The 72,089-nt window shown below is 38.1% G+C and overlaps 1 protein-coding gene across 1 annotated transcript; it reads left to right on the top strand.

Annotated features, from left to right (window-relative positions):
• The first annotated feature begins 14,466 nt into the window (after positions 1–14,466).
• Positions 14,467–43,792, top strand: TENT5D (terminal nucleotidyltransferase 5D). The gene is made up of 3 exons (XM_010387115.1): positions 14,467–14,587; positions 38,721–38,840; positions 42,605–43,792. The coding sequence occupies exon 3, from the start codon at positions 42,623–42,625 to the stop codon at positions 43,790–43,792; it is 1,170 nt and encodes a 389-aa protein (XP_010385417.1). The 5' UTR covers positions 14,467–14,587; positions 38,721–38,840; positions 42,605–42,622.
• Positions 43,793–72,089: the final 28,297 nt, after the last annotated feature.

Consider the following 72,089-nt stretch of genomic DNA (forward strand, 5'->3'; position numbering starts at 1 on the left):
CTCATTCATTCATATTTCTCCCCTCCTTCTTTTTTCCCCTTTCTCTCCCCTCCCATTGTGTTTAAGTTTGGGTAATTTCCTTTCTTGTTTCATATTACAAACTTGCATATATTTATGGGGTACAAAGTGATTATGTAATTTTTAATGCAATGTGGAATGATTAAACCAAGTGAATTAACATATTCATTATTTCAAGTATTTAACATTTTTTGTGATGAGGAATTTTCAAATTTACTAGCAATATTGAAATATAGAATACTCAATTATTAGCTATATTCACCATGCTATACATCTAAGAATAAATCAAACTTATTCCTCTTATCTAACTGAGACTTTGTAACCTTTGACTATCATTTCCTTATTCCCATCACTTCCCAGCCTCTGGTAACCACCATTTTACTCCCTGCTTTTATGAGCTCCATTATTCTAGAGTCCCTGTATAAGTGAAACCATGCAGTATTTGTTTTTATCTGTGTGTGTGTTTGGCTTATTACCACTTAGCATAATATTCTGCAGTTCTATCCATGTTTTTGCAAATGACAGAATATCTTCCATTTCAAGGCTGAATAATATTTCATTATTTATATATACCATATTTTTTACCCACTCAATTGATGGAATGAACACTTAAGTTATTTCCACATCTTGGTTATTGTGAATAGTGCTGCAATGAACATTACAATGCAGACATTTCTACAACATATTGATCTCAGATATTTCATGTTTTTAGAAGCCTAGAAGTGGGATTGCTGGATCATGTGGTAATCCTATCTTTAGTTTTTTGAGGAACCTCAAAAATGTTTTCCATAATGGCTATACTAATTTATATTCCCACCAATGGTGTACAAGGGTTTCCTTTTCTCCATATCCTTCCTCACCATCACTTGTTATCGTTCATCTTTTTGATAGTAGTTATTCTAACAGGTATAATGTGATACTTCATTTTGCTTTTGAATTTCATTTCCTTAATGATTAGTGATGTTGAGCAGTTTTGTTTTTTTTTGTTTTTGTTTTTTTTTTTTTCATGTATTCATTGGCCATTTGTATGTCTTCTTTTGAGAAATGTCTATTCAGGTCCTTTGCTTGCTTTTTTTTTAGACAGAGTTTCACTCTTATTGCCCAGGCTGGAGTGCAATGGCGTGATCTTGGCTCACTGCAACCTCCTCCTCCCGGGTTCAAGCAATTTTCCTGCCTCAGCCTCCTGAGTAGCTGGGATTACAGGCATGCTTCACCACGCCCCACTAATTTTGTAATTTTTTTAGTAGAGGAGAGGTTTCTCCATGCTGGTCAGGCCAGTCTCAAACTCCCAACCTCAAGTGATCCACCCACCTTGGCCTCCCAAAGTGCTGGGATTACAGGCATGAGCAACCATGCCCAGCCTGCTTATTTATTTTTTATCACCAATTCTTTATTACAAATTTTAATTAGCGCATAACAATTGTACATGTCTGTAGATTACAATGTGAGGTTTTGATACATGTATACATTGTGTAATGACCACATCAGGATGATTAGTGTATCTCTCATCTCAAATTTTATCATGTCTTTGTAGTGAGAATATTCAAAATTTTCTCTTCTAGCTATTTTGAAATATGCAATACCTTATTGTTAATCATAGACACCCTAATGTGTAATAGGATACCAGAACTTATTTCTCCTATCTAATTGTATCTTTGGACCTGTTAACCGATCTCTCCCCATTCTCTCCTGCTCTCTTCCCTCCCCGGTCTCTGGCAAATACTTGTATTTGCTATTTCTATGAGAACAACTTTTTTAGATTTCACATGTGAGTGAGATCATGCAGTATTTTTCATTCTGTGTCTGGCTTATTTTACATAACGTAAGCTTTTCAGGTTCATCTATGTTGTTGTAAGTGGCAGAGTTCCATTTGTTTTTATGGTTGAGTCATACTCCATTGTGTATACATGCTACATGTTTTTTATTCCTTTGTTCATTGAAGGAAACAAATGGATTATTTATCTTGGCTATTGTGAGTAGTGCTGCTGTAAATATGGGAACACAGATATCTCTTTGACATATTGATTTCATTTCATTTGGATATATATACCCAGTAGTGGGATTGCTGGATAATATGATAGTTCTGTTTTTAATTCTTGGAAGAGCCTCTATACTGTTTTTTTTATAATAGCTGTACTAATTAATATTCTCACCAACAGTGTGTGTTTCCTTTGTTCCGCATCCTTCCCAACACTTGTAATCTTTTGTCTCTTTGATGCTAATCATTCTTTTTTCAATTGTAAATTGTTAAGTAATAATTGTACGTATTCATGGGGTAAGATAGTGATGTCTCAATATATATAATTTATAGTGATCAAATCAGGGTAATTAGCATATCCATCATCTCAAACATTTATCATTTCTTTGTGTTGGGAATGTTCAATATCCTTTTTATAGCTATTTGAAACCATATAATATATTATTGTTAACTATATTCATCCTATAGTGGCATAGAAGACTAGAACTTATCCCTTCTGTTCAGCTGTAATTTTGTTATCCTTTAACAAATCTCTCCCTATTCCTCACTTCCCCCTACTCTTCCCAGCATCTAGTATCCTCTGTTTTACTTCCCCCTACTCTTCCCAGCATCTAGTATCCTCTGTTTTACTTTTTGCTTCTATGAGATCAACTTCTTTTTAGCTTCCACATATGAGTGAGAATCTTCAGTGTATGTTTCTGTTCCTGGCCTATTTTTCTTAACATAACGTCCTCCAGTCCTTCCATGTTACTGCAAATGACAGTTTCTTTACTTTTTGTGGCTGAATAGCATTCTGTTGAGTATATATAATACATTTTCTTTATTCATCAGTTATTGGAAACTTAGGTTCATACCATATCTTGGCTATTGTGAATAGTACCACTGGGAACATGGGGATGCAGATATCTCTTTGATTTAATAATTTCATTTCCTTTGGATTAATTCCCAGTAGTGAGATTGCTAGATCATATGGTAGTTATAATTTTAGTTTCTGAGGAAACTTTATACTGTTCTTCATAATGGCTCTACTAGTTTACATTTCTACCAACAACATATAGCCTTTCTCTTTTCTCTACATCCTCACCAGCGTCTGTTATTTTTTGTCTTTTCGATAATGGTCATCCTTGCTGGGGTGAGATGATACCTTATTATGATTTTGATTTTAATTTCCCTGGTGATCAGTGATGTTGAACATTTTTTCAGGTATCTGTTGCCATTTGTTTGCCTTCTATCAGAAATGTCTGTTCAGATCATTTGTCCTTTTTTTTTTTCATTTGCTGTTGAGATGTTTGAGTTCACTATATATTCTGGATATTAATCCCCTGTCAGATGAGTAGCTTGCAAATATTTTCTACTATTCTGTACATTGTCTTTCCACTTTGTTATATGGAACATTTCCTTTGCTATGCAGAAGTTTTTGGTTTGATATAATCCTGTTTGTCTGTATTTGCTTTTGTTACCTGCATCTTGAGGTCTTTATTTATATAATCTTTTCCCAGACCCATGTTTTGAAACATTTCACCTGTGTTTTCTTTCAGTCGTTTTATCATTTCAGGCCTTACATTTATGTTTTTGTTCTATTTCGAGTTGATTTTTATGTAGGGTAAGGAGTGGTAGCCTAGTTTCATCCTCGTGTATATGGATATCTAGTTTTCCCAGTACCATTATTGAAGAGATTGTCCTTTCACCAATTAATTTTCTTGGTACCTTTGTCAAAGATCAATTGGCTGTAGACATGTGGATTAATTTCTGGATTTTCTATTCTGTTCCATAGATCTATGTGTCTTTTTTTTTTTTTTTTTTTTTAATGCCAGTGCCTTGCTGTTTTGGTTACTACAACTTTGTGGTACATTTTGGGGTCAGAAACAAAATACTAAAATTTCTATGAAACCACAAAAGACCCTGAATAGCCAAAGAAAACCTGACCAAAAATAACAAAGTTGCATGTATTGTACTACCAGACCTTACTCATTTTTTAAATTAGATTGTTTCCATTCTGTAGTGTTAAGTTCCTTGTATATTTTGGACAATAATCTCTTCTCATATGTATGATTTGCAGATATTTTCTCCCAATCTCTAGGTTGTCTCTTCATTTTGTTAATGTGTCCTTTGTTGTGCAGAATCTTTTTATTTTGATGAAATCTCATTTGTCTATTTTTGCTTTTGTTACCTGAGCTTTGGGGATCAAATGTAAAAGATCATTACCCAGAACAGTGTCATGTAGTTTTCTCCCCTGTGTTTTTCTACTAATTGTCTTATAGTTTCAAGTCTCATGTTTAAGTCTTTAATTCATTTTGAATTGATTTTTATATATTGTGTGAGATGAGAGTCCAATTTAATTCTTTTGCATGTGGATATTGGTTTTCCCAACACTACTTATTGGAGAGGCTATCCTTTTTGCATTGTATAGTCTTGGCATCCTTTTAGAAAATAAATTGACTATAGATACGTGAATTTATTTCAAGGCTTTCTTTTCTTTTCCATTCGTTGATGTGTCTATGTTTATGCTAGTGCCATGCTATTTTAATTACTATCACTTTGTAGTGGGTTTTGGACATAATCCCAGCAGACACAATCTGAATGTTGAAAACCTGAAAAATCAAAATCCTGAAAATATAATTCAGTAAAAAAGAATGTTAAAACTATTCAAAAGACATGTATTAACATTTTTAAAGGGGAATTATTGGAGAAGCAAAAATACAGCAGAACACTGCGTAGGCCATTTTACACAATAAAATTGCAATTAAGTGATTCTCTGTTTTCACAGCACCAATAATGATTAGCTTTTAAACTTTTTTTTTTTCACCATTAAGTAGCCTTATACACTTATTACAGCCTTTTTGTGAGGAAACAGTTTCACAGATCTCTTCCCTTGTGTTGTAGGGAATACAGTAGGAAGAAATGATATTTGACTTCCCAAACACCAAATCTGTATTAGGGCTCTCCAAAGAGACAGAAACAATAAGATATGCATATAGATATTTGGAAGGGAATATATTAGGGGAATTGGCTCAGATGATTAAGGTGGCCAAGGTATCCCATGACAGGCCTTTTGCAAGCTGGACATCCTGAGATGCAGGTAACATGACTCAGTCCAAGTCTGAAGGCTCCAGAACCAGGGAAGCTAGCTGATGGTGTAACCTTCAGTCCAGAGCCAAAATCCTCAGGACCCAGAGGGATATTGCTGTTAATTCCTGTACTCCAAAGCCCAGTGAAGCTAGAGTTCTGATGTCCAAGGCATCAGAAGAAAAGTCTCAGCTACCAAAGAGAGACCAATTTGCCTTCTGAATGTGTTCTTTATGGGTCTCTGGCCTATTGAATTGTGCCCACCAACACTGAGGACAGATCTTCACTAAGGACAGACTCACATCCTAATTTCCTATGGAAACACCCTCATGGATGCACCCAAAATAACGCTTTACTGGGTTTCTGGGGATTTCTTAATCCAGTCAAGTTTACACTTAAAATGAAGACCACAAATTCATCTCTTGTCAACTTGGCATCCACACACATCTCCTTCAACAATACTTAATTTCCAAATAATGACAATAACAGGGTTATAGTTCTGCCTAACACAATGCAGTGTTCCACACTGCCCTAACAGAGGGGCCCCAGCCCTGCAGCAGACTTTTGCCTGAACATCCAGGCATTTCTGTACATATTCTAAAATCTAGGCAGAGGTTCCCAAACCTCAATTCTTGACTTCTGTGCACCTGCAGGCTCAATGCCACATGGAAGCTGCCAAGGATTGGGGCTTCCACCCTCTGGAGTCACAGCTCGAGCTGTATGTTGGCCCCTTTCAGCCATAGTTGGAGTGGCTGGGACACAGGACACCAAGTCCCTAAACTGTACACAGCAGGAGGACCCTGGACCTGGCCCACGAAAACCACATTTTCCCCCTGGGCCCCGGGGCCTGTGACAGGAGAGGCTGCCATGAAGGTCTCTGACATGGCCTGGAGACATTTTCCCCATGGTCTTGGGGATTAACATTAGACTCCTTGCTACTTATGCAAATTTCTGCAGCTAGCTTGAATTTCTCCTCAAAAAATTTGTTTTTCTTTTCCACTGCATTGTCAAGCTGCACGTTTTCTGAACTTTTTGCTCTGTTTTCCTTTTAAAATGGAATGCTTTTAACAGCACACAAGTCACCTTTTGAATGCTTTGCTGCTTAGCAATTTCTTCTGCCAGATACCCTAAATCATCTCTCTCAAGTTCAAAGTTCCACAAATCTCTGGGGCAGAGGAAAAATGCTGCCAGTCACTTTGCTAAAACATAATAAGAGTCACCTTTCCTCTAGTTCCTAACAAGTTCCTCAGCTCCGTCTGAGACCACCTCAGCCTAGACCTTACTGTTCATGTCACTGTCAGCATTTTTGTCATAATTATCATTTTTTAATAGTTTACCCAGATTACTTACGAAAACTATGATAGTTATTTAAAGTTTAAAGTTTTCTTGTTAAACATTTTTATAACCTATGGATTCCAGGTTTTCCTAAGTAAGAACATTAAGATTAGATAAATGTGAGTTTTTTGTTTTGGTGTTATTTGTTTTGTTTATTTGCCAATAAGTCAAGATTTAGTTGTTTTCATTAACCAACCAATGTTAAATGCCTTATTTATTATATTTTATGTAAACAAAGATAATTCTTTTGAGCCGCATTTACAGATTTATAACCCTCATACCGAATTTCGACATCTAGCAGAGATAAATAATGTATGTTGACAATTTTGAAGCCATTTCTAATTCTTTTTCACCAAATTTTAAAAACCAGATTATTTATTAAAGATTTAGTTAAGCCATGTGAACTTGAAAAAGCATTTGTCTTAAAGTCTCTATTTTTCTGATTAAATATTTGATTTAAGCACCTTTTTAAAAAGCCGATTAGAGACTTTTATACATTTTTAATAGTGAAATATCATATACTTGATGCATAAATACATAGACGTATTCGACATGTAGTTAGGAGCAGACCTTATAGATTCATAAGACATGGTTTTGAAATGTGAGGACATGAGATTTGGAGAGGCCAGGGGCGAAATAATATGGTTTGGTTTTGTTCCCAGCCAAATCTCAACTTGAATTGTGTCTCCCAGAATTCCTGTATGTTGGGGCAGGGACCCAATGGGAGGTAATTGAATCATGGGGGCTGATCTTTCCCATGCTATTCTTGTGATAGTGAATAAGTCTTCCAAGATCTGATGGGTTTATCAGGATTTTCTGCTTGTGCTTCTTCCTCATTTTTCTCTTGTCTCCACCACATCAGAAGTGCTTTTCACCCCCACCATGATTCTGAGACCTCCTCAGCCATGTGGAACTGTAAGGCCAATTAAACCTCATTTTGTTCCTAGTTTCAGGTATGTCTTTATCAGCAGCATGAAAATGAAGTAATACACACATAATATGGAGCTTTCCTTTGGATTTGATCAAGTCAGATAGAGTTGGTCAAACTCAGTGGGAAAAAGACCAAAACAACAACAAAAACCGAAACAAGCAAACAACAAAAAAATAGTTAAGCAACGCAAACAATTGCACAATTTATGTGATTACTGAGCACTCCAGTGGTAAGGAGAAATGAAGACCAGCTAGTTCTTAATCTTAACTTTAGTGAAAACAAAATCCCAATTTAGGTATATACCTAGGGATGGGTCTGAAGCTGTTCTCTGTCATCCTAGATATAGGAAAAAACTCAAACTCTCCTTCCCTTTTGGAAGCAAACTCAAACTCCAGGAAGGAGTTACCTGCCTTCTATCATGAAAGCAGGAAGACTTGCCTTTATTATTGGAAGCAAGTAAAACATCAAAAACAAGGAGTTGTACAGTAAAATAAACTTTAGATCTTGACTAAAGCTTGGGAGGTCAGGAATTCTCTGGAGGGGGAGCTTCCAGGCCTCAGAAAATTGTCCTATTTGTTTGAACCATAAAGATAGCTCAAGCTGGTACCTATAGGAGATTTGTCAAAGATCAGGGGCACCTCCACTCAGGATCCCTTCATGGCCACCAAAATGTGAACCCCAACTACCTGCAACAGGTCTCAGTCAATTTAGGTTTAGTTTGCCAAGGTTAAGGACCTGCCCACAATAGCCTCAGGAAGTCATGAGACATCTGCCCAAGGTGGTCAGGGGTGCAATTTGTTTTTATACATTTTATGGAGACATAAGACAGGTCTTATAGTCAGTATGTGTAAGACTTACATTGGTTCAGTCTTGTAAGGTGGGACAACTCAAAGTAGGTATTTCCAGGTTAGAAGTAGGTAAGAGACAAAAAGTTGCATTACTGTGAGTCCTTGATCAGCCTTCTACTGAATACATAATTTAGTCTGGCTCAGTGAATCTGCATTTTTACATAAAGAATAGGGGAGAGGAAGCAATGAGATATGGATTTGTCTCAAGTGAGCCTCAGAGGGATGACTTTGAATAGTATAGGAAGCAGGTTTGCCTTACGCTGTTCCCAGCTTGACTTTTCCCTTTAACTGAGTGATTTGGGGGTCCCAAGATTTATTTTCCTTTCTCACAATATTGATTTTTCCTATATATGAGCATGAAATGCTTTGCCTTTTTTTTGTATTATCTCTGATATTTTTATCAGTGTTTTGTAATTCTCATTGTAGCAATCTTTTACCTCCCTGCTTAGATGTATTCCCAGGTATTTTATCCCTTTTGTGGCTATTTTGAATGGTATTGCATTCTTCATTTGGCTCTCAGCTTGGATGTTGTTGGTGTAGAGAAATGCTACTGATTTTCATACATTAGTTTTGTATCCTGAAGATTTGACGAAGTTGTTTATCAGATAAAGAATCTTTTGGGCAGAGCCTATAGGGTTTTCTAGGTATAGAATTTTATAATCTACAATCAGTGATAGTTTGACTTCCTGTCTTCCTATTTGGATACCCTGTATTTATTTTTTTGTTTGTTTGGTTGTTTTACCTGATTTTTCTAGCTAGGACTGCCAGTACTATGTTGAATAGGAGTCTTGAGAATGGGCATACCTGTCTTGTTCTGGTTCTCAAGGGAAATGCTTCCAACTTTTGCCCATTAAGTATGATGTTTGGCTTTGGGTTTGACATATATGGCTGTTACTATTTTGAGATATGTTCCTTCAATACCTAGTTTATTAAGATTTTTTTAACATAAATGGATGTTGAATTTTATCAAAAGGCTTTTCTGCATCTATTGAGATGATTGTGTTGTTGTTGTTTTTAGTTCTGTTTATGTGAACATTAATGATTTGCATATGTTGAACCAACCTTACATCCCAAGGATAAAGCCTACTTGATCATGATGGATTCGCTTTGTAATGTGTTGCTTGATACGGTCTGCTGATGTTTTCATGAGGATTTTTGCATCCATGTTTATTAAGGATATTGGCCTGAAGTTTTCTTTTTTTGTTTTTTTTTTTTTTGTTGTTTGTTTGTTTGTTTTGTTTTGTTTTCTTTTTGCAATTAAATGTTCTTTATTCTAACAGTTTGGTATGAAATTTCATATTTCAATCAAATGTATCACACATGGTTAAATAAATGGATAAGCTGGAAAATGTTATGAATATAATTATCCAATCCTTATTTTTTTTTTTTATTATACTTTAAGTTCTAGGGTACATGTGCATAACGTGCAGGTTTGTTACATATGTATACTTATGCCATGTTGGTGTGCTGCACCCATCAACTCGTCAGCAACCATCAATTCGTCATTTATATCAGGTATAACTCCCAATGCAATCCCTCCTCCCTCCCCCCTCCCCATGATAGGCCCCGATGTGTGATGTTCCCCTTCCCGAGTCCAAGTGATCTCATTGTTCAGTTCCCACCTATGAGTGAGAACATGCAGTGTTTGGTTTTCTGTTCTTGTGATAGTTTGCTGAGAATGATGGTTTCCAGCTGCATCCATGTCCCTACAAAGGACATGAACTCATCCTTTTTCATGGCTGCATAGTATTCCATGGTGTATATTTATTCTTTCAAGAACCAACTCCTGCCTTTATTGATATTTTGAATGGTGTTTTTTGTTTTTGTTTTTGTTTTTCTTTTTTTCATCTGAATTTCCTTCAGTTCAGCTGTGATTATGATATTATCTTCTGCTGATTTGGAGGCTTATTTGCTCTTGTTTTTGTTTTTCCTCTGCAATGTTAGTTTGTTAATTTGACATCTTGCTAACGTTTTTATATCATCTTTTAGTGCTATAAACTTCCCTTTTAACACTGCTTTAGCTGTGTCCCAGGGATTCTGGTATGTTGTCCCTTTTTCTTATTAATTTCAAAGAATGTCTTGATTTCTGCCTTAATTTCCTTGTTTACCCCAAAGTCATCCAGGCACAGGTTGTTGAATTTCATGTAGCTGTATGGTTTTGAGCAATTTTCTTAGCATTGATGTCTGTTTGGGGTGGGGAGGGGGGTGCTGTGGTCTGAACATGTGGTTGGTATGATTTTTTTTCTTTCTTTCTTTTTGGGATTTGCTGAGGATTGTTTTTTGGCTGATTGTGTGGTCAGTTTTAAAGTATGTGCCATGTGCAGCTGTGAATTTATATTATCTTGTTTTTCAGAGAGTTTTGTAGATGTCTGTTAGGTCAATTTGGTCAGGTGTTGAATTCGGGTCCTGAATACCTTTGTTAGTTTTCTGCCTCAGTGATTTTTCTTATACTGTGAGTGGGGCGTTAAAGTCTCCTGCTATTATTGTGTAGTCATCTAAGTATCTTTATAGGTTTTTAAGAACTTGTCTTATGAATCTGGGTGCTCCTGTGTTGGGTGCATATATATTTAGAATAGTTAGGTCTTCTTGTTGAATTGAACCTTTACCACTATATCATTTCCTGATTTCTCCTTTTTGACTTTTGTTGCTTTAAAATGTGTTCTGTCTGTAATTAGTATAGCAATCCCTGCTTTTTTTCTATTTTCCATTTGTATGAAAGATTTTTCATCATCCCTTTTCTTTGAGTCTGGGTGTCATTATATGTGAAATTGGTCTCTTGAGGACAGCACACCATTGGATCTTGTTTCTTTGTCCAGCTTTCCAATTTGTACCTTGTAATTGAGGCATTTAAACCTTTATGTTCAAGGTTAGTATTGATATGTGCAGATTTCATTCTGTCATCATGTTATAAGCTACTCATTATGCAGATTTGTTTGTGTGGTTGCTTTATTGTATCAGTCATCTGTGTGCTTAAGTGTGTATTTGTGGTGGCTGATAATAGTGGTTTTTTTGGGGTTTTTCTGTTGTTTTTTTTTTTTTCTGCTTTTAGCCCTATCTTCAGGACCTCTTGTAAGGCAGGTGTGGTGGTAATAAATTCCTTTAGCATTAGCTTTTCTGAAAAGAATCTTATTTTTCCTTTGCTTATGAAGCTTAGTTTGACTGGCTGTGAAATTCGGACTTTGAATTTCTTTACTTTAAGTATGCTGAATACAAGCCCCTAATGTCTTTTGGCTTTTAGGGTTTCTGCTGAAAGGTCTATTATCAGCCTAATGGAATTCCCTTTGTAGGTGACCTGCTCCATTTTCTCTAGCTTCCTGTAACATTTTTTTCTTTCATTTCAACCTTGGAAAATCTGATGACTTTGTGTCTTGGGTATGGTCATCATGTACATTATCTTGCAGGGATTCTCTGCATTTCCTGAATTTAGATGTTAGTCTTCTTAGTGAGGTTGGGAAATGTTCACGAACAATATCCTGAAATAGGTTTTCCAAGTTGTTTGCTTTCTCTCCCTCTCTTTCAGTGGTGCCAATCAGATGTAGTCTTGGTTGCTTTACGTAATCCTATATTTCTTGGAGGTTTTATTCATTCTTCTTTAATCTTTTTTAAATTTTTTTTCTGACTGAGTTATTTCAGAGAACCAGTCTTTGAGCTCTGAGAGTATTTCTGCATTTTTGCCCTAAAATGCCACAATTCACTCAGTAACATAAAAATCATTCTTACTTGAAAAGGGATCTTTAATGATTTTTTTTTTTTTTTTTTTTAGTCAGGTTCATGCTCTGTTGCCCAGGCTGCAGTGCAGTGGGGCATTCATGGCTCACTGCAGCCTCAAACTCCTGAGCTCAAGCGATAATCCTACCTCAGCCTCCCAAATAGGTAGGATTACTGGTGCATGCCACCATGCCCAACTAATATTTTTAATTTTTTTTTCTTTTTTTTGGGGAGGGGGACAGAGTCTTGCTCAGTCACCCAGTCTGGAGTGCAGTGGCGCGATCTCGGCTCACTGCAAGCTCCACCTCCCGGGTTCCCACCATTCTCCTGCCTCAGCCTCGCAAGGAGCTGAGACTACAGGCGCCCGCTGCCACGCTTGGCTAATTTTTTGCATTTTTAGTAGAGACGGGGTTTCACCATGTTAGCCAGGATGGTCTCGATCTCCTGACCTCGTGATCCGCCCGCCTCAGCCTCCCAAAGTGCTGGGATTACAGGCGTGAGCCACTGCGCCTGGCCAAATTTTTTTTTTCAAAGACCCTCACTGGTCTCAGACTCCTGGCCTCAACAGATCCTCTTGCCTCAGCCTCCCAAAACTCTGGTTGATTTAAAAAGTATATATATCCAAAATGAGTCAAAAGAGAACGACACTATTGGTCAAATTGGGAATTATGGCCTTTGGAATGAATGGGGATGAAACCAGAATATTTGGATTGCTAAACAGCTATTTAGCAGTAGTTGTCTTTTGACTTCTGTTTTGTCTTTTTCTTCTCCCAAAACTCCTTCTTCCCATCTTCTTTCTCACTGATACTTATACTCTCTTTGTTATTATATTGTTTTGACTTTTTATCTTGGTAAAAGACATATTTTTAAATCTTTATAAAAAGATAATTGAGAATTTGACCTATATCTGATATATGTATTTTATTTTAAACATGTAGTATTTTACAGAATTCATTATTGCTGATTAATGAAACTGCTTTATGACATTTTCAGATTTCTTTCCAATACCCCTTGCTTGTATATTAAATGGCACCCTACAAAATATCTGATTGCTTATTCTACTTAAAACCCCTCCTTCAACCCCTGCCTAGCTAGCTAGCTCTTTGTCCATCATGTCCATTTTATCTTTTACTCTTTTCATGAATTTCTTTGCATAATTTATTTTTTATTTTTTTTCCAACAGGATCATAGACCCTTCCACTATAGTTTGCATTCTTTTGAATGAGAATTGAGTTAATTAAAGCACTTAATACCTGACACATTATAAGCATCATATAATTTTTAGTTATTGTTGCCATTTAATTATGTTTAAAAATTCTACACTCAAAAGTTTAAAATTAAAAAATTATATTCAGTATTATAGATCATGTAATGTAATTTTCATGTTTTTAAGCAACTGTACACATACATTTTTCTTTAAAATTAAACTCCAATGCAACATTCTTTATATACAAGGATTATAGTTTTAAATGTTACTAAAATTATTTATTTATTTGTCATATATTATAGTGCCAGGAAAACATTGAGCAGGTATCTTGTTTTACCTTTGGCTCCTCCAAAATGTATTTAGTCTTTTCTGTGTTTTACTGGAAAATGCTATAAATTATCTATCTTAAAAATATCACATGGATCACTGACTTAGCCAAATAATTTTCTTCCTATATCTACCTACTTGCCTATCTTTGTAATTTTGATATTCTTATTAAAACAGTTATGTGATAGTTTCTATAAATTGGACATACTCTAACAAAACATTATGTTGGGAAGAACTCTGTCTTTTAAATGTTCTTTTTTGAAATTAGTTGTTGGCACTCAAAACAGTTATACTTATCAACCATAATACTTTTTTAACTGTTTATTTTTGAGACAAAGGCTTGCTCTGTTTCTCAGGCTGGAGTGCAGTGGTGTGATCATGGCTTACTTCACCCTTGACCTTCTGGGCTCAAACAATCCTCCTACCTCAGACTCTTGAGTAGCTGGGACAACAGATATGCGTCCCCACACCGAGTTAATTGCTTTTTAAATTTTTTATAGAGTCAAAGTCTCTCTATATTGCCCAGGCTGGTCTTGAACTCCTGGACTCAAAGTAATCTTCCAGCCTCAGCCTTCCAAATTGCTGGGATTACAGGCATGAGCCCCCATGACTAGCCTCTTTTTAATTGTTTAAGGATTTAAAAAAAAAAAAGAAAAAGTACGTTCCCTTGGGGGTAAAAATTAAATAGAGAATATTTCCCCAAATTCTGTATTTCAGATATTGCAACTTAATTTTGAAGTCACATGTAGGCAGTTACAATACTTACAAAACAAAAACGTTGCCTATCTATGCGAATCTGCATGGTTTAACTGGTTATTTTCACTACTTTTTTCTCCTTCCTCCCTCTTCACTATTTTTAACTTAAGTTCAAGTATCTTGAGGAACTTGTTTTTAATCTTTAATATATCCAATATAACATTGTCTTTTTTGAGATTTGGGACTCAGAATTGCCCCATTTAAAGTTTTTTTGAAAATTCCCCCATCTATAAGAACATTAATGATGCAATAATAATATTCCTTGTCTCTTGGCAACAGTAACCCTGGTATTGCAGCAAGTGAGGTATAGAGACTGTGGGGAGATCAGGTGATGCAGAACTCTGGAAAAGGACGTTAGTCTTCAAAGTAGGACTGTTTGTTAAATTCAACAAAGTATGCTATCAGAAGACATGGTGAGAAATCTCGTAGAAAGGGAGTTTTTCTTTTAGTTTTAATTCTGAGCACACATCAAAATTGATGTTCATATTTTGTCCAGAGACTTACTTGATTCAACTAATATATCTTTGAAAATTATCTCTTTCATTAATAACTGTGCCTAAAATCATGGCTGTGGTAAAATTGAACTCAGTTAATATGTTTAAAAGGGCATCAATAATTGTTTTAATATTTTATTTTCTGAACTAGCTCAAGAGTAAGAGATAAAAGACATAATATAACTGATATATTGATATAGTATTAAGAATTACTATGTTTTTTCGGAACTCCAGAGTAAGAGAGTTACAAAACTCCCTAAATCCTACGTTGATTGACTGACACATTGACATCTCAATAAATAGCCTGATGGTAGATTATTTTCAAAATTTAATTTGTTTCTGAAGTGAAGTATTTAAAGTAAAAGACTACACCTAATTCTTTTTTAGATATCAAAGGTTTTTAATTACTACAGTAATTAGTTCCAGTGAAAGGAAGTTATTGTCAGGTAATCAAGCATGTTTACATATCTGTATTTTTTTACATAGTCCTGAACTTCCTTTTCAGATTTTTTTTTCCTGTAAAGCACTCATGACTTATCTCATTTGTATAGTTTTTGTTTGTTTGTTTGTTTGTTTAGATGGAGTCTTGCTCTGTCGCCAGGCTGGAGTGCAGTGGCATGATCTCGGCTCATTGCAATCTCTCCCTCCCAGGTTCAAGTGATTCTCCTGCCTCGGCCTCCCGAGTAACTGGGACTATAGGCATGCACCACCATGCCTGGCTAATTTTTTTTGTATTTTAGTAGAGACGGGGTTTCACCATGTTGGTCAGGATGGCCTTTATCTCCTGACCTCGTGATCCACCCACCTTGGCCTCCCAAAGTGTTGGGATTACAGGCATGAGCCACTGCACCTGACCTCACTTGTACAGCTTTTAAGTACCTTAAGAGTGAAGTTACCTTATTTTCCTCTAGTAGAACAATTTAATGCAAATAAAGTTTCGAAAAATAATCAAATTAATCGTAAACTTAGTGGATTTTATTAAGCCAACTGTATTGTAAAATATCAGACTGCATTTTGAAATTGTTTCTTTAAAGAATGCCATTATCATTCACCCTTTTTCTCCTATGAAAATTAACTGCAGATGCGAGAGGAAACATGAGGACTTAAATATCTGTAGCCGAACCAAGAGCAGAAGGTGTTGAAATGAGGGAGGGGACTTCTCCATGATAAGGAGAATTAACGAAAAACCTGAGTAGAAAAAATGCCACTTCTTTCAGCAAAACTGCCTCCTGAGCATGAACTTAAATTTGTATTTGTGTTGGAAATATTTGAAGAAATGTGAGGAGAAGGAGGAGTTATTTGTGTATTGGGGAGTGGGAGAAAAAGTGGAGGTTACAGAGTGGGAGGTTGGAAATTCATTATTTATAAGAAAAAGGGGAAAGGCATTATTTATAAGAAAAAATGGAAAATAGTTTTTGGTGTAGGAAAGGAGAAAGGTCGTATTATCCCACAGGAGAAAGTTCAGCAATGAAGGAGCATGGAAGGTAATAAGAGATCACCCCACCTGGGGTAGGTAGAATCCATATGATTTCCTTCTTTCTTTCTTTATTTCTCTCCCTTTAAAAAATGCATTTCATGGCTGGACGCGATGGCTCATGCCTGTAATCCTAGCACTTTGGGGGGCCGAGGTGGGTGGATCATGAGGTCAGGAATTCAAGACCATCCTGGTCAACATGGTGAAACCCCATCTCTACTAAAAATACAAAAATTAACTAGGCATGGTAGTGCATGCCTGTAATCCCAGCTACTCAGGAGACTGAGGCAGGAGAATCACTTGAACCTGGTAGGCAGACATTGCAGTGAGCTGAGATCGCGCCACTGCACTCCAGCCTGGCGACAGAGCTAGACTCCATCTCAAAAAAAAAAAAAATGCATTTCATTTTATCTTTCTTTAATGGCCCCTTCTTTTGCTTGCTTACTAGCAGGCTCCCTCCTGAGCCTCACGCTAGCACCACACCCCTGTAGTTTCTCCTTGATGGGATGGGTTTGAGGAGAGCAGCAGTTGGTGAGGTAAGTTTTAATGTCTGAGAGGGTGTGGTGAGTAGACAGAGGGAGAGCTGTGAACAGAATTTTATTTTTTAAAAAATAAGCTTTTTCTAGAAACATTGGGGTGAGTTGCTACTTTCCCCCTTCCTCAGATAGTGTTTAAGAGGGATGTGAAAGTTGTATATGGTGTTGGCTATAATTCTGGAGTCCCCTTCAGTGTTGACAGGGTTATCCACAGAGGGGTTAGTGATTTGGAATGATGTGGAAAAAGCTTATGAGGTTACTGGGTTTACTGTGAGTGTCATGGTGAGTTGCACAGCATCCAGTGCAGAGAGAATGGCATTTTGGTCTCACTAGGTGGCTTTAGCTCCCAGCTTGCTTGAAAGCCCATTGTACTTTAGAGTATTATCAGCCAGTCCCTTCAAAAGGGGCTGGAGATTTCTCTGGCCAGCTTGCTTCTCTGAAATTGGTGGCAGTTTGGAGAGGCAGCAACTCTGCATCATGTACAACAGAAGCAAGAGAAGCTCACTTGGTGGCTATTGAATTCACACAGCTATAAATCTCTACCAGCTACAGCCACTGGAAGGGGTAGAGGAACAGTAGCAATGGGAGGTAGTGCTACAGTTGTAGTTTTCCCAATGCAGCAAAATATGTAACAGTATTTTGTTGTTTGAGATAGTATACAGAGTTTTTTTGTTTTATATTTAAGAGAATTAAGGAGCGTGGACACAAGGGTGAGTTTCAAGTGAAAGTTTAATAAGCAAAAGAAGGAAGCTTTCTGCAGCAGAGTGGGGCCCAAATGGGTTCCCCACTATGAGGCTGGGGTTCGGGGTTTTTATGGACTGGTAAGGGAAGGAATGTGCATAGTTTGCAGGCTGTTTTGGAGAACGTGTGATTTAGCTTGGTCTGGGACCAATCAGGAGCTGAAGTGATGATTTATAGGGGCTACCTAGCTTGGTCCAGGACCTAGTAGAAGCTGAAGTGAAAGCTTGGCCAAAGACCTTGGCCCTGGGGTGAATTAGGAGCTGAAGCAATGATTTATAGAGGCCAAGATTACGGTTTAAAGCATGTTTAGAAAAGGGGAAAAAAAGTGCCCACCAGAACCTACTGGAGCACCCTATGTACATGCCCACAAAAGGAGAAGAGACTATTTCCTGGAAGCCTGCTCCTGGTTATACAAAGGACAAAGACATTTCTATGCAGAGTCTTGTTCTCTTATTACAGTGGCTGCAGGCATGTCTTAGGCACAAAGAACAAAGGTGTTTCTATGTTGGACCTTGTTTGTTTATCTGAGTGGGCCAGAGGTTTGTACAAGTTTTCTTATCTGTGCCTGCAGCCTGATATTTCTGGCTGTTTCTCTGATTACAGGAGTTTTACCAAGGACCCACCCTAACTGCCTACCTTTTCTCTCTTATTCTCCCCCTCAGGAGTGGAGACCCTAACTGCTGTTAGGGAGATTAGGCGCTGATTTTTTAGCTACTTTTTGCTGGAGAGGGGTATTGTGTGGGGAACAGCAACTAGGGTTTCTTTTGTGGCTGGCTTAAGGGTCCTTGGAAGAAAGGCATGTTTATTTGCATTGCCATTTGTAGCTTGATAGCCTTTAGATGAGAAGAAACAATGTGGTTTATTAGAGTACATGTATTACAATGAAACAAGGGTGGAGGTAAAGACAGCTTAAAAATTCCAAGGCTAAGTGATGGCTAGTTATGACTGTTAAGATTTGGATTCATGGGGCTGGGCTTCGGTTAGCCTTCTTGGTTTTACTTTTTAAACAAAGAAACTTGTGACTTATGGGCACTTTATTTACTTTTATTATCTGGTAGGACTTGTGGGATAATTGCCCAGAACTAGAATATTGTTTTTGATTTCTATATTACCCATTCCCTTTTGTTTCCTTTGAGCAGTAGCTGGAGATTGCTGGTCGATTTACAGGAATAGGGTTAGTTTAAAATGTAGGTAGGCAAAAACTTGAAAACAACTACTGAGACTAGAAATTAATGACAGCTGTATAAGTTTTGAAACAATTTTTTTCTCCAGTCCTCATTTTTGTTAAAAACAAATTATGATAAGACTGTGTTGTTTGTAAAATAGACTTCCGTCTCATACTTGGATTGATTATTTATATAAACTGCAGCAAGAATAGTTACCTTTACATAGACCTTTTAGATGGGCTTTGATGGAACTCTGTTTTACAAGGAATCTTAGGACTTTTTAAAGCTGAGCCCAGCCATGGGTCTGCACCCTTAAATACCTATGAGTTGGGTAAACTCCTTTTTTTCTGAGGTTTCAAGAGCATGGTGTTCTGGGCCTGTTAGAAAGTGACTTTTTTACTCACCACAGATTAGGAACCCTGTACAGGGACTGTGTAGACAAAATATGAGGCCAGTTTTTCCAAGGGGCTTTTATTGGCTTTTCAAGTTAAGCTGGACTTCTTACAGGGAAACACATTCTTTTAGTTAAACCCTTGGCAATATACCAGTTTTTAAATTGTTCTGTTACAAAAGAAAATGCATTCTTATTGCACTGATGCAAACAATATATTGTTAGAAGTTAAGAATGCTTACAACTAGTGTCTGAATTTTAGAGGAACCAGGCAGAGAGAAACAAACATGTTTTACATTTTGTTTACAGAAGTATACCTTACTTAATTGTTAAAGGCTGTATCTAGTTTAAAATAAATTTTGTTGACTGAAAAACAAAACAAGGATTAGCAATATCTTGAGCAAAAGTTAAAAAGATTATTTTAGCTTTTTATTAGTTCAGTCCATTCAGTTAACTCTTGTTCTGCTTGGTATTTATAAACATTTCAGCTTTTTATTAATCCTGTGTGCTTTTCCATTATTAGAAACCTGCATTTGAGAGCACCTGTTAAAGTTTTACAGCTGAGTATAAACTTTTTATGAAGAGGATTAAAGCAGACAATTGTCTTAAATGACAAAATGATCAGGGTGTTTACAATTAGAAACACGATTGTCAAATAAATTTGGTTATTTTTGTGGTTTACAACAGTTTAAGATGATTTCAATTATAATTGATAGTGTATATTTAAACATTAGAATCTTAGACATCCCATATGGTTTTATAACATATGTTAATAATATTTACTGAAGGCTCGGTGTGGTGGCTCATGCCTGTAATCCCAGTACTTTGGGAAGCTGAGGTGGGTAGAACATGAGGTCAGGAGTTTGAGAACAGCCTGGCCAATATGGTGAAACCCCGTCTCTACTAAAAATACAAAAATTAGCTGGGTGTGGTGGCGGGCACCTGTAATTCCAGCTACTCAGGAGGCTGAGGCAGGAGAATTGCTAGAATCCGGGAGGTGGAGTTTGCCTTGAACCGAGATTGCGCCACTGCACTCCAGCCTCGGCAACAGAGTGAGACTGTTTCTCAAAATAAATTAATTAATTAATAATAATAATATTTACTGAAATGTAACCTGAAGAAGATGAAACGTTACTTTGGCAATTCCATGTATTTAAACATGTTAAATAATTCTGTTTACCTGTTTTCTGGACATTTCAGAGACTCTCTGTAGCATCCGAAAGCTAGATGTCAGGAAAGACAATTGATTTTGGGAAGCCTGTTAAATATGTTATTGGTCTAAAACACTTGATGTTATGAAATGGAGTTTTAGATTACCATAAGTTATTTGTTTTTCTAAAATGATGACTTAAAAATTTGAAAACTCAAAAACCTTTTATTAGCCTTTAGTATTACATGAAAATCCTATTCAAGAGAGAGAACCAAATTTTACCCTTGCATTAGTTAACTGTTAATGTTAACCCCAATTTTAATGAAACCTTATGGACAATTATATTTAATTTTAACCAGTTTGATCATGATGTGAGACTTTTATAAACATTTTATAACCCTTTACACATTTTGCTGAAAAGAGTACCTTGTGCTTTTATTTTAATGCTTAACTTAAAGAAAAATCTATGTAATACTCTTTTGAATTTAGTTAATATGTGTGTACAGAGTTTTCATGGTAAGATTAATTCATACAGTTTTTTCATAGTTTGCTTAAATCTTCTGCTTTATTTTATTTTAGAAAATTCTTTATCCCTAGGCAAAATGTACATTTCAATGCCTTCTTATTTTTTATTTTTTATTTATTTTTTTTTTTTTGAGACGGAATCTGCCTCTGTCGCCCGGGCTGGAGTGCGGTGGCCGGATCTCAGCTCACTGCAAGCTCCGCCTCCCGGGTTTACGCCATTCTCCTGCCTCAGCCTCCCGAGTAGCTGGGACTACAGGCGCCAGCCACCTCGCCCGGCTAGTTTTTTGTATTTTTTAGCAGAGACGGGGTTTCACCGTGTTAGCCAGGATGGTCTTGAACTCCTGACCTCGTGATCCGCCCGCCTCGGCCTCCCAAAGTGCTGGGATTACAGGCTTGAGCCACCGCGCCTGGCCCATTTCAATGCCTTCTTACACTTTTTTTGGTAAAAACACATTTTACTTTTTTCACACACCTTGCATGTAAATCCATTTTCAGTAGTTGATATGGTTTGGCTTTGTCCCCACCCAAATTTCAACTTTAATTGTATCTCCAAGAATTCCCACATGTTGTGAGAGTGACCCAGGGAGAGGTAACTGAATCATGGGGGTTGGTCTTTCCTGTGCTATTCTCATGATAGTAAATGAGTCTCACGAGATCTGATGGGTTTATCAGGGCTTTCCACTTTTGCTTCTCCCTCATTTTCTCTTGCTGCCATCATATAAGAAGTGCCTTTCGCCTCCCACCATGATCCTCAGGCCTCCCCAGCCAAGTGGAACTGTAAGTCCAATTAAACCTCTTTTTTTTTCTCAGTCTCAGGTATGCCTTTATCAGAAGCATGAAAATAGACTAATACAGTGGACTTAATTACATGTTATAATGGTAACTCTTAGCAATTTTTAACTTTAATGTAAAACTTGGTAAGTTGTTTTAATTATATAGTAGGTGCAGATAAAGTTTTACTTTTGTCAGCATAATTAGGGGCATGGTTACTTTCATGTGTCCCCAGACCTTACCGATTGTGAAACAGGCAAGTTGAACAGTTTTTAAACGCCAAAGAAGCAGTTTAAAACCTTAAAATATTTAGCAAACCTAGTATGTGACTTGCGTAATTTAGACTACCTATTTATATTTTGAAGATATTTGCATTTTACCATTTATCTTTAAGGCTGTTTTTAGTTTTTAAAGATTAAAGTCATATGAACTGAAAGGTACCAGAGCTTTTATTTTATTTTCCTTTTAAAAAATATTTGATCCAAGTGCTTATCCTTTTTCAAGTTAATTAATTAGAGCTCATTTTAAATAGACATTACACATGCAACACATGTATAACTACACAGCCAGGCAGAAGAAAATCCAGCAGCTTAGGGTGGAGCCATTTAAGAATAGGGCTCAGAAAGTATGTAGTTTCTGCGGCCTGATAAACAGGCATACCTGGAAGGTGAAAACAGATTTTGAGAGGTATTTATTTGCCTCTAATTTCAGGGGGTTAATGAGGAAAACAGATATTTTTCCCAAAATGGGATTTGTGATGACTTTTCTGTTTTCTCAAGGAGTCCTGGGTTACCAGAAGTTATCCTAGGGCCTTTTATGCATGCACCAAGAGTGGCAATACAGAGTGGAGAAAAATAATTCAGTTGACTGAGAAAAAGCTTTTTCCAGAAAAAAAGATTTATGAAGAGAAAAAACATAAAGGCCTTTAAAAATATACCTATAACTTAGATATCCACTTTTAATTAAGCTGAGAACTTTTTAAGAAAATTATTTTTATTAAAACTACAGAGAATATAAACAGCGATTTTTATTATTTCTTTTATCGGTTTATACCACTATCTGTTCACAGTAATGTTCAGGTTTTCTAGTTTTCTCTGGAAGAAAGCGACTGCATTCGGACAAGGGGAGTTTTTTAGGTTGACTGCAGATCACTCTAGCAGCAAAGCTTGATATTTGAGGAGGTGATTGTCTGTTAGCCAGAGACTTTCCCTAGAGGACAGCAGTCCTGCTATATTGTGTGGGGTATAAACAGTTAAGTTATTCCCCATGGTTAACCTGTTGGCTTCTGGCAACTGCAAAACCACCACTGCAACTTCTTAGAGGCAGGCTGGCTAACCTTTAGCCATTAAGTTAAATTCCTTGCTTAGATAACCCACTGATTGTTGAGCTGCACCTTGAGTCTTAGTTAAAATTTCCAGGGTTATCCCCTTCCTTTCTGATACATAGAGATTAAATGCCTTCCCTATGGGAAGACTGAAGAAGGCTGCTGCTTTCAAGCAAGGCTTGCTTTAACTGGTGAAAGGCTTTTGAGTTTTATATTCTTAAGTTAGGGAGTGAGTTTTATCTGCTCGAGTTTCTTTCATGAGGTGGTATAAAGGGTGAGCTGTTCCACTGTACCCAGGTACCCACAGTCTGCAAAATTCATTAATGCCTAAGAATCCTCTTAACTGTTAAAGGAAATGGGCTTAATCCTTTTCTTATCTGGTGCTCTCATCCCTTTTGATAAGGCTGACCTACGTACTTTACTGAAGTCTGACAGAGCTGAGCTTTAGATTTTGAGGCCCTATATTCCCTTTTAGCTAAGAAATTATGAAGAGCTTTTAGTGCAAAGCCCTTCACAATTGTGCAATGCGAGGAAGGGAGGCCTGGATTAGGGAGGAGAACAGAAAGACCAGCTTCGGTGTTTAGAAGGAAGTTTACCTTCCTCCCTTTTACCTCCAGAATTACCCAGGGTCCCTGGGTCATAATGGCAGCCTGAGTTGATGGAGCTGGGGAGTTGAGCCTCAGGACCCATTAGTCCTACTGGATCATTTGTGAGACAGGCCCTGGACTTGGTGACTTGCACCTCCGGGGACAGTCTGCCTTCTAGTGGTCCCTAACACAAGCTGGACAGAGTTGAGGTAGCTTTTTTATTGCCTGGGCACTCCCTTTTGAAGTGTTCTGGTTTGCCATACTGATAGCAATTAGCAGGTGCACCAGGGGACTCTGGATGTTTTGTTGTTGTTTGTTTTTTGAGACAGAATCTTGCTCTGTTGCCCAGGCTGAAATGCAGTGGCATACTGAAACCTCCACGTCCTGAGTTCAAGCAATTCTCCTGTCTCAGCCTCCCAAGTAGCTGGGATTACAGGTCCCCACCACCACGCCCAGCTAATTTTTGTATTTTTTTTTTTTTCACCATGTTGAACAGACTGGTCTCGAACTCCTGACCTCAAGTGATCTTCCCGCCTCGGCCTCCCAAAATGCTGGGATTACAGGCATGAGCCACTGCACCCAGCCAGGACTCTGGATTTTATAGACCTGTGAAGTGGCCACTACTGCTTCTGTTCTTTTCTTGTGCTTCCCCTCTTTTTCCTGGGCCTCCTCCTGGTTTCTGTTGTAAAAGACCGAGGAGGCTGCCTTCAGGAGGTTTTTATAAGGTACTCTTTGGTCCCATAGCCTGCTTTTGTAGTTTCCTTTTGATATCAGGGGCTTCCTGGGTAATAAATTTGTCTTTTAAGATTATCTGTCCCTCAATTGAATTACGAGATAGGGAGGTGTGTTTCACTAAAGTTTCTCTCAGCCTTTTTAAAAAGGCCATCTGGTTTTTTATTTAACAAAGACAGTTTACAGTAATTAAGATGTTTGGTTCTGGTTCGTTGCATTCTATTGGGAATGAGGATCCTGCTTTTTTTTTTTTTTTTTTTTTTTGTCTTCACCATCTTTTCCCTTTTGACTGGGTTTCTCTGTTGACTGGCTATAGGAGACATGGTGTTTGTCTCTGAATCTCTCTGCTGCCTGTAGGGCTGCCTGTTTTTTGGCAGCCATTAGGGTTTGGCTATGAGTAACAAAACATTTCCCCATGCAAGATTAAACACTTGGGTTAGATTTTGGAAGGCCTTTATATACTTATTGGGGTCATTAGAAAACTTGCCTAGGACCCCCTTTGTTTGTTTAAGGTTCTGCAATGAGAAGGGAACTTGAACCCCAATAGTACCATGTCCATTGGTCATTTCCTGCAGAAACAGCAGCGAAATTGGGGGCTTCTTGGGTGTTACAGCCAGAGGAGCTGATGATATGACTGCTGGGGGCCCTGGATAAGGGGGAAAGGTAGTGCATTTAAAAGTTGCATTTGAGAGTTACCCAGGGGTTTGTTTTTCTGACTTTGGGGAGTTATTTTTTGTAGACTTGGCTGAAATGACTGCCAAGAGGGCAGGATTAATTTTACAGTGCTTACAAAGATCTGGGTTATCTTGTGAGGCAAAGAAAGCTTGTATGTAGGGAACCTCAGACCATTTGCCCTACAGTCTGCAGAAAAGGTTTAGTCGTTGGATAGTATTGAAATTAACACTTCCCTGAAGAGGCCAGGCCTTCTCTCAGTCCTGCAGTTGGTAAGATGGCCATGTGCTTGTACAATAGATATATGCCATTTTTGTTTCCTTAGAGTCCTAGGGTCAAAGGACTTTCCTAGAGTCCTAGGGTCAAAGGAGTTTTAGAATGCACTCAAGAGGAGTACAGACTGCAGATGGTTTGTTACCCAACTAGAAAAGAGGAGGAGGGAAAAGTGTCTCCTTTCTCTTTTCTGAGTGACCTGGAGTGACCCTAGCCCTCCATCTTCCTGGTTTCCTAGACCCACTTGGCCCATGAGGCTCCCAAGGTACCCTAGTGGCCTGGGAGAGATTATGTAGTAGTTGGATTTGGGCAAGACTCTTTAACGGAGGGAGTGTTTTAATACTATCTCTAGTTTCCCTTCCTGTGGCCCCAGTGAAACATTAGAATTCCAGAGAATGGCACCAATTGACTTCCAAACATGAAATCCCATTTTTGTTTAAATGCCAATGTAGTTGCATGCAGAGCATGTGCCTTAAAAGAACACAAAGACTGAATGGCTGTTTTGCCTTTGATGGGGACAGCATCAAGGCTGGAATCTGTCTTACCAGGATGGCTTCCTCCTGGCTATTGAAAGTGGAGTTTTTCTGACTACAAATAGGGTACAGGGCCTGATGACTGACAGAGGGATGTAAGAGAGAAAAAAATTGGGGAACTAGAAATTTGGAGCAAAGAGCTGAGGCTCCCCAAGGAGAAAAATTCCATCCCACTAGATGGTGCTGTAAGGTCTGAATTGTTAGATAAAAACTTTGACAAAAGTTAGAAAGAGAGTTTTAGGGCTTGATAGGCTGCCTTAAAGTATGTCTCCCAGCAGAAGAAAATTAACTTGTGTATTAGTCCGTTTTCATGTTGCTGATAAAGACATACCTGAGACTGGACAATCCACATGTCTGGGGATGCCTGACAAGCATGTTGGAAGGCAAAGAGGAGCAAGTCACATCTTACATGGATGGCAGCAAAGAGAGAAAACTTGTGCAGGGAAACACTCTTTTTAAAACCGTCAGATCTCATGAGACTCACTATCATGAGGACAGCACGGGAAAGACTTCCCCCATGAATTAATTACCTCCCACCATGTCCCTCCCACAACACATGGGAATTCAAGATGAAGTTTGGGTGGAGACATAGCCAAACCATATCAACTTGTTTCATAGAAAAGTATTTTAGTTCTGCTGGGCAGTGCTGGCTTCTCACATGGGAAAAGGAATGGCTTAAATGAAGTGGGGGGATAGATGCTTGGGGAGAAATAACTCCCTGTTTAACTCCATTGAGTGCTATTGTTGGGAGATAAATAGGTTTTCAGATCCGGGTCTTGGAATCCCCCATTTTAAGGAAACCACAGAGACAATAATTTGTTGAATTACATTCCTAAGGCTCCGGCTGACTTTGCCCAATAAGACTATATCCCCAGGTTGCAAAAACATCTACAACATTGTATACAAAGCAGGGATAGGAAACATGATAGTTGCAAAAAGAAAGAAGGAAAATGTGATAGAAAAAGACTGGAAGTCCCTGTGCCAATTCCCTAATGGGCTGTTGGTGACAGGAGTTGTTCCAAGGGCTTCCAGGTAACACTGAAGTGTAGCCTCAGCCAGATACCCTCAGTTGCCCTGAGGACCTCCTTCTGGCCTCACATGACAGCTAGGTCCTTTGTGAAAGGAAACTGGATTGGAACAGAGTCAACATTTTCAACATGTGAGGGCAAAGGGAGATTGAAAAAGTTCTCTCCAGCAAGCCTTTCCCCTGAGTCTTAAGGCTGGCAGCCACACTATTCATTTTTAACTGGCTGAAAGGGACCCTTTGTTTTTGTTTGCTCTTGAGAGAAAAAAAACTTAGGATAAGAAGCCTTGGAAATGAAAGTAAAGAGTTAATGGTCTGCTCTTATCCTTTAAATGAATCCCTTTCTTCCCAGCCAATGCAGCAAAATATGTTGTATTTTTGCCAATGCACCAAAATATGTAGCAGTACTTCATTGTCTGAGATAGTACCTAGAGTTCTTTGTCTCATGTCCAAGAGAATTAAGGAGCACAGAAACAAGGGTGAGATTGGAGCGAAAGTTTAATAAGTGAAAGAAGAAAGCTCTCTGCAGCAGAGAGGGGTGCCAGAATTGGTTGCCCACCATGAGGTTGGGGTCCAGGGTTTTTATGGACTGGGAAGGGAAGGAATATGCTTAATCTGTAGGCTTGCTTAGAGAAAGTGTGATTTAGTTTGGCCTGGGACCTTGGTCTGGGACCAATCAGGAGCTGAAGTGATGATTCATAGGGACTACTTAGCTTAGCCTGGACCTATCAGGAGCTGAAGTGAAAGCTTGGCCCTGGGACCAATCAGGAGCTGAAGTGATGATTCATAGAGACTGGGCTCATAGTCCAAAGCTTGTCCAGAAAAGGAAATGAAAGTGACCACCAGAACCCACCAGAACCCACCATGTATATGCCCACAAAAGGAGAAGAGACTATTTCCTTGAAGCCTGCTGGTTATACAAAGGACAAAAGCTTTTCTATGCTGAGCCTTGTTCCCTTATTAAAGTGGCTGTGAGCGTATCTTAGGCACGAAGAACAAAGGCATTTCTATGTTGGGCCTTGTTCATTTATCTGAGTGGGCCAGAGGTTTGTGCAAGTTTTCTTATCTGTGCCTGCAGCCTGATTTTTCAGGCTGTTTCTCCGCTTAAAGGAGTTTTACCAAGGACCCACCCTAACTGCCTAACTTTTCTCTCTTACTGCCACACTACAAGGGAATGATGCTAAACCTAAAAGAAACCAGGCAATGATTTACTTATAACAGTGTATACTTTTATCCTTAGAAGCAATAGGTAACAGTCATAGCAATACAAACAAGTGAACACAGCAAGAATTGTATTTATCTGGTTTAGGGCAGAGTGAGAAGAACGTGGTAAGATTTCTCTGGGATTAGGGGCAGAAGTTTAGCCTGGGGAAAGCTTCTGCACACCAAGCTCTTAAATTGAGAACTGTTCCTTTTTGGGACCTGTATGCTATTTTCTCTTCGTGTTTATAGATGCCTAGCATGTTTTTTTTAATTATTCCAATGAGTCTTTCACCTAAGCCTCTTAAGTCAAGGATCTTATAGTATGGTTCCACCTACATGTAAGAATTTCAAGAAGTTATTTCTCTATACATCAAATGACAGGAAACTTGGAATTTGTGTAAATCTCTGTCAGTAAGAACACTTTGACTCTTAAAATGGGAAATGGAGGCCAGACATGGTGGCTCATGCCTCTAATCGCAGCACTTTGAGAGGCTGAGGCAGATGGATCACTTGAGGTCAGGAGTTTGAGATCAGCCTGGCCAACATGGTGAAACCCCATCTCTTCTAAAAGTAAAAAAATTAGGCAGGCGTGATGGCAGGCACCTGTAATGCCAGCTACCCAGGAGGCTGAGGCAGGAGAATCTCTTGAACCTGGGAGGTGGAGGTTGCAGTGAGCCGAGATTGCGCCACTGCACTCCAGCCTGGGGAATGGAGTAAGACTCTGTCTCACAAAACAAAACAAACAAACAAAAAAAAAAAAAGGGAAATGGAGCTAAGCACAGTATTTTAAAAGAGATGATTATAAAGTTAAAAAGAAATGACAGAGCAGGATATAAATAGCACTAACATGGAAAGTATATGCCTGCCTTCTCATAGGTCTGAATAGAAACTAAAACCTTTAACACTCCCATCATCTTTTGGTACAAGATAAATTGAAGCTCTCCTCCTCCCAGCATGGGTCAACCCTGAAAAACATTGTCTACATACATCTCCGAGCATTACCCCATATATAGTAGTTAAAAGTGTGTGAAATAACTTCATTTTAAATATAATTAAAGACATTTTTAATTAAGAATTAAAAATAAACATCTCTTTTTCAAGCTTCACAATTATCTGAGGTATGTTTGTGAGTGGCTATAAATTTTGGAAATGAACAGATTCATTAGTAGAGTCCTGGACAAGTGAATTTTTGCAAGTATTGTTTTGGTATATGAACCTTATTGCAACTAAAATAAGTTTGTGAATTGACCCAAATTGGAGTTGTTTTAGCATTATCTATAGTAATGTGAGTCATTTTTTGGAATGAAATTTGAAAATGACTAATACTATATAAGTGAACAGTTATTGAGAACTCCGTTCTGAAACTTTGAATGCTATAGACTCAGCACATCAACAGTGTTAACATCCACAATGTATTATAGCATAAATGATACAGTATTTTGTGATGTAAGTATTGTTGTGCAATTCAAGTATTGTGGTCAATCATATAAAAATTATAATTACACAATAATAAAAGTTTAATATATGCGTGCAAATAGCTTAGTCTTACTATGACTTCCTCATGCTTATTTAAATTTGTTGTGTTTGGCTATTACAATATCACACATCTAGATTACAATTCCAGATTCAACAATACAGAGATAAACTAAATATTATACTTTTTACCTAGATAAAAACATTGGAAACATGTAAAACAGTTTTTCATTTAAATTGTTATACTTTTTGATTTAAAACTTTCATCCTTTGCCAGATTTTAACCTGAAATATGTTTCAAGATTGCTTTGTAATTATTTTTAATGTAATGCATTAATACAGAAGTCCTCAAAGAGGGACAGACTAACACATTATTAAAATCAAACAACAAATTTTACTCAAGATATATATTTTGAACAGATGATAAAGTAGCTGCCTATTTAGAACAACTGATAAACATATTCTGATTATAGTATTTATAAAAGGATCTTCATGTGTTGTCTACAGAGCTTAATGTTAATGCTATCTTTTATTGAGAACAAAGTTCCTTTAAATATTTTGCATCTACAATTGGACTCTAAACACAGATTTAGTTCTTTCTTTTGTAAGCAAAACTTATCCAGATGTTAGTGGAACAAAAAACTAATGAACCTAATTGAAAATAAAAACTGGCTCTTTTCAACTTCTTAATTTCCATTTTATTTTAAACACATTTTAAAGCCTTAGCTATTACAGGAATAAATTAGTGTTACAACCATGGATAAAGTATCTGCCTTAAGGTGTTGCAACTAGGAATCTTAACTTAAAGATGGGGTGGACAACATGGGGTCAACTTTAAGTATATGTACCTCTATTTTTTTACACCTTACTACTAGTTTTCCATAGCCTATAATCTAAATTATTCTATGGAATAATATCTCCCTTTAAAGGGGCATATATTCTAATTTGGTGGCTATTCTAAGAATTATTTCAAAGTTTTAAGGGTATCTATTAAATAGAATATCTGAATGTCTACTAGATATAGTAGACATTCAGAAAAGAAAATATGTACAATTATTGTAGATTCAAGATATCTGGAAAAAATAGAGAAATCTTTGATGTATAGAGAAAACTGCAAAATATCAATGACTTTTTCAAGGCAAAGTATATTAAAAGTACATTTGTTTTCAATCTCATTCTTTTTTTATTATTATTATAATTTAAGTTCTGGGATACATGTGCAGGACGTGCAGGTTTGTTACATAGGTATACACGTGCCATGGTGGTTTGCTGCACCCATCAAACCGTAATCTACATTAGGTATTTCTCCTAATGCTATTCCTCCCCTAGCCCCCCACCCCCCAATAGGTCCCAGTGTATGATGTTCCCCTTCCTGTGTCCATGTGTTCTCATTGTTCAACTCCCACTTATGAGTGAGAACCTGCGGTGTTTGGTTTTCTGTTCCTGTTTTAGTTTGCTGAGAATGATGGTCTCCAGCTTCATCCATGTCACTGCAAAGGACATGAACTCATCCTTTTTAATGGCTACATCGTATTCCATGGTGTATATGTGCCACATTTTCTTTATCAGTCTCATTCTTATTGATACAGTAAGGACTATTGGAAACACATTTCTACTTTTAATTAGCTTTCTCTATAATTAGGCAACTAAAGCTCTAGAGCTCTCTGTTGGTACAGAGATCACTTTTGTCCCATTTAAAACAACTCACTTGCTTTGCCTTTTACTATCTTTGGTATCCTTTTGCTTTGGATTAGCACAATAAACAAGCACAAAAGATATTTGCAGTGTTGATAGTTGAAAAGAAAATCAAATTTCACTGTTAAGATAATTTGGTTAAAAGGGTTTCTCTTATTGCTACATAGCTATTATAATGCTTTATTCCTTTTACAGCTCCCTCTATATTTCCCAACAATTATTAAAAGTATATGATTTGAGCATCCAACTAGTTAACTGATATCACAACTTTATTTTTGAAGAGCAAAATGACAAAACAGTAGACATCTTACATTTTTCATCATGGAGTCAGACACAAAGTTAATGACTGGGTGAGGGCTCTGTCTGACCTTGCCTGGCTTATTGGTTCACAAGTATCAAAATCAGTATTTTATTTACTGTTGTTCCTTTCAGTATTGAATGAGTAAAATACCAATGGTAGTTTTCTTTTAGGTTAAAGTAATAATATAGGTTTTACTTTTGACTGAGTGAAAACAATGCAAGAGACTTCTGTGAGATGATTAACACTTTATAGTTTTTTATTGCAGTATACTATTCAGGGTATTCTACAGTCTTATTGAACACAGCATGGAAACATCAAATTGATATTATTTGATAAGTATCATCTTTTCTTCTTCATATAAGAAAATACTATTTTTTCTGAAATAGGTATCTGTATTTTTTTTTTATTATACTTTAAGTTCTAGGGTACATGTGCATAACGTGTAGGTTTGTTACATATGTATACTTATGCCATGTTGGTGTGCTGCACCGATCAACTCGTCAGCACCCATCAATTCATCATTTATATCATGTATAACTCCCCAGTGCAATCCCTCCCTCCTCCCCCCTCCCAATGATAGGCCCCAGTGTGTGATGTTCCCCTTCCCGAGTCCAAGTGATCTCATTGTTCAGTTCCCACCTATGAGTGAGAACATGCGGTGTTTGGTTTTCTCTTCTTGTGATAGTTTGCTAAGAATGATGGTTTCCAGCTGCATCCATGTCCCTACAAAGGATGCAAACTCATCCTTTTTTATGGCTGCATAGTATTCCATGGTGTATATGTGCCACATTTTCTTAATCCAGTCTGTCACAGATGGACATTTGGGTTGATTCCAAGTCTTTGCTATTGTGAATAGTGCTGCAATAAACATACGTGTGCATGTGTCTTTGTACTAGACTAATTTATAATCCTTTGGGTATATACCCAGTAGTGGGATGGCTGTGTCATATGGTACATCTAGTTCTAGATCCTTGAGGAATTGCCATACTGTTTTCCATAATGTTTGAACTAGTTTACAATCCCACCAACAGTGTAAAAGTGTTCCTATTTCTCCACATCCTCTTCAACAACTGTTGTTTCCTGACTTCTTAATGATTGCCATTCTAACTGGTGTGAGATGGTATCTCATTGTGGTTTTGATTTGCATTTCTCTGATGGCGAGTGATGATGAGCATTTTTTCATGTGTCTGTTGGCTGTATGAATGTCTTCTTTTGAAAAATGTCTGTTCATATCCTTTGCCCACTTTTTGATGGGGTTGTTTGTTTTTTTCTTGTATATTTGTTTGAGTTCTTTGTAGATTCTGGATATTAGCCCTTTGTCAGATGAGTAGGTTGCAAAAATTTTCTCCCATTCTGTAGGTTGCCTGTTCACTCTGATGGTAGTTTCTTTTGCTGTGCAAAAGCTCTTTAGTTTAATTAGATCCCATTTGTCAATTTTGGCTTTTGCTGCCATTGCTTTTGGTGTTTTAGACATGAAGTCCTTGCCCATGCCTATGTCCTGAATGGTACTACCTAGATTTTCTTCTAGGGTTTTTATGGTATTAGGTCTAACATTTAAGTCTCTAATCCATCTTGAATTAATCTTCGTATAAGGGGTAAGGAAAGGATCCAGTTTCAGCTTTCTACTTATGGCTAGCCAATTTTCCCAGCACCATTTATTAAACAGGGAATCCTTTCCCCATTTCTTGTTTCTCTCAGGTTTGTCAAAGATCAGATGGTTGTAGATGTGCGGTATTATTTCTGAGGACTCTGTTCTGTTCCATTGGTCTATATCTCTGTTTTGGTACCAGTACCATGCTGTTTTGGTTACTGTAGCCTTGTAGTATAGTTTGAAGTCAGGTAGCGTGACGCCTCCAGCTTTGTCCTTTTGACTTAGGATTGTCTTGGCAATGCGGGCTCTTTTTTGGTTCCATATGAACTTTAAAGCCGTTTTTTCCAATTCTGTGAAGAAACTCATTGGTAGCTTGATGGGGATGGCATTGAATCTATAAATAACCTTGGGCAGTATGGCCATTTTCACGATATTGATTCTTCCTATCCATGAGCATGGTATGTTCTTCCATTTCTTAGTGTCCTCTTTTATTTCACTGAGCAGTGGTTTGTAGTTCTCCTTGAAGAGGTCCTTTACATCCCTTGTAAGCTGGATTCCTAGGTATTTTATTCTCTTTGAAGCAATTGTGAATGGAAGTTCATTCCTGATTTGGCTCTCTGCTTGTCTGTTACTGGTGTATAAGAATGCTTGTGATTTTTGCACATTAATTTTGTATCCTGAGACTTTGCTGAAGTTGCTTATCAGCTTAAGGAGATTTTGGGCTGAGACAATGGGGTTTTCTAAATATACAATCATGTCATCTGCAAACAGGGACAATTTGACTTCTTCTTTTCCTAACTAGATACCCTTGATTTCTTTCTCTTGCCTGATTGCCCTAGCCAGAACTTCCAAGACTATGTTGAATAGGAGTGGTGAGAGAGGGCATCCCTGTCTTGTGCCAGTTTTCAAAGGGAATTTTTCCAGTTTTTGCCCATTCAGAATGATATTAGCTGTGGGTTTGTCATAAATAGCTCTTATTATTTTGAGGTACGTTCCATCAATACCGAATTTATTGAGCGTTTTTAGCATGAAGTGCTTTGGAATTTTGTCAAAAGCCTTTTCTGCATCTATTGAGATAATCATGTGGTTCTTGTCTTTGGTTCTGTTTATATGCTGGATTATGTTTATTGATTTGCGAATGTTGAACCAGCCTTGCATCCCAGGGATGAAGCCCACTTGATCATGGTGGATAAGCTTTTTGATGTGCTGCTGAATCCGGTTTGCCAGTATTTTATTGAGAATTTTTGCATCGATGTTCATCAGGGATATTGGTCTAAAATTCTCTTTTTTTGTTGTGTCTCTGCCAGGCTTTGGTATCAGGATGATGTTGGCCTCATAAAATGAGTTAGGGAGGATTCCCTCTTTTTCTATTGATTGGAATAGTTTCAGAAGGAATGGTACCAGCTCCTCCTTGTACCTCTGGTAGAATTCAGCTGCGAATCCATCTGGTCCTGGACTTTTTTTGGTGGGTAGGCTATTAATTGTTGCCTCAATTTCAGAGTCTGCTATTGGTCTATTCAGGGATTCAACTTCTTCCTGGTTTAGTCTTGGGAGAGTGTAAGTGTCCAGGAAATTATCCATTTCTTCTAGATTTTCTAGTTGATTTGCGTAAAGGCGTTTATAGTATTCTCTGATGGTTGTTTGTATTTCTGTGGGGTCGGTTGTGATACACCCTTTATCATTTTTTATTGCGTCTATTTGATTCCTCTCTCTTTTCTTCTTTATTAGTCTTGCTAGTGGTCTGTCAATTTTGTTGATCTTTTCAAAAAACCAACTCCTGGATTCATTGATTTTTTGGCGGGTTTTTTGTGTCTCTATCTCCTTCAGTTCTGCTCTGATCTTAGTTATTTCTTGCCTTTTGCTAGCTTTTGAATGTGTTTGCTCTTGCCTCTCTAGTTCTTTTAATTGTGATGTTAGAGTGTCAATTTTAGATCTTTCCTGCTTTCTCTTGTGGGCATTTAGTGCTATAAATTTCCCTCTACACACTGCTTTAAATGTGTCCCAGAGATTCTGGTATGTTGTATCTTTGTTCTCATTGGTTTCAAAGAACATCTTTATTTCTGCTTTCATTTCGTGATGTACCCAGTAGTCATTCAGGAGCAGGTTGTTCAGTTTCCATGTAGTTGAGCGGTTTTGATTGAGTTTCTTAGTCCTGAGTTCTAGTTTGATTGCACTGTGGTCTGAGAGAGAGTTTGTGATAATTTCTGTTCTTTTACATTTGCTGAGGAGTGCTTTACTTCCAATTATGTGGTCAATTTTGGAATAAGTGCGATGTGGTGCTGAGAAGAATGTATATTCTGTTGATTTGGGGTGGAGAGTTCTATAGATGTCTATTAGGTCCGCTTGGTGCAGAGATGAGTTCAATTCCTGGATATCCTTGTTAACTTTCTGTCTCGTTGATCTATCTAATGTTGACAGTGGAGTGTTGAAGTCTCCCATTATTATTGTATGGGAGTCTAAGTCTCTTTGTAAGTCTCTAAGGACTTGCTTTATGAATCTGGGTGCTCCTGTATTGGGTGCATATATATTTAGGAGGGTTAGCTCTTCCTGTTGAATTGATCCCTTTACCATTATGTAATGGCCTTCTTTGTCTCTTTTGATCTTTGATGGTTTAAAGTCTGTTTTATCAGAGACTAGGATTGCAACCCCTGCTTTTTTTTGTTCTCCATTTGCTTGGTAGATCTTCCTCCATCCCTTTATTTTGAGCCTATGTATGTCTCTGCATGTGAGATGGGTCTCCTGAATACAGCAGACTGATGGGTCTTGACTATCCAGTTTGCCAGTCTGTGTCTTTTAATTGGAGCATTTAGTCCATTTACATTTAAGGTTAATATTGTTATGTGTGAACTTGATCCTGTCATTATGATATTAACTGGTTATTTTGCTCGTTAGTTGATGCAGTTTCTTTCTAGCCTCAATGGTCTTTACATTTTGGCATGTTTTTGCAATGGCTGGTACCGGTTGTTCCTTTCCATGTTTAGGGCTTCCTTCAGGGTCTCTTGTAAGGCAGGCCTGGTGGTGACAAAATCTCTAAGCATTTGCTTATCTGTAAAGGATTTTATTTCTCCTTCACTGATGAAACTTAGTTTGGCTGGATATGAAATTCTGGGTTTAAAATTCTTTTCTTTAAGAACGTTGAATATTGGCCCCCACTCTCTTCTGGCTTGTAGAGTTTCTGCCGAGAGATCTGCTGTTAGTCTGATGGGCTTCCCTTTGTGGGTAACCCGACCTTTCTCTCTGGCTGCCCTTAAGATTTTTTCCTTCATTTCAACTTTGGTGAATCTGGCAATTATGTGTCTTGGAGTTGCTCTTCTGGAGGAGTATCTTTGTGGTGTTCTCTGTATTTCCTGAATTTGAATTTTGGCCTGCCCTACTTGGTTGGGGAAGTTTTCCTGGATGATATCCTGAAGAGTGTTTTCCAACTTGGTTCCATTTTCCCCCTCACTTTCAGGCACCCCAAGCAGACGTAGATTTGGTCTTTTTACATAATCCCATACTTCTTGCAGGCTTTGTTCATTTCTTTTTCTTCTTTTTTCTTTTGGTTTCTCTTCTCGCTTCATTTCATTCATTTGATCCTCAATCGCTGATACTCTTTCTTCCAGTTGATCGAGTCGGTTACTGAAGCTTGTGCATTTGTCACGTATTTCTCGTGTCATGGTTTTCATCTCTGTCATTTCGTTTATGATCTTCTCTGCATTAATTAGTCTAGCTGTCAATTCTTCCACTCTTTTTTCAAGATTTTTAGTTTCTTTGCGCTGGGTACGTAATTCCTCCTTTAGCTCTGAGAAGTTTGATGGACTGAAGCCTTCTTCTGTCATCTCGTCAAAGTCATTCTCTGACCAGCTTTGATCCGTTGCTGGCGATGGGCTGCGCTTCTTTGCAGGGGGAGATGCACTCTTATTTTTTGAATTTCCAGGTTTTCTGCCCTGCTTCTTCCCCATCTTTATGGTTTTATCTGTCTCTGGTCTTTGATGATGGTGATGTATTGATGGGGTTTTGGTATAGGTGTCCTTCCTGTTTGATAGTTTTCCTTCTGACAGTCAGAAGGACTGTCTGTTGGTCTGTTGGAGATTGCTTGAGGTCCACTCCAGACCCTGTTTGCCTGGGTATCAGCAGCAGAGGTTGCCGAAGATAGAATATTGCTGAACAGCGAGTGTACCTGTCTGATTCTTCCTTTGGAAGTTTCCTCTCAGGGGTGTCCTCCACCCTGTGAGGTGTGGGGTGTCAGACTGCCCCTAGTGGGGGATGTCTCCCAGCTAGGCTACTCAGGGGTCAGGGACCCACCTGAGCAGGCAGTCTGTCCGTTCTCAGATCTCAACCTCCGCGTTGGGAGATCCACGGCTCTCCCCAAAGCTGTCAGACAGAGTCGTTCGCGTCTGCACCGGCCCCCGCTGCTTCCCCTGTTGGTCTTCAGCTGTGCGCTGTCCCCAGAGGTGGAGACTACAGAGACAGGCAGGCTTCCTTGAGCTGCTGTGAGCTCCACCCAGTTCGAGCTTCCCAGCGGCTTTGTTTACCTACTTAAGCCTCAGCAATGGCAGGCGCCCCTCCCCCAGCTTCGCTGCTGCCTTGCGGATAGATCGCGGCAGACTGCTGTGTTAGCAGTGAGGGAGGCTCCGTGGGCGTGGGACCCTCCCGGCCAGGTGTGGGATATATTCTCCTGGTGTGCCTGTCTGCTTAAAGCGCAGTATTGGGGTGGGAGTTACCCGATTTTCCAGGTGTTGTGTGTCTCAGTTCCCCTGGCTAGGAAAACGGATTCCCTTCCCCCTTGGCTTCCAGGTGAGGCGATGCCTCGCCCTGCTTCAGCTCTCGCTGGTCAGGCTGCAGCAGCTGACCAGCACCGATTGTCCGGCACTCCCTAGTGAGATGACCCCAGTACCTCAGTTGAAAATGCAGAAATCACTGGTCTTCTGTGTCGCTCGCGCTGGGAGTTGGAGACTGGAGCTGTTCCTATTCGGCCATCTTGCTCCGCCCCGAGGTATCTGTATTTTAAAGGGATAATGGTTGGTTATGGGTAAATCATTGTTTAAATACTGAACCATTGTTTCTCACAGACATTAATATTTTCTCTTGGAAACAAATGCAATATGTCAAATAAAATATCTAATACCTCTTTCCCATAGTCAAATCATGTTTAATACTTCTTTATACTGGTAAAACATAATACATTCTGACCAAAATCTTGTTGTTTGTCTATAGGTAGGTATATATGGATATATAACTTGAAAGTTTCTAAAGTACAGGAATTCATTTTTGTATACAATCATTTATTATAGGTAAGAGAACTAATTAGATTTAGGACCACAATACGTACAAGCTTTAGAAAGACTTTCTACTAGCCTTAATGTCCAGCTCACAAAACAATATTGCAGTTAAAATGTTTTCAAAAGTTTATGGTTTAAAAGAGCATTCACTTTGATTAGAATTTTCTGTATTATTTAATGTAATGTTTTAAATTTAGTAGAAATAGCCAAAATATGAGGGACTAGGCACTGCTATTGAGACTACTTTTCCTTTACCATTTCTTCTCAGTTTTCTTTAGTGTAGCAGTTCTTAATGTGTCATTCCCTGACCAGCAGCATCAGTATCATCTTGGAAGTTATTAGAAATGCAGATATTCTGGCCCCACATCTGACCTGCTAAATTAGAAACTCTGGAGGTGGGACCCAGAAATCTGTATATTTACACACAGATAAAATGATTGCTCTAAAATAGTGGTTGTCAAATTTTAACATGCATTAGACTCATTTCTTCTGTGTGTATGTATGTGTGTGTGTCTGCATGTATGTATGTATATATATAATTTGCAGGACTGTTGGCTGTGGGGCATCATTATATTATTTGTATATAATATCTATTAAAGAACTTTATTTTTGCTTGTATTATCTTGCAGTTTTTCTGATTGGTTTATGACTTTATTCAGTGATAATATGAAAATTCCTATCTTCACTGAAGGATCTGAATAATCGTTTTAACTCAACTATATTGCATTCTTGAAAGTAATCCTTTCAATGTAAGTATGACATCTTTTCTCATTCTCTTTATAGTTCTAACATTAATATAGACAGGTAAAGAGTGGCTAACTTCCTATTTTTCCCATGGTCAGAGGGAACATAGGGTTGTAATAGGGAGAACAATTACATTTTATTTGTTATACAAATATCCATTCACAGTCTTTTGTGATATCTTGGCAAATTGCTTGCTTTGCTTTGCATTCCCAGATGAATTTAACCAGTTGAATAATGGAAACCACTTTGTACTGATTTGGGCATTTGCTATAGTCAGATACATTACAGGCATACTAATAGGTTAGGCTAGATGGGAAAAATGTTAGCTTAAAGGATAAGTAAATTGGGAGAAGACAGGGAGCCAAAAGAAGTTTTAAATATTCTGCAATGTGAACTACTGCTGATCTCCACATTTTGAAAACGATAATTAGAAATTTCATGTTTTGTGCTTCTGTTGAGGTTTATGTGGAAAGTTATTGAAGAGTTTCTACCTTGAATTTGGAATTTTAACTCATGAAAGTGTAGTTTTATAATTCATACTCAGTAAACACACTTTCAGTAACTAAGTATCCAAGACAGTATTATAAGCAATGTGGGTGGCTTTGTTGCAGTTTTTCCACCTTTACCATGACACTCATCCAAAGTTTCTATTTAGCCATACTTTTGATTTAGAAAATTCAAATTAAGTTTCCCAACAAGTTTTCTAATATGCTGTTTTTGATACATGGGTGATTGACTCTACTATATGTGGTTAAGTATGGAGCCATAATCTACACATTAAGATAAGTCCTATTACTTTAATGCCATATTTGAAATTTGTACTAATAACACATTGATATTGTACATTATGTGAAAATGAACAGTAGCTGTGCCAAACGGAGCATAACATTATTGTCAAATCTTGATTATTCATGTTAATAGAGGTCAGCCTTGTTGGAGGCATATATAGATTCCAGATCAGTACAAATCACTTATATTTACTCCATTGTGACATGTATTTTATTATGTTTTGTGCTTATATATGTCTATATGTATATGTATGTTTGAGTGTATATGTATCACAAATTTTTATCATAATTACACTTTTTTCTAGGGCTAATTTAAAAAATTTATAATTTTCATTTTCTTATATAACAGTAAAGGTAGTTAGTGATATGGTAACTCAGAATTTGTCAGTTAGTAATGATATGTCAATAAAATAGACTTGATTTCAAAAACAAGCTTTGATAGTTATGGCTAGAGAAAAGTTAAAAAAAAAAAAAAAAACCTAACTGATTATTAAAGCCTTAATTTAGACAGTTGAAAAATGTGTTGCTCATGCAAGGACACCATTTCTCCACATCCTAGCAAGTTGTCTTCACTGTTTCTGTAATTATTAAGAAATACTAGGCCTTAACTATTTTATATGTGTGCTTTTAAAGCTTGTAGATAATTGAAAAGACTAGAACATTTGGAAATCACTAGCATAGATAATTAAGTGGCTATTGGAAAGTTGCACACTGATGGACAGTTTTCCTACACCACTTTCCTGGTGTAAAGTGAGGTTAAATTTTGGGCCACTTTCTTATCTTTGCAAGACCTTACTGTGATTCTGTTTGGGAAACAAAATCCTATCTTCTCCCTTCTCTGATATCTAAGAACAGATCCAAGATGTTAAGTAGGGCTTCCTATTTCTTGGTTTGAAAGATATCTTTTGATCAAGGAATTCTGCATTTTGGCAATGATTTATTTTAGTTATGTCTCTGAATGGTTTTATTTGTATATAAAGGTCCCATCAACTTTTGTTTGGGAAAGAATTTGGTAATTTCAGTAATGTCAATATAGCAACATAAATGTTTTCCTTTATTTTCAGATCATAGATGATTTACATGGAGACTGTAGGCCTAGGATTAGAACATTGAATTTTTTAAAATTTTTACTGATATTGACAATGGAAATTTGCCATTAAGGAAAGGAAAATGTATATTTGCAAAACAAATTTGCACATGAAGAAGGAATTTTAGAACTTTTGCTGTATCATCAATTAAAATCTTATAGTTTATATGTGATTTTTTAAAAATATTTATTAGGTAAATTGTTTTTCTTCCTAAAACTTTTACATGAAGCCGTCTGGTGTTATGAACTATTTTTTCTAGATTGAGAATTTGGGTATAACAAACTGTTAGCTTGTAATAATTCAGTGATAATTTCAGGAGAAGGAATTAGAAAATAAGATTACCAGTTCTCATTGCATGTTGTATCACTTAATGTAGCATCTTGCTCTTTCCAGTATCCTAAAGATGCTATATAGATCATTTCATTGGATAGATAAGTTATCAAATTCTGAAAGCCTGATATGTAGTCAGTTTGGTCCAGCCGTCTTTAAGGATTGATTTGGATATTCACGTGGCTGATAAAACTGTATAAACAGTCATTAAAGTGGCTTAAAACAAGCATCCTATTTTGTGGGTCTTTTCATCATATAATAAAAATAAATATTCAGTCTGTAGTTCATATTTCTAGGGATTTCATACAGAGAAACAGAATAGGTTTAATTTTTCCTTCTCACTAACACAGATATGCTGATGCTTAATTGGCCTTTTGCAAAATGCATGTGCTATCAAACTAGTCCATGTAGATGTCAAATAAGATGATTCCGTTTGCTGTAGTTCTACTAGGGAAGTACATAATACTAAATTTCAAATATTTATATTCTGTTTTGATAGCTCCTTAGATAGGTGAAATATGAATACTTTCTACACAAATCTGTCTTAAACTTCATATTGTTTTTTATTTCTGGAAATCAGGAACAAATGCCTAACCCCAAAACTATGTCCGTGCTGAATGTTACTTACTTTCCTAGATTTATTTGTTTAGACAGCTTATTAATGTACTTGAAGATCCATGTAATCACTGTGATTGTACATAATTACATAGTTATATCTACTTACATTTATAGTGTTACTATACATTATAAAATGTTAACTTCCTAAAATTCCCTAAACTATAAAATTATCTGAGCATATTATATTGCAAATCTGCAGTGAACATTTTTTAAAGCTTAGGAATCTTATGGGTTTATATATTCTTATTCTCATTTCAGGTACAAATTTAGTAATCTCATCTGTTTTTCATTTTAAATTGACATTCCTTCAGCTAACATTTTTTAAAGGGCTACTGGGCACATAGAAGAGGTGTTAAATTTGGTACTTTCCTTATTAAGGAATTAAAGGAGCTCATACTCTAACAGAAGACTTCAGTAATATTCTTTAAGAGTAGTTATATATATGAAACTGAAAAGTATATGAGAGAGTGATCCGATGCTTATGGGATTGAAGATTATGTATATTGTTTGTAAACACTATGCTATTGAATCCATTGGTTCTAACACAGAGACATGTTATCTGGTCTCACTTTAAAATCATAATAATTAATCTCAGTGATACATCATGGTTATCCCATGAACAAAATTTATATCACCAAAGAAATACCATCATCATAGTATTTACATGAAGAAAGATTGAAAAAGGCCACCATTTTGTATCAACAGTCACTCCAGCAAATTCCTGAGAAATCTGTTTGCATTCATCAGTGTATCTAACATCTTTGACATAATCATTGTGGCTTTTATTTCACTTTTATATTTAAATATGATTAAATATATTGGTAGTTTCCTTCCTAGTATTATGATTTATGTTGAGGGTAAGTCTATTTTTAACTTTTTTATATGCTTTAGCATTGATTTTAAGGTGCTAACATATTTCTTCCCAATATTTTGCTTGCTGTCTAGTGATCTACTGACTTCACAATGTCTGAAATCAGATTCACCAGTCTCACTTGGGATCAAGTTATAACACTGGATCAAGTGTTAGATGAAGTAATTCCAATTCATGGAAAGGGGAATTTCCCCACAATGGAGGTAAAACCAAAAGACATCATTCATGCTGTGAAAGATCAACTCATAGGGCAAGGAATGGTTGTTAAAGATGCTAGATTGAATGGTTCCATAGCAAGTTACATACTTGCAAGCCATAATGGAATCAGCTATAAGGATCTGGACGTTATTTTTGATGTTGAGCTTCCAAGTAACGAAGAATTTCAGGTTGTTAAGGATGCAGTTCTAGGTTGTCTACTTGACTTTTTACCAAAAGGTGTAAAGAAGGAAAAGATCTCCCCAGATATCATGAAAGAGGCTTATGTACAGAAATTCATCAAGGTTTGCAATGCGCATGATTGTTGGAGTCTTATCTCCCTTTCAAATAACACTGGAAAGAATTTAGAACTAAAATTTGTGAGTTCACTCAGACGGCAGTTTGAATTTAGTGTAGATTCCTTTCAAATTGTTTTGGATCCCATGTTAGACTTCTACAGTGACAAAAATGCCAAGCTAACCAAAGAGTCCTATCCTGTTGTGGTAGCTGAAAGCATGTATGGAGACTTCCAGGAAGCAATGACACATTTGCAACACAAGCTCATATCTACCAGGAAACCTGAAGAGATTAGAGGTGGTGGCCTTCTGAAGTACTGCAACTTGCTGGTTCATGGCTTCAAGCCAGCCTGTATGTCAGAAATCAAAAACCTAGAACGTTACATGTGCTCTAGATTCTTTATTGATTTTCCTCATATAGAAGAACAGCGCAAGAGAATTGAATCATACCTCCACAACCATTTCATAGGTGAAGGAATGACCAAGTATGACTACCTTATGACCTTGCGTGGAGTTGTGAATGAAAGCACCGTTTGTCTCATGAGTTATGAAAGAAGGCAGATTCTCCACCTGATCACCATGATGGCTTTGAAAGTACTTGGAGAACTGAATATTCTACCCAATACAGAAAAGGTAACTTGCTTTTATCAGCCTGCTCCGTACTTTGTGGCTGAGGCAGGGTACCCTACTTATGTAACATCTGAGCCACCCCCCATTATCTTCCAGCCATACCACCCACCGTACTTTCATGGGTCAAATGGTATGGATTAAAAAGTACACATGCAACAATAGAAACTTTGCTTTAATTAAACACCACTTAAAGCAAGTTTCCAAATATAAAATTCAAGATCTATTCTTATTTTTGTACAGTTACCAAGTATTTTCAATTACAGTTGATGGAATAGCAGTCACCAATAATTTTTTATCAATTAAGCCATCATATTAAATACAATATCTATAAACCAACCACTTTAAATGTTTTTCAAATGTTATTGACTAGCTATAATAACTTTCAAATGTTGTAGTCCTCTTGAAATTATTTTCAAATCTTTTGACTACTTGTGACTTTCAAATTTACTGTGACAAACATATCAGTGATGCCTGCATCTTTAACTGAAACATAAAAGGACAGATTCATGTTTTAAAATTACGATGTACAGTGACATACCAAATTTTTTATATTCAGTCAGTTCTTTTGTTACATTTAGTTATTTTTTTCTATTGAATAATATCATCAATACATTTTCAGTACTTAACAGAAATGCCTAATTTCAAAAGCAACAGATTCAGAAGATATTAAAACCCTGGACTTTTCAAGCAATTTTTGACATTTAAATTGGGTCAGATACAAAAATCCTACTATAGTTTAAAGGAATGCTGGAAAAAAAATGGTTCTGGAAAGCCTTGGACATTAGTAATTTGTCATCTACATAATAAAACATTTAGTTAATTTGTTTATTTGAATAACAATACCATACAGCTGTACAACTACTACTGAGATAAAATTACCAACTTGGAATGTGAAAACTTTCTGTCATCATTTACTACTACAAAGAGACTCTAAATGGCAAACAGGAAAAAACAGGCAGAGGTTTATAGCCATAGCATTTACCATTTTATGGCCTATTTGAAAAACATCTTTATGTTGAGAAACATTCCATTTCAGTAAGTTAATATATTTTCATTGTAACTAAATGAAGTAGGTTTTTCATTTTGCCTTTACCAAAGATCATTTTCTAACATGCCATTCAAGTGCCTCCTTGTGTGAATTTTTGCATAACACTGTAATTTATTCAACAACTGTGTATATTTACAATATATCTAAATATATACTTACTACATCGAGTATGCTGCTAGAAAAATCTACCAGTGGGATTAAAAATGTATTTTCTTCCAATAATAAAACAATCCATGACCAATATTATCTGAAGTGTCAGAAGGGGAGCTGTCTTGAATTAATATGGATCAGGCCATTGGAAAACTTCAATATTTCTACTTGGTTATGATTTTTTCTGAGTTTCCATTTCAGTTTTTATTGACCATCACATGTTTTTTATCACAACATGACCTAACAGTTGTATCCTGATAATTTGCCAGTTATAGGCTGTGCTTAACCTATCTTCACTGTACTACAATATTGGACAGAAGTATACCAAATATGGCATTTTCAAATAACCAATATTTTTGAGATGTTTTATACCACAGCACGAGTGGCCATCAGTATATTTTTAAAGAATTATATATCACAGAACCCTGAAACTTTAAAACACTATGGACTTACCACTTTCTTGACAAAAAAATAATTTATAAATACAATAAAATATTTAGAAATGAAAGGACTATTATTGTGATGTCATGGGTATAGGTTCAATATTTTCCAGAGTAGCATTTGATACTCAGTAGCAGAATTCTGAAGCTATTTGGAAATATACCCCATGTGCTCCCATAACTTTCTTTGATCCCATTGAGAATTTAAACTCCTTCTTTCCTAAAAAGCAAAACATTTATAGTATTCTCCTGAAGCTTTAAGTCCTGATGGAAGAATGGCCTGAAAGCTAGATACATCCTCCTAACATTTTTTTTTAATAATTTGCAATTCATTTCTCTTTTTTTTTTTTTTTATACTTTAAGTTCAAGGGTACATGTGCAAAACGTGCAGGTTTGTTACATATGTATACTTGTGCCATGTTGGTGTGCTGCACCCATCAACTCGTCAGCACCCATCAATTCGTCATTTATATCAGGTATAACTCCCAATGCAATCCAATACAGGCATTGTCATATTTTTAACTTGTAAAATCAGAGTTAAAAAGGACATTCTTCTATTATGTGTAGTAGTCACTTCCAATATTTTTAAAATAAAAATTGATATTAGCCATTACATTTATGTATTTCTGTTTTAAAAGTTATTACAAATGTTCACTTCTCCCCAGTAAAATTAAAGATTCAACACAAACATATGTTTGCAGATATTTGAACAAACAGAATTGTAAATAATTTTCTCTAAGCTTCACATGTAACCTTTTTGAACACAAAAGATTTCTACATAAATTATTTTCTTTATGGTTTTGAGAGTTTTATAAGGTAGTTTTGGACATTGGGAATTAAATGCCTTCAAAAACCAATGGTTATTAAGGCAGTGAACTTCAAATAATTATTGTCTTATTGCAAGATTTGCTATCAGGTAAAATGCATTTAATAATGTCAGCAAGTAAAAAGTGTAAATTTTAGCAGTTTTAAGGTTAAAAATAGACTTCCTTTAAAAGCACCTAAATAGATGATATTTCAAGTAAAAGGCATTGTATTCTTCTAGATAAATAATATATGTACCAAAACAGAAACCATGCCAGGAAAGTTATCTGATTTCGAAATGTGGAGGACTATATTCAATATGCTGTGAATAGATTTCTATGAAATTCAGCAACTATTTACTAAGTTAGGGAAAGTACCTCTATAGAAGAGATATATAAATTCTGGTAATCCTGACAGTTTCCAAAAAGGGAGCATGTATTCCATTTTCCTGAGGACCAAGTTTTTAATTCCTCCAGTTTTGCTTCCTCATTTTCTTCATTTAGTGAAATGATAAGAGTGCTCACAATGATAAGATGCAAAAAAATGACATCTGGGGGCAATTTGTTGCTGTTTATATTACTGAAAGACAAAATGATACTATGCCAAGTTTAATTACTAGTGAGGGAGAGTCTGGAAATGTCATGAGTATTAGGTAGAATTGTGTTTGTGGATGGTCCCATTCTAGAAGAGAAAACTTCCTTGTGTGCATTATAGAGAGTCCAATTTTAGGAGCTCTAATATTTCAAGATTTCCCTTAACTACATACACTAACAACACTTTAATTCAGAAGCCATGATTCTAGAGGTAAAAATTCACTTCTCAGTTCTTGCAGAACCCAGGAATTCTAGGCAGCTAAATGTGAAGAAATTACTTAATTGGCTTACTGTATCATTTAGAGCTCAGACTAGTATAAATTATAAAATACCTTTCTTACTTTAGTAAGAAGTAGTTAAAATTATTTTAAGCATCATTACATGATACTGTGTAATTCCTGGGAATTTTTAAAAGATAAGTCGCATTTCAGTTTAGATTTGAATATATAAAAATTATAAGTAAAAACATTTAAACTTTTAAGAAATGAAAGCCACATGTCAACTTAGATTTCATACATAAAATTATGTCAAATCATACAAACTTATACATTTTAAATTCCTATAGATTTTAAATTCCTATAGACTAGTGCATTACGATGTAAAACTTTTCCTAGATGATTCGCCTTCATAAATTATAATGCAATATCTATTTACTGAATAAAGTTCAGTGTATTCTGTGTATTTTATTCAAAAAGCTTAAATATATTTTAATAAAGATTGGAAATAACCCAATGGATTATCTGCATTTTCCAGATCTCAACTCATTGTAATTGGATGATATTGTTATATGAATATGTTTTCAATTTGCTTTTAAGTTCTTTGACACAGTTTAGTTGTTTGATTTATAGATGGCTGACACTAAACTATAGGTTGACATAACAAACTCTGAATTGATCTTTAAATAAAAAGTTCCAGTATTTTTAAAACAAATCCTGTATATCTCTGGAAACCACATTCACTTTATATCCATACACTGCCACTGAACTAAATTGAAAAGTAACATTCTCTTTGGCAGCTCTTGGCTAATTGTTTAATCTCACATAGTCTCTGTTTAGATTGAGTGAAATCAGTGTTAGTAACTTTTCCTTCTAGTTTGAAAGTAATAAGCAACTACAATATTTTTTTAGGAAATTTTTATTGTGGATATGTTTAAACATGCACAAAATTACAGAATGAGCCTTCTCCTGTACCTGAGCCTCAGCTCAGGTTGTTGATATTTGCCAGTTCTGTTTTACCTATCCCAGCTCTTACACACACACTGATTTGCATGCTTTTTTCCCCTCTGAAGTATTTTAAAGTAAATTTCAGACATTATGTAATTTCACTGTAAATTTATCAGCCATGTATCTCCAACTGATAAAGTTTAAAAGAAAAATAAGCATTTTACCATTATCACACCAAAGAAAATTATGAATACCGTTATATCACCTTACACCTCAATCATTGTTCAGATTTCCCCAAAAGGTCTCAGGAATGTAATTTCACCATTGAGTTTGTACAAATCAGGATCCAGCAAGGGCCACACATTGCCTTTGGTTTATGTGTCTCTCAAGCTTCTTGCAATCTTGTCAGTAGTTTTGTTGCCCTGCTTCCGCCATTTCTGTTGTGCCATTTGTTTTGGGAGGAGACTGACCGTCTGCTCTGTAGAGCTCCCCCGTTCTGAATATTTTTGCATCCTCTTGGTGTGCCATAATACAACATTTTTTAAAGTTTTTCTGGGCATAGAGTTAATGTCTCAACCTACAAAACAGAAAATTAAAAAGAATTAAGACACTTATCCAGATAATTCACATCAGTGACATGTCACTGTGTAATAAACAATGAAACAAATACCTAAGTTATTTATGATCCAAATCATTGAATAACTGTGTTTTCCCATATGAAGCAGACCAAAAATAACTATTACATATGGCACAAGTCCTACAATACTATTTCACAATGTGTAAAACAATTCATCTGATAAAGAATAAAGTGAGAAGAAGGTGTGACTTCAAATCTAAACCCATAAATTAGGTCCATAGGTATTTATCTTAAAGTTGTGTCTGAAGTTTCAGTTAATTCAAATTCAATTGTTTAGCATTTAAGAAAATATTAGTGAAAGGAATTATTGTCACTGAGTGGGAAATGAAACAAACATCTAAATGTATTTACCCAGAACCTAGAGAAATCGCTGAGATGATTTCCTACACTATTAAGAAGAAGTACAGTTTAAGTAATTCAACTTTTTAGGAAAATTGTGAATATAAATATAGATTTATAAAAATTCTGGATACTTTTTAGCCTTCTAGTTTATATCACCAGTTCTAGTTTCTTAGTGCAAAAATATGTAAGTGTTCTGAAAAACTTACTGTGTTTCTGTAAATGAAAATTTTGAGCAGTATTTCAGTAGTGGGGCATCTAAGAGATGACTGAAATTTCCAATGGTGAGTTAAATGTCAGTCTTTGCTTTCATGTTGACTGTTTGTTAAATCAGAACGGTTTCTTACCATGTTATTATTCATTACATAGTTCTGAGATGTGTAGCTACTATTTTGGAAAATGTATTTTACTGTTAACAAAATAATTATTGTTATAAGAGCACAGTGTGAGGTCTTTTTGGTGAAAATTATTTTTAAATAGATTATAATAACTGTAATAAGTGTAACTGTACTCTTTATTATTTATCTAATAGTTTTTATACCTGTTTTGTCTTGTGCTTTTGTACACTATAAGAAAAAAACACTGTAGAAACTCTGTTATTAGATAAAAATGATTTTTAAAATAAAATAACCGCAATACATACAGCAATGCGCCACCTCCAAAATGGGTAAATGCCTATTATTTCAAACATCACCAAATTGCCCACAGTGTGTTCAGAATAGTACGTGCAAAGAAAATTTACCCTGGAATTTTCACAGAATCCCCAGTGATTTCATTAGTAGTTGTAAACATGGAGCATGTGAAGAGACTGATCTTCAGTATATTATGGCTCTATATAATTTACTTTCACCATGTACCACAAAATAACACCATCCACGTAGCTTAAGATAATTATCATATTCTTGTAGATTTCTAATGCCCAGGTAGATTCTAAAAAAGACCAAACTCCTTTAGTTCACCTCATGTGAACAACCCTTGCCTTTAAAAAAAAAAAATGCATTTTTTCAAAACTCACTCAGTGACCACTATCTCTGAAGAAATGATCTTCTTCACCCATAGCTTCATCATACAAATGATTTGTATTCATTCATTTCCCAAACTTCATTTGATTTTACCTTGGTAAAGTTTACTTAACTTATTCTCCCTCTCAAATAATTGTTACCTACAGTATGTTGGATAAAAACATAATTGGTGATGAAATAAATAACATCATTAAGGGAAATCTGTCAAAATGTTATTACTTAGCATCGACTCCACCACCTACACACATTAGTATCACACATTTAGCAGAGCCAGATAGTGTATCCAGTCAGGTCTGTATGTGCTGAGCACATATCCAAGCAGTTATCATAAGTGATCACTCTAGTGAAAACATAGATTTGAATAGAGGCTTTATTAGAAGAATAAAGAACTATGGAAAAAGAAATTGTGAAGATAGCACAACGCTCAATATAGCTTTCTTGAAATTTAAACAGCTTCAGCAATAGCCTAGCAACTCTACGGAAGATTATCTTATGTGAAATATGGAGCAACGTGTCTTTTTTTTTTTTTTTTTTAAGTTCTGGGATACATGTGCAGAACATGCAGGTTTGTTACATGGGTGTACATGTGCCATGGTGGTTTGCTGCACCTATCAACCCATCATCCAGGTTTTAAGCCCTGCATGCATTAGGTGTTTGTCCTAATGCTCTCCCTCAGCTTGCCCCCTTCCCCCTGACAGGCCCCAGTCTTTAGTGTAAATCCTCTTACACTGAAAATGGTGCATTTTCTCTACATAATGTAAATTACCAGATGACTGAGGCTTGAAGTGAAAGATATGATTATAATAGCCCAAATGATCCACCAACACTATCAAGATGGTGTATCCTTTAATAGGCAAGGATAAGTTGTGCCTTGTCTGGCACTTCAAACTTTACCAGAAAGCACAGATACTGTCCACATTTACATAAAAATAGCCAACTTTAAATTTAGTAATAAATTGTGGGAAATAACAAATGCAAGCCAAAAATATCCCTGTGTTTGTCCAATGATGTTTTGTTTGTATCATGCCAATGAAATCATGGGTAATATTTTTTAACCACCGTTTACTTATGTAGTATATTTTATCAAGTACTGTAACATAATTTTGTTATTGAGCATTAGTAGATAAGACATTTGTTTATTTTGAAAACTATGACAATGATCCCACTAAGTTACTTGTGTGTTACCTAATTTCTGATTGGACTAGGTGATTGCTGCACTTTTCCCTTCCTCCACATTATTTCCAGTGTCAAAACAAAGTAGAGGCACATTATTCCTATAATTATATTCTCTTTTCTGCCCGAAGTGGGTATGGTCTCTATTAGGATTGTCTAAAATTATCTACTTGCACCATGTCTTCAAAGGCACACTTTTTTAAAAAATGTGAACAATCGGCCGGGCGCGTTGGCTCACACCTGTAATCCCAGCCCTTTGGGAGGCCGAGACGGGCAGATCACGACGTCAGGAGATTGAGACCATCTTGGCTAACACGGTGAAACCCCGTCTCTACTAAAAAAATTACAAAAAATTAGCTGGGTGTGGTGGCGGGCGCCTGTCTTCCCAACCACTCTGGAGGCTGAGGCAGGAGAATGGCGTGAACCCGGGAGGCGGAGCTTGCAGTGAGCAGAGATCCTGCCACTGCACTCCAGCCTGGGGGACAGAGCGAGACTTTGTCTCAAAACAAAATAAATAATAAAAGTGAACAATCTTTACACATATTTAAAAATAAAATTTTGTTTAAAGACATAAAAGATGAAGAGAAGCATACTATTCCCATCATTCCTCACATTAAGTTCTATTACATAAAATGTTGCCCCCTCAGTTGCTGCTATATTCCTCTCTTTATCCTGTGTTATTACAGAATTTTAATTTCTGAACTCAACAGTTAGTTGCCATGCAAAGAATTACAACATTAAAATAACAAGATTAAAACAACACATTGAGTCATCTTTAGAGTATGCATATACATAGGTAATGAATCCCACCATTTCTCAACACTGTAGTAGAGAGAGACTCTTTTCCCCCACATCAACAAGCAAGCATTCATGGGTGTGGCAAGTACTTAATATACATGCAATGAAGGAAAATAACATTCCCAGTTTCAAAGGGAAACTGAAAAAAATGATATACAAGAAAATTGTCAGGTTATAGCTAAAATATTTAGTAAAACTGTTCAGTTTTCTAGGCACATAAGATGGTAATAAGACAAGGACTTCAATTGGAATTGAGAGGAATTTTCAACTAACATTATAGAAAAGTTTCAGAAAATGAGTCTTCTGAGAGTAGTGTCCTAGGAAGATAATTATCATATTCTTATAGGTTTCTAATGCCTGGGTAGATTCTAAAAAAGACTCAAACTCCTTTAGTTCACCTCACGTGAACAATCTTTGCCTCTGAAAAAAAAAAATGCTTTTTTTCAAAACTCACTCAGTGACCACTATCTCTGAAGAAGTGATTTTCTTCACCCACTCCAATGCCTAAATGAAGTAACTTTGAACAGCCCCAATGGGGAAACCCTTAGGAAAATTGCTAAGTGTGGCATTGTTTACACTTTTCCAAGGACTCAGGCTCCCCGTGCATTTGACTGTGCATCCTAGCACCACTACCACTTCGACCCCATCATTTTATTCAGCTCATACATGTGTATATCCTAATGTGATTCTCTTCCATGGGCTGTACTGAGTAAATCCTTCCATGAAAATATTAACAGTGAATTCTGCTAATGGATTTCTTTTCTTAGATCATGTGAAATATCCAGAGTGAAGTCAGTAAAACTGGTGGAGTAAAGACTTCCAAAACAATTTTTTTTAAAAAAAGAACAGATGGAAAAAATGTTAGAATTAATATTTTCAAAACCTTGAAAATTATCCAGTCTTGCAACAACACGCAGAGAGAATATGGCTGAATTTCAGTTAGAACAGCAAGCTTTGTGGCATTTTCAGAGCAGTTGTAGGTTCACAGCAAAATCGAGCACAAAGTACAGATACACATGTATGTTCTCACATGTCCCTTTTCCCTCACACACCCAGCCTCCCCTGCTATCAACATACCACACCAGAGTGATATATTTGTTAAAATCAATGCGCCTACACTGACACAGCATTGCCCCAAATCCAAAGATTATATTAGGGTTAACACTAGGTGTCATACATTCTATAGGTTTTAACAAATGTATAATTATATGTATCCATCATTAAAATATTACACAGCTTCAGTGCCCTGAACTGACCCGTGTGTTCTGCCTCTTCATCCCTACCTGTCCCCTAACCCCTGGCAACCACTGATCTTACTGTAACCATAGTTTTGCCTTCCAGAATTTCATATAGTTGAAATAATACAGAATGTAGTCTCTTCAGATTAGTTTATTTCACTAATAATCATGTATTTATGTTTTCTTCATGTCTTTTCATGATTGTGTAGCTCCTTTTAAATAAAGAATAATATGTCTAGATGTACCACAGTTTATTTATCCATTCACTTACTGAAGGGCCTATTGGTTGCTTCCAAGTTTTGGCAGCTATGAGTAAAGCTGCTATAAACATCTGTGTGCATGTTATGTTGTAGCCATAAATTTTCACCTCATTTGAGTAAATACTAAGGAGAATGATTCCTGGGTCCTATTATAAGAATATTTTTAAATTTTTAAGAAACTGCCAAACTATCTTCCAGAGGGGCTGTACCATTTTGTATTCCCATTAACAATGAATGAGAGTTCCTGTTGCTACACATCCTCACCTGAAATTGGAGTATTTGGACTTTTGCCATCCTAATAAGTGTGTAGTGATATTTTGTTATTGTATTAATTTACAGCCCAGGGATAAAGGAAACACCCAGCAGAAAACATTTACTTATCTTTAAGCCTACCACTCACACTGCATGTACGGGTCACCCTCATCATTGCTTGTGTCAAGCAAGTGAAAGGCAATTCAGTTCCAGTTTGAAGCATTCATCTTCCTATGCAAAGCTGCCACATGGATAATTCAGACTTGGTATTTTTCCTGAGAGCCACCTGCCACATATTTTCATGCGGTGACAATGACCATACGCTTCCAGACCACTTCCTCACTATGCCCCATTCAGGACGGATACTCACAGTGCTCATTCCTCATGGGACTCAACAGTTTTCCTTGTTTGACTCCTGAGTCCCCTTGATCAGGTAAAAATAACTCAAGCATTTCCATTGCTGGATTTTTGTGGGAGCATGAGGGACTGTGCAACAAGTAAGGCTTCTTCACTCTGAAAATCACTGAGCCCACTTCAGTGTGATACTGGGACTAACCAGTCTAATTATTATGCATTGATTTTTCCCTATTTCTTGGGTTTTTTAATTTTCTACACATTTTCTTAAATGGCAGGTATTTTACCCCACTCTCAAGAAAAATAATTTTTTTAAAAATACTATACATTGGGAAAGATAAATAGAGCAACACTTCTACAAGTAAAAATAGGCTTGAGGAGCATGACAGTGTAAATGCTTACACAACCAGTCGCACTGAGTATTCTCAAGAGCGAAATGTTATCACCAATTTGTTTTGCCTTTTTTAATCCTTAGAAATTAAATGCAATTTTTTAACATAGAACACTTGATCAGTAATGAGTGTAACCTTATGTGTCAATACTGTTGTACAAATTGGAGGTGATGGCTTAGTTTAGAGCTAACCACCCTGACATTGATCCATGGCACCAAAGAGTAAATAAACTGTTTTCATATATGTTGTTAAGATTCTCGGCATCAAGAAATTGTGAAATGACCCCTCCTTTTTCATTTACATCGCCAAAGGAAATTAAATCAAAACATTGTGTTCACTGGGTTGACACCCAATCCATTTCAAGTGTTCTCTAAGCGTGTTTTTCTAAAATCAGTGTATCATCCTTAAGAGACTTTCTTCCAACTGACCACTCTTCATGTGAATTATTTTAGCAGTGCCTTTATGACAGTGTTTTCGAAGCATCTTACAAGTTCCTAATTTCTATGAACTTTGCCACCAAACAAGTGAAGAATAGGAAATGGGAAGGACAACTTGCTGACAGCTATTTGGAAATCAGTAACAGTGGGAAAGAGGAATATGTCACATAAAACTTTGAAGGACCTAGAATAAAATGAGCTATCTGGAAACTTACCCTGGAGGGGTGAAGATTCCTAGAATGTTAGGCAAGATAAAGATTCAGCTTGTGTAATTACACAGATTTGTTCTAAAGTCTTGTAAAGGACTGAAATATCAAGCCTTCCCATTTCTACTGGCAAACTGGAAAAATGAAACCCCCTGCATACAGGCCCCTCCGGATGCTTGCCTGAAAAGAAAACCAGCTAAGAAACCCTGGATTCTCTCCTATGATGTGTCCTCTGAAAGCCCAACTCAATTGCTTGTTTGCAAATCTACACTTTTGAGAATGTAGGTCCAGCTATAGGCACTGGTAAGAGTAGAGGAGTGAGGTAGCCGAGTGCTGCAGAAGAGGTGTCTCTTTTCGCAACTGTATGCAGTGATTACATCATGTCCTCCCTTGGACATCTTCCTTCCATTCCTCAGCAGGCTACACCACAGAGCTCTGTTCAATATCATGAGACTCAAAGCAAGAAGAGTGCCAGAAAATCCAACTGATAGTGGGATGAGGATTAAAACCGTAATGGCTTATTAAGCAATGAGGTCTGCAATGCCATCCAAAGGACGTCCAATCTTGATGTTGGTCTCTTTCCAGGAGACATGAAGGATTCACGATGCCCACATCTAATCCTAATGTGGCATCCACTTTTGAAGCTTGTAGGTTGTAAGCAACTTTTGGTACACAATGAACTAGAAGTTTAGGAAAAGGAAATCAAAACAACCAAATTGGGCCTCAATGGATTGAATAATGGCCATCAACATTAACAACAAAAAAAGGATCTTCTTGATTCAGTGTACTTAACAAATACTAAGTTTTTTCTGAATAACTCTCACAGACACACCCAGAAATAATGTTTTACCAGCTATCTGGGTATCTTTTAGCTCAGTCAAATTGACATAAAATTAATCATTACATACACATCCATACACTGTCTTATATTGTTTGCCCCAACATTTGAAAGTATGTTGCAGACTTTATAACAATTTACCTCTAAATAATTCAGCATAATTTTTTAAGAATAAAGATATTCTCCTACATAACCACATTATCTCATAAAACAAAATAAATAAATAAATCTCTTATGTAATCTAATATCCAGTCCATATAGCAATTTTCCTAATTGTCCTACAAACATTTTTAGAGATTCTTTTCTATACCTGAGTTTAACCAAATTTCACATGCGCTACATTTGTTTTTATAAACAATTTAATTTTGACTACCAATTTTTTCTACCTAAGACACATATATATGAACACACACAATAGTAACAGATAATATTTATTCATCTACTACTACGGGTACTCTTCTGTGTATTCCACAGATACATTTAATTTTTGCAGCAATTCTGGAAATAGACACTGTTATTATTGCAATTTTATAGATGAAGAAATTAGCGCACAGAAAGGTAAGTAACCTGTCTAACTCCTCACAGCTAGTAAGGAAGAAGAGTCAAAATTTAAAGTATAAACTCAGACAACTGTTTTAGTAGTCCTGTTTTTGACCACTATATTATTCCACACCTTATATATCTACATACATGCTTACATGCAGCACAGGTACAAAAATGCACATACACAGAATATATGAAGTGGTCACTGTGGCTTGGTTATTGCATCATTCTCTGGATGAATTTGTGTCATAATTTCCTCACCTATAAAATAGAAATGATTATAGCTTCTACAACATAGGGTTATTTTGAAAGTTACCTTTTTAAAGTGTACAGAATACAGTCTAGCAGAGTAAGTGCTCTAAAAATTTAGCTCTTATTATCATTATCCTCAGACAGAATGTGAGTTCCATTAACAAAACTATTATTTCTATTTTTGTTACATTTGTAGATATTATGTCACTGGATAAATTTTACACTGAGCATTAAATTACAGCATTGCCCAAACAGCATGAAATATGGCACAATTGTGAATGGCATAAACCCTTTTTAAAATAAAGTTTCCAATTATTTCAATTACATTTATTTTTATAGTTCAGTCTTAAAGAGGCCTTACTCAAATTCCTTGATGGATTTGTAAAAAACAGAATTTTCGTTACAATCTTGGGTTAAAATCTCATATCCACCTTACTTAAACTCTGAAAACCTGTGTCTTTGGATACATTATTTAATCTCTCAAAATGTTTTCTTCTTTTTGGCATGGTGAGAAAACTAGAAAAAAACCCAGAACATTTCTGAGAGAACTACTCACTTTTGTTTTTAAAAAAAGTATTACAAAATTTAGAAAAACTACTAGACGTTCTGCTTTGGATGTAGTGCTGACTAAAAGAGTAATAAGTAAACAAAAAATAAATGTGACTTCTGAGAGAAATTGATCATGTTAGAGCCAGTGACAATGACAGGTCAATTATGTGTTCATGGGATTGCATTCAAAAAAATTTTGAAAGCAGAATTTTCACCATTTATGTAAGATAATCACTTAGTTCAAAAAAAAAAAAAACACGTTTTCATTTAACTTTTTGGTGATGTCAACTCCACTTCCAGCAGCATTGTCTATGAAGGTAGTAGTGTTGGAGCTTCTGTATGCAACCAGAAATCTTTATTGGATAATCTAATTGTATTATTTAGGATTCTCAAGGAAAAAAAAAAAAAAACAAATGACCTCACAGACTCTCTCTCTCTCTCTCTCTCTTTCTCTGCATAGATCTTCTCTTGCATTCTGACTTGAACTGGAACTTACACCATTGTCTCTCCTACTTCTCAGACTTTTATATTGCAAATGTTGAGACTTCTCAGCCTCAACAATCACAAGAACCAATCTCCCTACATATTTTTTATATTCTACTGGATTTCTTTCTCTGGAGAACCCTCACACAGATTTTGATATCAAAAGTAGTTCTAGAGAAACAGAATTATAAAAATTAGGTTTTTCTTTTTTTGTAACTTTTATTTTAGGTTCAGTTGGGTACACATACAGGTATATTACATAGTTAAATTATATATCATGAGGTTTGGTGCACAAATTATATTGTCACTCAGGTAACAAGCAGAGCACTCAATATGTACTTTTTTGATACTCTCCCTCCTCTCACTTTCCTCCCTCAAGTAGGCCCTGGTGTCTCTTGTTTCCTTCTTTATGTCCATGTGTACTCAATGTTCAGCTCCCACTTACAAGTGAGAACATGCAGTATTTGGTTTTCTGTTCCTATGTTAATTATCTTGAGATAATAGCCTCCTCACAGCTGGCAAGATGGCAAAATAGGAAGAGTTCTGGTCTGCAGCTCCCAGCAAAATCAATGCAGAAGGTGGGTGATTTCTGCATTTCCAACTGAGATACTTGGCTCACCTCACTGGGACTGGTTAGACAGTGGGTGCAGCCCCTGGAGGGTGAGCACAAGCAGGGTGGAGAGTCACCTCCCTAGGAAGTGCAAGGGGTCAGGGAACTCCCTCCACTGACAAAGGGAAGCTGTGAGGGACTGTGTTGTGAGGAATGGTGCAATCTGGCCCAGATAATGTGCTTTTCCCATGGTCTTTGCAACCTGCAGATCAGGAGATTCCCTCCTGTGCCTATGCCACCAGGGCCCTGGGTTTCAAGCACAAAACTGGGCGACCATTTGGGCAGACACCGAGCTAGCTGCAGGAGTTTCATTTCATACCCCAGTGGTGCCTGGAATGCCAGCGAGACAGAACCATTCGCTCCCCTGGAAAGGGGGCTGAAGCTAGGGAGTCAAGTGATCTAGCACAGTAGATCCCACCCACACAGAGCCCAGCAAGCTAAGATCCACTGGCTTGAAATTCTTGCTGCCAGTGCAGCATTCTGAAGTCAACCTGGGATGCTCCAGCTTGGTGTGGGGAGGGTCATCTGCCATTACTGAGTCGTTAGTAGGCAGTTTCCCCTCACAGCATAAACAAAGCTTCCCGGAAGTTCTAACTGATCAGAGCCCACCACAGTTTGACAAAGCCACTGTAGCCAGACTGCCTCTCTAGATTCTTCCTCTCTGGGCAGGGCATCTCTGAAAGAAAGGCAGCAGCCCCAGTCAGGGGATTATAGATAAAACTCCCATCTCCCTGGGACAGAGGACCTGGGGGAAGGGATGGCTGTGGACACAGATTCAGCAGACTTAAATATTCCTGCCTGCCAGCTCTGAAGAGAGAAGCAGATCTCCTAGAACAGTGCTCAAGCACTGCTAAGGGACAGACTGCCTGCTCAAGTGGGTCCCTGACTTCCATGTCTCCTGATTGGGCGACACCTTCCAGCAGCAATTAACAGACACCTCATACAGGAGAGCTCTGACTGGCATCTGGTGGGTGCCCCTCTGAGATGAAGCTTTGAGAGAAAGGAACAGGCAGTAATCTTTGCTATTCTACAGCCTCCTCTGGTGATACCCAGGCAAACAGGGTCTGGAGTGGACCTCCAGCAAACTTCAACAGACCAACAGCAGACAGGCCTGACTGTTAATAGGAAAGTAGCAAACAGAAATGAATAGTATCAACATCAACCAAAAGAATGTCCACACCAGTGGCACCAAGATGGCCGAATAGGAACAGCTCCAGTCTGCAGCTCCCAGCATGAATGATGCAGAAGACGGGTGATTTCTGCATTTCCAACTGAGGTACCGAGTTCATCTCACTGGGGCTTGCTAGACAAGTGGGTGCAGCCCACGGAGCAGGGCAGGGCATCGCCTCATGTGGGAAGCACAAGGGGTCAGGGAATTCCCTTTCCTAGCAAAGGGAAGCCATGACAGAATGCACCTGCAAAATCGGGACACTCTCACCCTAATACTGCGCTTTTCCAAAGGCCTTAGCAAATGGCACAGCAGGAGATTGTATCCTTCCCCTGGCTTGGAGGGTCCCAGGCCCACAGAGCCTCCTTCACTGCTGGCACAGCAGTCTGAGCTTCAACTGCAAGGGGGCAGCGAGGCTGGAGGAGGGGCGTCCGCCATTGCTGAGGCTTGAGTAGGTAAACAAAGTGGCCAGGAAGCTCGAACTGGGTGGAGCCCATGGCAACTCAAGGAGGTTGGCCTGCCTCTGTAGACTCCAACTTTAGGAGAAGGGCATAGCTGAACAAAAGACAGCAGAAACTTCTGCAGACTTAAAACTCCCTGTCTGACAGCTTCTTCCAGTTTGAGATCTGAGAAAGGACAGACTGCCTACTCAATTGAGTCCCTGATCCCCGAGTAACCAAACTGGGAGGCATCTCCCAGTAGGGGGGTGACTCACACCTCATAAGGCAGGGTGCCCCTATGAGACGAAGTCTCCAGAGGAAGGATTAGGCAACAACATTTGCTGTTCTGAAGCCTCTGCTGGTGATTCCCAGGAAAACTGTCTGGAGTGGACCTCCAGCAAACTGCAACAGACCTGCAGCTGAGGGTCCTGACTGTTAGAAGGAAAACTAACAAAGAGAAAGGAATAGCATCAACACCAACAAAAAAGACATCCACACCAAAACCCCTTCTGTCCATCACCATCACCAAAGACCAAACGTAGATAAAAACACAAAGATGGGGAGAAACCAGAGCAGAAAAGCTGAGAATTCTAAAAATCAGAGCACCTCTTCTCCTCCAAAGGAACACAGCTCCTCACCAGCAACAGAACAAAGCTGAACGGGGAATGACTTTGACTAGTCAAGAAAAGAAGGCTTTAGACGATCGGGAATAACAAACTTCTCCAAGCTAAAGGAGGATGTTCGAACCCATCACAAAGAAGCTAAAAACCTTGAAGAAAAGTAGACGAATGGCTAACTAGAATAAACAGTGTAGAGAAGTCCTTAAATGACCTGATGGAGCTGAAAACCATGGCACAAGAATTATGGGATGCATGCACAACCTGCAGTAGCTGATTTGATCAAATGGAAGAAAGGGTATCAGTGATTGAAGAGCAAATTAATGAAATGAAGTGACAAGAGAAGTTTAGAGAAAAACGAGTAAAAAGAAACAAAGAAAACCTCTAAGAAATATGAGACTATGTGAAAAGACCAAATTGCCGTCTGATTGGTGTACCTGAAAGTGACGGGGGGAATGGAACCAAGTTGGAAAGCACTCTTCAGGATTTCATCCAGGAGAACTTCCCCAACCTAGCGAGACAGGCCAACATTCAAATTCAGGAAATACAGAGAACTCCACAAAGATACTCCTTGAGAAGAGTAACTCCAAGACACATAATTGTCAGATTCACCAAAGTTGAAATGACGGGAAAAAAGTTAAGGGCAGCCAGAGATAAAAGTGGGGTTACCCACAAAGGGAAGCCCATCAGACTAACAGCGGACCACTCTGCATAAACTCTACGAGCCAGAAGAGAGTGGGGGCCAATATTCAACATTCTTAAAGAAAAGAATTTTCAACCCAGAATTTCATATCCAACCAAACTAAGCTTCATAAGTGATGGAGAAACAAAATCTTTTACAGACAAGCAAATGCTGAGAGATTTTGTCACCACCAGGCCTACCTTACAAGAGCTCCTGAAGGAAGCACTAAACATGGAAAGAAACAACCAGTACCAGCCACTGCAAAAACATGCCAAATTGTAAAGACCATCGATACTAGGAAGAAACTGCATCAACTAAAGAGCAAAATAACCAGCTAACATCATAATGACAGAATCAAATTCACACATAACAATATTAACCTTAAATGTAAATGGGCTAAATGCTCCAATTAAATGACACAGACTGGCAAATTGGATAAAGAGTCAAGACCCATCTCATGTGCAGAGACACATATAGGCTCAAAATAAAGGGATGGAGGAAGATCTACCGAGCAAATGGAAAATAAAAATATCAGGGGTTGTAATCCTAGACTGTGAAAAAAAGAGACTTTTAACAAACAAAGATCAAAAGAGACAAAGAAGGCCATTACACAATGGTAAAGAGATCAATTCAACAAGAAGAGCTAACTATCCTAGATATATATGCACCCAATACAGGAGCACCCAGATTCATAAAGCAAGTCCTGAGAGACCTAAAAAAAGACTTACACTCCCACATAAAAATAATAGAAGACTAACACCCCACTGTCAACATTAGACAGATCAATGAGACAGAAAGTTAACAAGGATATCCAGGAATTGAACTCAGCTCTGCACCAAGCAGACCTACTAGACAGCTACAGAACTCTCAACCCCAAAACAATGGAATATACATTCTTCTCAGCACCACATCACACTTATTCCAAAATTGACCACATAGTTGGAAGTAAAACACTCCTCAGCAAATGTAAAAGAACAGAAATTATAACAAACTATCTCTCAGACCACAGTGCAATCAAACTAGAACTCAGGATTAAGAAGCTCACTCAAAACCTCCCAACTACATGGAAACTGAACGAGCTGCTCCTGAATGACTACTGGGTACGTAACGAAATGAAGGCAGAAATAAAGATGTTCTTTGAAACCAATGAGAACAAAGACAAAACATACCAGAAACTCTGTGACACATGTAAAGCAGTGTGTAGAGGGAAAATTATAGCACTAAATGCCCACAAGAGAAAGCAGGAGAGACCTAAAATTGACACACTAACATCACAATTAAAAGAACTAGAGAAGCAAGAGCAAACACATTCAAAAGCTAGCAGAAGGCAAGAAATAACTAAGATCAGAGCAGAACTGAAGGAGATAGAGACACAAAAAACCCTTCAAAAAAATCAATAAATACAGGAGCTGGTTTTTTGAAAAGATCAACAGAATTGATAGACTACTAGCAAGACTAATAAAGAAGAAAAGAGACAAGAAACAAATAGAAGCAATAAAAAATGATAAAGGGGATATCACCACCGATCTCACAGATACACAAACTACCATCAGAGAATACCATAAACACCTCTACACAAATAAACTCGAAAACCTAGAAGAAATGGACAAATTCCTGGACTCACCTGGATGTTTTGGCCAAGGTGTTCTTTCTTGGTGCCAGCTTATTCTTGCTGGTGTATTTATGGTGGTGATGGTACTGGTGTCTGATGTATAGTGTTCATGGCGCAGATGTCTGAAGTATGGACATATAGAAAAACCACAGCTCTGTAGGCCAACGTTCTCGTGCCATTAGTGCCAGGAGTGCTGGCACCACCACTGCTATGTCAGTAATAATGTGCAGGATGCAGGAACATACAGAGAACCTGAAGATCTGGACTCTGTAGCACAGGTTTATGAATAACTACTGCTGTTCCAGGGACCAGAGTGTGGACATGCCTGGTGTGGAAGTGACTTCACAGCAGTGGAGTTTCTCCAGTGTCTGATGTGCCTGTGTTTATGGAGCAACTGCTGACTTCAGGTCTTGAACTTAGACATCATTAGAGCAATAGTTGCTCTTGAGCCATGGGTGTGATCTAGCTAACTGTGAAGGTGACTCCAATGTTGGAGACATGGCCGCTCACAAAGTAGTGGAAGACCCATGTTCTAGAGTGCAGTGCATGCACAGGGACTGTGGCTCTGGGGCCTAGGGTGGAGTTAGCCCAGTAGAAATTGTCATTGCTCCAATTTCTGATGTGTTGGTGGATGTGGTTCACCTGTAGATCTGTTGTCTGAAACACAGGCTCATGAGGAGTGATAGTGTCTCTAGGGTTTGGGGCATGTGTTGCCTTACTGTGGTGGTGGCTTAGAGAATCCCACAGCCTTTATGGAAAGGATGAGAGAGGCACTAATAAAACACACCTCTTTATCCCCTGGTTCAGTGGAGGGACAACTTATTCAGAAGGACAAATTTATTACACAGATTGCTCCCAATATTAGAAGAAAATTACAGAAACAAGTTGTAGGACCAGATAGCAACCCAGAGAACCTCCTGAGAATAGCCACTTCAGTATTTTACAATAAGGATCAGGAGGAAGACCAAGAAAAGGAGAGGAAATACATGAACAGAGGCTCTAGTAGCAGCATTGTAAGCTTGCAAAGTTCGGGATCCCTGAGGTGCATCCACTAGCTGTTATTGATGTGACAACTCATGGCATTTTAACAAGGAAGGCCCAGGCAGCAGGACAAAGCCACCTCAACCCTGTCCAGCCTGTGGCAGAGACCACTGGAGAAGGGTCTGCCCCCAGAGGTAGAGGTCACTGGCTTCAGAACCAGTCTCACAGATGGTTCAGCAGGACTGATGAGTCCTGGGGCTCAAACCACTGGCTCCAGCAACTCAGACTGTTATTACAGCATAGGAGCCCCAGGTGATTCTGGAAATTGAAGGAAAGAAGGTAGCTCACCTTCTGGATACTGGAGCCAGTCTCTCTTCTCCTCTCTAATTTAGGTCTCCCCTCTTACCACAGCATGACCATAAGGGACATCTCAGGAAAAACTCTAACCTGATATTTTTCTCAACCTCTTAGCTGCAGGTGGGGGGACCTACTATTTCCCACTCCTTTATTAGGTAGAGATATTCTAGCTCGCTTGGGGGTCAGCATCCATATAACCCTAGGGCAAACTCTTTGTCTCCCCCTGATGGAAGCTAACATTAATCCAGAAGTTTGAGCAACTCAAGGAAGAATAGTTTGATCTATAACCGCTAAGGCAGTCCAGATTTACCTGAAGGATCCAACTTATTTTCCTAACCAGAGACAGTATCTCCTAAGTCCAGAGGCTAGGAAAGCACTAGAAGCCATTACAAATAACCTAAAGATGCAAGGCCTCCTCAAACCCTGTAATAGGCCCTGCAACACCCCAATATTAGGAGTCCAGAAACCCAATGGGGAATGGAGACTAGTTCAGGACCTTTGCCTCATTAATGAAGCTGTAGTTCTAATTCATCCAGTGGTACCTAATCCCTATACCGTGTTAACTCTATTTGAGTTAATGGTTTACAGTTCTAGATTTAAAGGATGCCCTTTTCTGTATACCATTACATCCAGACTCTCAATACCTGTTTGCTTTCAAAGATCCCTCCAGCCAGACCACCCATTTAACATGGACAGTGTTGCCTCAGGGATGTTGAGATAGTTCTCATCTGTTTGGACAGGTACTTTCAAAATATCTCTCTGAGCTCTCTCATCCTCAAGTTAGGGTCTTGCAGTACGTTGATGATATCTGCTCTGTGTTCCAACTGAGGAAGCTTCTCAGAAAGGAATTTAAGCTCTTCTCAACTTCTTAGCTAACAGAAGGTACAAGGTTTCAAAACCAAGGCCCAGCTCCGCAAAACCTCAGTGAACTATCTAGACTTAGTGCCATCTGAGGGGACCAGAGCATTAGGGGAAGAGAGGATTCAGCCTATTTCCTCCTTCCCCCTCTCCAAAACCCTCAAGCAACTAAGAGGATTTGGGGGCATTACAGGATTTTGTAGACTATGGATACCTGGGTATCGTGAAATAGCCTGTCCATTATATAACCTCATAAAAGATACTCGGGGACTAAAGCTCATCTTCTAACTGGGAACCTGAAACTCAAAGGGGCTTCAATCGGTTAACACAAGCCTTGATTAAGGCACCAGCTCTCAGACTTTCTGTAGGGAAGGCCTTCACTCTGTATGTATCAGAAAGTAAGGGAATGGTCTTGGGAGTTTTAACACAGGCCCGAGGACTAGCTCAACAGCCAGTGAGTTACCTAAGGTAGAAACTTGATTTGGTGGTTAACGGATGGCCAGCCTGCCTCCGAGCCATTGCCTCAGTGGCTCTGCTGGTCCCAGAAGCCTCCAAATTAACCCTGGGAATTGATTTGACTGTTTACACCTCATGTAACGTGGCAGGACTACTGCACTCTAGGGGGAGACTTTGGCTAACAGATACCGACTCCTTAAATATCAGGCTCTCTGTTAGAGGGTTCCAACATCTAATTAAAGACTTGTTCTCTCCTAAATCCAGCCACCTTCTTCCCTGAGGAAACTGGGGAACATGAGCATAATTGTGAACATGTCAGAGTATAGGCCTATGCAGCCTGGGAAGTTCTCAGGGAACCTACACCTAGAGAACCCAGATTGGACCGTCTTCAGAGATGGGAGTTCTTTTGTAAAACAAGGCATCCATAAGGCAGGCTACACAGTAGTCTCTCTATATGATGTTAATGAAAGTATCTCTTCTCCCTCCAGGCACAAGCACTCAATTAGCTGAGCTGATAGCTCTTACAAGAGCAATTGAATTAAGGAAAGGAAAGGCAGCTAACATTTACGCTGGCTCCAAGTATGCTTTCTTGGTTCTCCATGCTCATGCTGTCATTTGGAAGGAAAGGCATTCTCTTATCACCAGTGAATGGACCACCTATAAAATATCACCACAAAATTAACAGGTTATTATCCTCGGTTTTCCTTCCATGGAAAAATAGTAGTGATGCATTTCTGCAGGGGACATCAAAAGAGAACAGATGAGGTAGCCAAAAGAAATAGATTAGCTGATCAGGCAGCTAAGTCAGCGGCAAGGAAGCTTCCAGACATCAACACACTTCAAACCCCTCTAATCTGGAAAGGCTCCATAATAGAAATTAAACCTCAGTACTCCCCTACAGAAATAGAATGAGCCACTTCTCACAGGTATACATTTCAGCCCTCAGGACGGCTACAGTCGGAAGCTGGCAAACTTCATTTGCCAGTCTCCAGCCAACGGAAAGTCTTTAAAGTCCTTCACCAAGATTTTCACTTGGGAAAGGATAAAACGTATTAATGTGCTGAGAGATTGTTCTCAGGAAAGAATTTACTAAAAACAGTCAAGCAAGTTGTTAATGCTTTTGAAGTCTGTCTTAAAAACAATCCCCTGAACAGGTGACTCCTTCCTTCTCAAACTCAAAGAATAGAAAGTTATCCAGGGGAGGACTGGCAAATAGATTTCATCCACATGCCAAGACAAAAGTCATTCAATACCTGCTGGTATGGGTAGATACCTTCACTAACTGGGTAGAAGCATTTCCCTGCCATACAGGAAAAGTCTCTGAGGTAGTAAAAGTGTTAATGAAATAACTCCCTGCTTTGGTCTACACAAGTATCTTCAAAGTGACAATGGGCCTCAAAGACACAATGGATCTCAAAAGCACTAGGCATGTAATACCATCTCCATTGTGCTTGGAGACCCCAATCCTCAGGAAAGGTAGACAAAACTAATGATATTATCAAGAGACACTTTAGAAAATTATCCCAAGAAACTTATGTGCCTTGGGTCACTCTTCTTCCCATGGCCTTACAACAAATAAGAAATACCCCTTCAAATTAAGTCTTAGCCCTTTTGAGATGCTGTATGGATGACCTTTCCTTACCAATGATTTTCTATTAGATCAGGAAACCTCTGAGCTAGTTAAGCATGTAACCTCTCTGGCTCACTTCCATCAGGAATTAGCACAATTTGTGAAAGCCAAACCCCAGGAAATTGGACCCCCTCTATTTAACCCAGTAGATTTGGTACTGATAAAACTCTTCTCTCTCTCCCTCCCTAAGCCCAAGCTGGGAAGGTCCTTACATTGTTCTTCTTTGAACCTCCTCAGCAATAAAAGTTAGGGGAATTGACTCCTGGATACATCACACTTCAGTCAAAGCCTGGAATGCTGAGGGAGCAACCCCCGATAGCCCAGAGGAATGTCCTGAATATCAACATGAAAAATAGGAGATCTTAAGCTGAAAATCACACAAAAAAATAAGTAACTGAGTAGGATCTACTCACATTACTCATCTCGCACTTACCTCACTAAATACTTTTGTGTCATTTTTACCTCTCCTTTGAGATTTATCGCCAAATATTACAACTTCTTTTTGGTGGAAATTATTTACTATGCCACCCTTGCAGGAATTGCTGATATTCACTCTACTATTTGCAGTAGGGCTACATACTGTAGCACCCACAGGGTGGAATATCGGACAGAGAATCTCAATTAATGTAGCATTTTGCTTAATTATCATCCCCATAGCATGAATAACAGTTACGAACAGGAAGTAATTGTGAGCGTTTTACTATCACTAAATCTGTTAGGACTTTTTATCGCACTTAATAACATGTCACATCCTTTAGCTCCTACAATATCCGCCTTGGCACATTTGTACAAGACTAATTGTTGGGTCTGTCCTAAGCAGTTCGCTCAATTCAATGGCACTAAGGAAACTTACAGTGACGCTGAATTCACTGTCTTAGGATTCCCTTTGTTGACTTTACCTTTAACCCTTAAAGACTTATCAGGCATAAATGGGACATGGTATGGGAGAACTTTCAACTGGGTAACTTACTCCTCTCAGGAGAACACTCTGCCCCAGTGCCAAAGAACACTCTCCCCAAAGATAAGCTTCACACCCTCAGACTAGGAAAAGTTGATCGAGTGATAGCAAATGCCTCCCTCTGCTTTAAAAGCAGCGGGGAAGGACCACACTTGGGAGATCTCAGATATTTTAACACCACATTTGTAATTGCTGAAAGTTCAAAGATTGGGAGAGGAGACCGCAAAAAGGTGATCTAAAAGGATCAGAAGACCTAGTGGCGGGCTTTCAGAATCAAGCCTCTCCTGGTTGGAAGGGCTCAGATGGGAGTGGCATGTTCTAAGTAACCACCTTAATTATAATCTAAAGAATAACACATGGGCCTTTCCAAGCATGTGACCTCATGGAATTCCAGACCCTTGTATGATGTTTGCAAATAGTAGCAGCTTACAGATATGTGGGCAACCTGGAGACATCTGGACTGCCAGCCCTTGTCATAAGGATCATCTAAGATATTGGCCAGGGCATATAATATCTCTAATGTTTTGAAACTCCATTTGTCAGGTGGATGCTTCTTACTTGGTATGTCAAGTTCCAAATGACATCATAAATAACTATCCTAAATATGCATACCCTTATCCCAAGGATTCCCCTATTATATGTAAAGAAGGGAAACTTCTAATATATGAGAAAAATCTGCCGGTTTCTCTCACAAGCCACAACTTAGAACCATCTCTTTAAGGAACAGGGTTTTATTTTCTCTGTGGCTCCTGGATACACTTAATCCTCCTAAGGCATTAGAAGGGAACTTGTACTTTAGTATCAGTAGTTCCTAACTTCTTATTTTTAAATTCTACTCAGCATCATCTGCGGATATCCCTAACTTAGGCTCTTTTCTAGAAAACTGCACTATCTCGAATATGTCGGACAAAGAGATCTATCATTTCTGTGCTCTCATATGGAGATTTAACTGAAAGGGCAGACTGGGGAGGGCATGCACATGACAATCCCATTTTAGAAAAAACATGGATGGGAAATTTATGGGTATCCCTCTCCTTGAAAGATCAGTACTTTATATCTCTATTAGTATGCGCTGAAGATGTAAGGCAACTCTAGATGCCATAGAGGCACAACAGCAATCTATAGACTCTTTAGTCTCAGTAGTAACATAAAATAGGCCTTAGATGTCCTTAAAGTTGAAGTAAGAGGTACCTATGAACTTTTAAATGCAACATGCTGCTTCTAGATTAACACCTCTAGTAAAGTAGGGGAAAATCCACATGTACTCAAAGATCATATCAAAATTATTGACAGGCTAAGAGAAACTGAAGGCTTCAGCCCCAGATGGTTACAATCCCTCTTTAATGAATTCCAGTATTCCTTATGGAATTGGTTAGCTCCTTTATTAAGCCCCCTTTTGCTTATGTGTCTTTTATTAATATTTGGACCTTGTAACTCAATACTAACTTGAATTGTTTCTTCTCATCCATCTGGAAGCAATCAAACTCCAAATGGTGCAGCAAAGTGAACCATACATGGACCAGTCATTCTTCCAAGGACCCTTAGTTCAACCCCAGGAGGAGCCCTAGCTGCTGTTCCTCACTAAATGCCCCTTTTCAGCAGGAAGTAGCCAGAAAGAGTTGTTACCCAAAACCCCCTAACAGCAGTTAGGGTGACACCTCCTCATGGGGGATTGTTATAGAGTTATTAAGAAAATATTTTAGGCAGGTAGAGAGCATAAGGGGTCCTTGGTAAGGTTTGTTTATTTTAAAGTGTGATAACCTACCTTGTTTTAACCTGAGTGACTCTCTCCTAGCAGAGAGAGCCACACAGACTCCATTTTAGTTTCTTCACTTGCAACCCCCTTTATCCCCCTTAATGGAATAACTAGTGCAAGCTGACTCCAAACACATCCAGGAATGTACCTGCTGATAAGATATTGAGGCAGGCTGTACCAGCAACTCCTGGGAATGTGCTCCGTGGAAGGCACCTAAAAGCCCCTGCATTTATCTCTTAGTGATAGTTTAAGCCCCTGCACCTGGAACTGTTTAATTTTTTGTAACTGCTTCTATAACCAATTAATTTTTTTAACTTTTTGCCTGTTCTGCTTCTGTAAAACTGCTTCAGTTAAACTCCCCCTCCCCTATTTAGACCATAGTATAAAAGAGAATCTAGCCCCTTCTTCAGGGCCGAGAGAATTTTGAGCGCTAGCTGTCTCTCGGTCTCTGGCTAATAAATAACTCCTTAATTTGTCTCAAAGTGTGGCGTTTCTCTATAACTCGCTTGGTTACAACATTTGGAGGCCCCAGCGAGATTTCGCCATGGGGTGAGAGCCAGACTCATTCCAGGCTCCCCCGGACAGACAGCAGAATTATAGGGGAGGCGCCACCTGAAGACGTTCCAGGGCCCCATAAGACCCCGTCTTCCAGAGAGGAACGGATTGACTACCCGTGTGTGCCCACAAAAAATTCAACTCCTGACTCCTCAGGTTCTGGTCCCAGGAAGGTAAATCAGATCTGACTCCATTTCTCTGGGAGGGAACTGGCTCTGACAAGGACCCTCCCTTTTTGACTCTGCCCACACTCCAGGACGCTGGAGGACAGAGTCCTGGTTTTCCTGTTAGGCGACTATGTGTCTCTCTGCGATGGAAGTGGCCCTGACGAAGGTCCTCCCTTGACTCTGTCCATATTCCAGGACTCTGGAGGACGGAGTCCTGGTTTCTGGCAGGCCGGTCACTCCATTAAGACTAGTCTCTCTCTCTCTCTCTCTCTCTCTCTCTCTCTCTCTCTCTCTCTCTCTCTCTCTCTCTACCCCCCCCTTTCTCTCTCTCTCCTCCTTCTCTCATTCAAATCTCCTGGAGACCTCTGTTTTGGAACAAGAATAAGAAAACTGTTATAAACTCTGCATGAATGAGTGCTTGAATGGGGAGTTCAAGGGCTTGTGCTTGAATTTCCAATTTGTAGCTCCATGGCGAAAGTTATGGAGTTTGAGTGGGCCCTCACCTGAGGTTCCGTGGCGACCTCATAAGGCTTAAGGCAGCATTGGACATAGCTCGATCCGAGCCGGGGGTTCATACTGGCCTGCCAATGCTAAGAGGAGCCTAAGTCCCCTCAGGGGGAGCAGCCAGGCGGGCATCTGACTGATTCCATCATGGGATCTCTCACCCCTTGTTTGACTATAAAAAGAAGAAAAAAAAATGTTAAACTTGTTTATATGTCCTAGTGTCTATTGTCTTGTTTAGTGTCTAAGTTTCATATGTCAGGTCGCCGATACTGCCCAAGGCAACTGGGAAAGGACTTCTTCAAGGTCCTCAGTACTGATTTTCTACCACAGGAGGTCAAATTCCTCATCAGTTATTTGGGTTGGTCGTCCCAGTTCTGCCTTTTCTGTCAGAAACAAATCAGGTGTTGTTATAGGAAAGAGTGTGAGAAACACCCACTTGGAATTTCTGACACCATAAAGGCTGCTGGCATTTAGATTGCCACATCCCATGCTCAAGTGACTGGATCACCTCCACATTAGATCAGTGGTGGATTCAAAATAGCCACCCTGCAGACCTCCTTGCCCACCTTTTCTGTCATCCTGTAACTTTTCCCGTGTCCATGGATAGAGGACTGTGCAGAGAAGCCTACTCTCGTACTGCTTTACTCCATCTGGACTCTTATTCTATCCCCCTGTGGCTGCTCTCCTACCTTAGGAAAGATCCAAGTGGCCCCTTTCCTCCTCGTCCTTATCCCTTACACTGCACATCTTGTTTTCCTGGGTCACAGCAAGTCCAGCTCCTCCAGGATTTGGCTCTGCTCTCCCTCCTAAAACTCTTGAAAGAAAGGATCAAGTTTGAACTTTTTGCCTTTGAGTCATGGAGACACCAAAAATATTTAGTCTATAGGTCAAGGGAAAGAGAGAGGCCATCTAGGTCCATCTGGCCAAGGAACCCTCAAATCAGCCTCCAGTCCTCCTCCCTAAATCTTAAAGCTTAAGAAAACAAACCTCATGTGGCAGGAAGTGTTGGCTATAGTTGTTTTCCTGCTCCTTCTGGTTATGTTATTTCTGTTCTTCCAATACGCCAGCCCCCCAGGTCGTGAATTTCTCTGTCCTTGCTAGGTTTAATATCTCTGC

This window comes from Rhinopithecus roxellana, chromosome 7 (assembly GCF_007565055.1).
Source record: "Rhinopithecus roxellana isolate Shanxi Qingling chromosome 7, ASM756505v1, whole genome shotgun sequence".
Taxonomy (NCBI): domain Eukaryota; kingdom Metazoa; phylum Chordata; class Mammalia; order Primates; family Cercopithecidae; genus Rhinopithecus; species Rhinopithecus roxellana.

Excerpts from the sequence above, each read along its gene's own strand:
- TENT5D (XM_010387115.1), top strand. The coding sequence starts at position 42,623 with ATGTCTGAAATCAGATTCACCAGTCTCACTTGGGATCAAGTTATAACA.